Raw genomic sequence first — 72089 nt, 5'->3', positions numbered from 1 at the left:
ATTCGGCCCGCGGCCGCAGTTTGACGACCACTGGTCTAAGTGTCTGAGACGAACAGGCGATTTACAACCAACATCTATCAAAATATAACTGTTAGTAAAATTTGTTGCTATATTGATTAATCCTAGCGTTATTTCAATGTATTTGCTTTAGGAGTGTCAGGCTCAGCCTGCTGTTTGTTTGATTTGCTCCTTGTTGCATGTGCTCCAGTAGAAATGTGAGTCGAAGGTGATTCCAGATATTTTGACATTTCTGTTGGTCTTGTGCCTTCCTAAGCCTAAACTAGATGTTCTGATGTTTGGTTACCGTAGTAGTAAAAATTCATTTATTAATGGAATCGGTTCCATCCGTTTCAGCAAACTAGAAATTTTTTCTCGATTTCTTGATCGACACTTATTTCAGTGTATCTGTATCATCAAATGTTCAAACGTGTGTGAAATCTTATGGGACTTAATTGCTAAGGTCATCAGTCCCTATGCTTACACACTACTTAACCTAAATTATCCTAAGAACAAACACACACACACACATGCCCGAGGGAGGACTCGAACTTCCGCCGGGACCAGCCGCACAGTCCATGACTGCAGCGCCGCAGACCGCTCGGCTAATCCCGCGCGGCTCTGTATCATCTTAAATATTTTAAAATCATGAAAATAACAGTGGTGATGGTAAATTAAGCGTAGTCTTCTTTTGTTAACAGATGTGATATTTTTCCCTTAATTAGTAGTGTGTATGAATTGTTTCATGCTCACTCCTTCTGACAGCCGCAACAACATGACTGCACCAGAATCGTGAGAAACTACATAAATCACAAATTGAGCTAAGTTTTTTTCTCTGTAGTTACCCAGTTTTTTATGTTATTCTCGTAATGCACATGTATTTATCTACGACACAAATTCATTGAGCACAGATTTCGAGCAGTACAATGTTTACGTTCGCTGGACTGTTGGACTGTTCGTTCGACTGTTCTCACTCGGCGCGTTTAGCGTGATTTGGAACTCTCTCTCGCTCATTCTAGCTGTCTCTAGTTATATAAAGGCATCCGCACTCGCCTGCGTTCTCTCCCCCCCCCCCCCTCCCCCTCTCACCTGTCTATGCTGTGTATGTACCGGTTAGTTATTATTAAGGTGCTGCTACTCACAGAGGCTCAGCGTAGGCTGTAATTATCATATTGCGGCGAAACTTAGTTGGGAGTTTAGCCACCACGTGGAGAACTGGCGCTGTGAATGCAAGAAAGACGATAGAAATGCTTCCATATGTAATAGATTGGGAACGGGACATGGGCAGAAAAGTTCATACAAGTGAGAAACGCACAATGCTGATTTTATTATTATCTGTTCCTTATACAGTTTGCTCAGTATGACCATCGGAGACGTCGACGAGATGCTGTACAGCAGCAGATTTGTACCTGGTGGCTTTAATTGGAACTAACTTTTTTCCGTCGTAAATCAGTTTAGCATTAACGCATTAGCATATCTACCTAGTTTCGCTGCCATACGATAATTACAGCCCACACTGGACCTTCACGAGTAGAAGCACTTTTAATTATAACGACTCGATATATGAGGCGATTAAAAAGTTACCGTCTCTGGCACTGCTGCAGCGTATATGCAACGTAGCACGACTCAGGTGTGGATGTGTCAGTACCGACGTGAAGGCGAGGGGTTTATTGTGGCATTCGTGTCTTTCCGACGTGCGTGGGGAAAATGCTGAAGTGTGAATTACGGCGACGTTATTACCAAATGCTTCCAAACAGGAATGCGTGCTGGTATTCTTTGCTTGGCTGCCGAAGGACAAACATTGGTAGATATCCATTCAAGAATGAAGAATGTGTATGGGGTAGCATGTCTGTCGAAAAACAGCGTATGGAAAAAGTGCGACAAGAGGCGGTGTTGCTTCATGGTAACGCACGTCTCCAAATGTCGTAACGCAAACGTTACACCAACTCAAGTGGGAGACAATCGAGCACCCCCCACCCCCTCCAGGTTCCTATAACCCTGATCTCTCTCCATGCAATTATCACGCCTTCAGTCCCTTAAAAACGTCCTGGAGGGGTCGACGATTCCTGTCGGATGAGGATGTGCCACGCAGCAGCTTCAACCTGGTACCTCGGTGGGATGTTTACTTCAATGCTCACAGCGATTTCCTTGATTGGCGTACCGATTCTGAACTGTACGGCCTTCTCACGGAAATGTTTTGATCACCCATTGAGAGATGAGCATATGTGGAATGTGAGCTGTCGCTTTTTAGCTCTAAAGGCTGTGGGGTGGTCCCGTACATTTTCACGAGAAACTGAACATTTCGTCCTTCTCTGTGTAGCACATTTTCATTGTAGGTCGTGATCTGGTTATATGTCCGATTCACACCGTATCTCTGTAATGAGTGAAGTTAACTATAATTTACTGGCGTCTGCCTCCGTGTAAAGACTTGACGTAGGGTTTTTTAATCAGATCCGGCCATTGATGGTTGTTGTTAATGCGGCTGTCTACATCGCCAACGTTGGAAGGCAAGTCACTGGTACAATCGCTTTTCATGACCAACAACTAGGTACCACACTTCAAACCTTCGTCTTCCCCATTAAAATTATTGTCATGTGTCCTAACCCCTTTCGTCTCTCTGTAGAACCTACCGCAGCATGATACGTACAAGGCTGCCAGGACACGGGTCTTATCAAACAGAAGCTTGTGGTTTCCTTGCGGCAAAGCTTGTCCCACTACAGATGATTTGTCCGTTTCCTGCCGTCGACAGTTGTCTTCACGCTTTTTACTTGTCAGTTATGTTTACATGGACCATAAAAAATTGCACAATGCCGAACATATATAGCGACATAGCGCCCACACGGACTGCAGCTACATGTACTGTACAACATTACCGATCATTGTTGGCCAACGGCGTTTGCGGCAATAAATTGCCGGGCCAGAAGTTTTTCCAAGTGGCCACACTCTCGCCACTAAATGGACGAACGATTTTTGCAAACTCGTAATGAAACTGGTACATGTGGAGTTTAGAAAGTTCTAACAAACACATGCCAACATAAACGGTTTTTTGAACTCTACTGAAACCTTCACTAACTCCAAAGCCATGAATTCTTTGTTGAAAATTATAGTTCGTTTAAAATTTGGAATTCCGATTTATTGTCTTGCACCACAATGCCCATCCCACAAATCGACTAAGCAAATATCGTGGTGGTTTCTAACATTCTGGGTCGTTTCCTGAAAACTGCATTATTCATTAATTTATAAAAGCCTTTGCCAAAATTATATGTCGTGGAAGCCCTCTTTTCGGCATTTCTATTAGTGTACTTCTGCAGCCAGAAAGATCCAATTTAATAGTATGGGCAACTGTAATCAGTTTCATTCTCAAACTGATACATTGCCGAAGGTTTACATAATGCAGTATACATCTTTTTCTATCCTCAAGCAGCGTCCATAGAGTGGGGAGGGGACCGTATTACAGAATTGTGTGCTTTGGATACAGCGGCAAATCGCAGCGCATGTCATTCAAACTATTAGGAAATATCAAGTCTGTCTCCAGAACACGGGAAATGTACAGAAATATACAGTCAAATGGCGTTGTATTCCCTCAAAAAATAAATTAATTAATTAAATAAATCTCATAGTTCTCTCGTTTGTCCTCTACTTCAGGTATACCAGCAGAAACAACTACTATAAATGTGGCTACATTTATTTATTTGGTTTCAGGTGATATAAACCTATTAACCAGCGAGTTTTGTTTACACATTACATATCCTGATATAATTATCTACAACAAAAATTAAAATTATACATTGATGATGAGTCCCACACTTCTTTACAGAGCGTAGGGGAGCGACGCGGGGACCCCCGCCGCCTTACTAGGCAAGGTGGTTTGACATTGCCTTCCTCCGACCGTAATGGGAATGAATGATGATGATAAGGACGACACGACGACACCCAGTCATCTCGAGGCAGAAAAAATCCCTAACCCCGCCTGGAATCGAACGCGGGACCCTGTGCTCGGGAAGCGAGAACGCTACCGCGAGACATTAATGTCATATAAAAATACATAAGCATATACACTGAACTGACGTAAGTCACGGGATAGCGATGCGCACGTATACAGGTGGCGGTAGTATTGCGTGCACAAGTTATAAAAGGGCAATGCATTGGCAGAGCTGCTATTTGTACTCACGCGATTCGTGTGAAAAAGTTTCCGACGTGACTATGTCCGCACGGCGGGAATTTGGAGACTCTGAATGCGGAATGGTAGACGGAGCTAAACGCATGGGACATTCCATTTCGGAAATCTTTAGGAAATTCAATATTCCGACATCCACAGTGTCAAGAATGTACCGAGAATACTACGGACAACGCAGTGGCCAATGGCTTTCACTAGATCAGCGGCATTTGCGTAGAGTTGTCAGTGCTAACAGACAAGCAACACTGAGTGAAATAGCCGCAGAAATCAATTTGTGACGAACAACGAACGTATCCGTTAACACAGTTAGGCGAAATCTGGCGTTAATGGGGTATGACAGCAGACGACCGATGCGAGTGCCTTTGCTAACAGCACATCATCTACGGCACCTCTTCTGGGCTCGTGACAGTATTGGTTAGATCCTAGGCAACTCGAAAACCGTGCCCTGGTCAGATGAATACCGATATCGGCTGGTAAGAGCTGATGGCAGATCCCACGAAGCCTTGGACCCAGATTGTCAACAAGGCCCAGTGCAACCTAGTGGTGGCTCCATAATGGTGTGGGCTGTGTTTACATGGAATCGACGGGATCCTCTGATCCAAATGAAGCGATCAATGAGTGGCAATGGTTATGTTCGGCTACCTGGAGATCATTTGCATCCATTTACTCACTTCATGTTCCCAAACAACGATAGAATTTTTATGAATGACAATTTCTAACATTCTGCGTGGTGTCTGTTGTTCTATGTCGTGTCTCCCTACCACTTTCGCGCAACGACGCTCTGAGCGTGTTTTTTTCGGGAATTGACTAGTTTGAACCTGGGACCTGTTGCTGGTAAGGAGACGCCAGACCACACATGACATGCAGAGTTCAGAAGAGTTCAATGAGACTAGCGATGATATAACCAAATACTTAATGATTTCACGTCTGCTCCACTGCACTCCCTGTAAAAGAATCTTAATACTAACTAAATTTAGTAGAAGGGGTTCAAGGCTTTCCTATTTTTAGTTAGCTGGTAAAATAACGTTTTCTATGCCTTGACGTACATTATCCTCGTTATGGTGCGTTTTATGTCCTATTCTTCGCGATACTGCATCGTCTGTTGTACTGTCCTCTATTCCCTGTCCATTTTCATGCTAGGTCTCTACCTCAATTCGGTCAAGGTCTCGATCTGCCATTGCTAATCTTTCTGAATCCCTTATTTTCTGTTTTAAAAGCAATTCTCGCGCCATACTTCGAGTCAAGATGCGCTCATACGATCTCACGCGTTTCGTAAACTTTTTGTTCACACGACTTAACACTTATTATACCCAAGACTGACAATCCATTCACTTACTTGTTGGGTCAGAACCAACTTGTCAACGATGTATCCGCCACCTGTGCGCTTGCATTGAGGGGAAAACTTAATTCTAACAATTTTTAAAATTCATAACTTAATTATGCTATTGTCTCTGCTAGAATGTCTCACTTTCTATTGAATACTTTCTTACTATCTATCGCTGTAGCTACAGTTTTCAACTATTTATGCCTTTCAAAAAAAAATTTTTTATTACGAAAATTTTTAACAGGATATTTTTCTGAGCTATTTAGGCATGTGGTCGACCTTCAATCATGGTATTTTACCATCCTGGCAGGGTCGCCATTCTCTAACATCCTGCATGGTGTTTGTTTTTCTATGTCGTGTCTCCCTACCACTTTCACGCAACGACGCTCTGAGCGTGTTTTTTACGGAATTGACTAGTTTGAACCTGAGACCTGTTGCTGGTAAGGAGACGCCAGACCACACATGACATGTAGAGTTCAGAAGAATTCAGTGAGACCAGCGATGATATAACCAAATACTTAATGATTTCAGTGTCAGCTCCACTGCACTCCCTGTAAAAGAATCTTAATACTAACTAAATTTAGTGGAAGAGGTTCAAGGCTTTCCTATTTTTAGTTAGCTGGTAAAATATCGTCGAAAAAGCAGTTAAGTTTACCACTGGAAATTTTATTCTACTCACAAAACATTGTTTATAAATTGCACTATTGATAGAAGGAAATGTTTTAATACAGGATGATGAAAACCAACTGCGGTCAACAAAAATGTGATCGAATATTCCCTGAGTGGTTTTCCAAGTTCTACAATGGATCAAAGAATAACCTATGCCATATCACATCTATAATCTAGGTTTAAATTAAGTTTCACAAAAGAGAAAACTATCAAAATGGTCTACAGTGACCCTCAATTATCTTTAATTACTTATCTAACTTGTCGTAATTACAGTGGCTGATGTGGCTTCTCAATAATTATATAACAGAAAAATCATCACGTTTCAGATTTTAACTTACGTAGCAAATGTGAATACCATGAGATTTAATTGACGATCGACACTAGTATTACGTAAAAAGGGGATGTAACAGATGAGACTTCTGCAATTCTGAGTGAAGTCTTATGCGCTGTTATGCGGCATCGAGTGCGTTCATTACCTTGTCGGTGTTCGTCAGGGGGTGGCAGCCGGCGCAGCTCCATGCATCTCGCCGTCTCCAAAGCAACTCTCTTCTAACTTCTCCTTACTACAATTTACCGAAGTTGGTTTAAAAAAAACTATCTGGCTGCGTTTTCATCTGACCAAACAGGGTCTCAATGTTAACCTTAAGCTCCGCCTACAAAAATTCTGTCTATCCAATGAGAAACGTTATACTTTTCGTGGTGGGGCAATGTTTTTAAAGTTTGCAACGTAACAGAGACTCGAAAAAGTCTCACGCTAAAACTTGCGGCTGGTGTGGCCCTTTTAGTGTCGTCGTAAGATCTATACTGTTCTTCTGGAGGGCTCTGCTTTTAACATGGGCTGGTGGGTGGTCCTGCCGCTTAGCTGGCAACGTGGGTGTCCGTCCCTTATCGTAGGGCCTTATAGCTTAACACGGTTCTTCTCTCGGCTTCTGTTCTCGTTTCTCCCCTCGGGACTGCGTCTGTCTCACGGTGGGAAGGTATGACATGCATTTAGGCATTCTTGTGTTAGTCTGTGGTATTCCATTTGTAAGTAGGCTGTTTAGGGTCTTATATTGGTAACGCCACGTAGCTCTGTATGAAAATCACTGGCTGTGCTGTGTGCAGTCTGTGGCTAGTTTGCATTGTTGTCTGCCATTGTAGTGTTGGGCAGAGGCAGCTGGATGTGAACAGCGCGTAGCCTTGCGCAGTTGGAGGTGAGCCGCCAGCAGTGGTGGATGTGGGGAGAGAGATGGCAGAGTTTTGAAATTTGTAAGACTGGATGTCATGAACTGCTATATATATTATGACTATTAAGGTAAATACATTGTTTGTTCTCTATTAAAATCTTTCATTTGCTAACTATGCCTATCAGTAGTTAGTGCCTTCCGTAGTTTGAATCTTTTATTTAGCTGGAAGTAGTGGCGCTCGCTGTATTGCAGTAGTTCGAGTAACGAAGATTTTTGTGAGGTAAGTGATTTGTGAAAGGTATAGGTTAATGTTAGTCAGGGCCATTCTTTTGTAGGGATTTTTGAAAGTCAGATTGCGTCGCGCTGAAAATATTGTGTGTCAGTTTAAGCACAGTCATGTATAATTTTTCTAAGGGGAAGTTTCATATGTCGACCCTTAGCCGAGGATACCTCACTGGAATCTTCTGATTTTTTCCTTGTAGTTTGTGTAATTAGTGCAGCCTTTGTTTATTGCTAGCGCGTAATTGTAGAGAGAATTTCCTTTGTAGTTGTAGTTTTTCATTCTTGTACAGTAAAACAGTTGTGGCATGCATGTAAATTTGCACCAAGTATTTCGCAGCTGCGCTTGCAATTAACGAGATATCATTTTCAATGCTATGTTAATGTGTTTTCTTATTGTGCTCGTCAAATTGTGCTTTTCTGTGTTGTCGTGTGAAATATTGTGACAATAATGGCGTGTGAAAAACGTAATACTAGGCTCCAAAGTAAACGGAGAAATGACAGTGAAGACGAAAGCAGTGTGTTAGCGTGTAACGTTCCCTGGCAAACTCACGTTATTAAAGAACAAGAGTTTATTTGTAACATATACGCCGCTCTGGGCAAGTTGTGTATATCGTAATTATTGAACAAAAATATTACTGAATGTGGTGTAAAAGACATTTGTTATTCTCCTTATATTTTTTGTTGTAATATTTCTCCGTATTTAGGATAGGAATTTTTCTGTATTTATTATGTGATTGTAAAATGTGTCAATATTTGCGGTATCAGAGACATGAAAATTTGCCAGAAGAGAATAATATCGTCAATTTACAAAGAAATGTTAATAGTCAGCAATGCTATTTAAGCACAATTCATTATGTATTCTCTGGTCTTCTCTGTTCAGAAGTCATTGCGGTAGGACACTGTGAAGAAGTTTTTTACGAATGTGTAGACTTCTTTTGTCTCTGTCTGGACTTAGCCGCCATTAGACGATGCGTTACGAATTAATGTGAGTGTATTACTGTTTGATCTAAAATATATCAGAATTTATCAAAAGTGTGAATTATTTATGTAAATTAGCTTGCCCACGTCATCTATAAAATTTCTTTAAGAATTTTTCAGCATTTTTTTTTAGCGGTGTTGCTGGGCTGTGCCGCGACCAACAATAGCAGAGGCGGCACATTTAAAAAATTATCAAACCCGTAAATCGGGAACAGATGCATAAAAATCAATAGTGAATTAAGAAATTGTTCTTCTTTTTCAGTGATCCTGTGGCTGATAAAATTTGAATTAATTATACGTTTGTGCATTCGTAGGCGGATAGTTAATGTTAGTTAACATTGAAATTTAAACAGTTTGGTTCTTTCAAATATCTTAAATGTATAATGAAGTAGGTTTGATCAGTGATTGAAATTTAAACAGTTTGGTTCTTTAAAAGAACTCAAATGCATAGTGAAGTAGGTTTGATCAGTGATAAATGTCGGCTTGGCAATAATTAAAACATTTTCAGCTGATAGAGATAATCTTGTGTTCTATGGCTAGTGCTGGGATAAAATTCAGTAAAAATATTTAACAAAACCCACTGCATCTGGAAAGTGTATGCCAAGGCCGAATGATCTAAAGGACTCAATTCTCAACCAAATATTATTATCCAGTTAATATGAGTGCACGTAATATTTTTCTTTAAATGTACGTAATTCTTAAGAAAGAAAATTTTTATTACCACACGAAAATAAGAGAGTGGTTCTACAACAAAGTTCGCAAGGAAAGAGAAAGAAAATTAACTTAAAAGCAAAAAATATAAAATTTATTATTCTTTAACGAAATTTCAAACCATTCATATTCAGATTTCGGTAAAAGCGCCACTGTGTAATGAATTAACTAATGTTCAAACTAGTGTTTTGGTAATTGTGCATAGGGAAATGGAGCGGGCGGCAAATAATGGCGTAGACAGTGAAACAATTAGTGAACAGGGATGCATTATCGATCGATCGGTCGGCAATAGCCCGCCTCAGGAATCCGAAATGACGGGACACAATCTCGCAAATACTGTAGATTCAGGTTTGGGGTCCTCACCGTTTTCTCAAATAAGTCAAGACACATTTTCTGCTTGCCAAAATGTGAATGTTGCCGGTGCAAATTCACTGCCGAAAAGCACTGAGGAACATGTTTCAGACACCAGTGCATTGTTATTACAATTAATACAACAAATGGGACAAACACAGCAAAAGCTTCAAAAGTTAGACACAATGGAACAACACCAGAGACAAACACAGCAACAGACACAATGGAACAAAATCAGAGACAAACACAGCAAAAGCTTCAAAAGTTAGACACAATGGAACAAAATCAGAGACAAAAACAGCAAAAGCTTCAAAAGTTAGACACCACACTTGAACAAACACGTGAAGATTTAAGTACTGAGTTACATAACATTGAATCGAAATGTCAAAAAGTCTGTAATGAAGTAAAAACACAAATTTGTGAGCATTTCCAACCTATTTTTTCGCGTCATGAAAATGCATTACAGAATCACGAAGCAGCCATAAAGGAACTGCAAACCATGGTTCATGAAAATCACGACACCTTGCAAGCTAAAATTGACTCAGTTGCATCTACCGATTCGGTTACGCAACTTGCAAAAACTCAGGAAAACTTAAAGGACACAGTAGATACGCTGAAACTTGGTTCAGAAAAACACACTGGGGAAATAAGTACATTATCGGAGAAAGTAGCCGAACTTTCGGATCAGTTCACTAACTTATCTACAAAGGTAGATGATGATCTGAATGACACAAGACCTGTAGCCATCACTGACACAGAAGAGTATGAACAAATTAAGAAATTCAAGAAAAATCAGAATCAAATTAATACGCAACACAAAAGAGAAATCCGGGAAGTACAAGATCAGTTGGCACAAGTAATAAAAAAATTACATATTTCAGAGGACACTCGCGCTCCAACACGGGAAGAGGGACTTAGAAATACGGAACAACCACAAAATAATAACACAGGACACTTCGGAAATTATGAAAGAAATTGGCAAGGCACACCGAATTTTGAGATGGAACCGTCGAAACGACGTAACAATGACCGACATGCGACTCGCCGACATGATGATTTTGACTATAAGTTGTTCATTACTACACGTAAATTCAAAACATTTAAGAATTCTGGCAACGACATTCATCCACAAGCATGGTTCCATCAATTCTCTCATTGTTTTCCTCCCAACTGGTCGTTAGAACACAGATTAGAATTTATGTGTGGCTACTTAGAGAATGAACCAGCTGTAAGAATGCGATCGGTCATTCACGATTGTCGCAGTGAAGGAGAATTTTATCATGCCTTCCTCTCAGCATATTGGTCTCAAGCTACACAAGACCGAATAAAACATAGCATCATAATGATGAAACATTTCGAACAATCTGAATTTTCCAGTCTTGTGAAATATTTTGAAGACATGTTGCACATGAATCAGTACCTGTCAAACCCATACAGCCCCTCAGAACTCATCCGCATTTGCTTAATCAAATTACCTGAACATTTACGACATTTTATTTTGGCAGGACGTTGCAAAGACGACATTGAAGCTTTTCAGGGACTCTTACAAGAATTAGAAATTGACACTGACAATCGCGGAACGTGAAAACAGGAACACAACAATTACAGGTCACATCCGTCGCAATTCCGCCATAAAAGAAATAATAACTGGACACGACAAGGCTATTCTCACAACACAAATCGTGACCAAAACGGACACCACCCGTATGACAACCGTTGGCAGAGTAGTAATAATTACAGGGAAAGATCATCTCTCTGCAGTAGTGACTATCACAGAGACAATCAGAGAAACAGACAATTTGGGAACCAAAATAATTATTATCAAGGGAGACAATGACTTTAGACGCAACGGTCCAGCGCGCAGTTACGATTCAGGGAGAAATTCTCCACCACGTGACCGACAAGAAAGAAACTATGGAAACTACCGACATGACGACAGACGATATGATCGTAACGACAGACCTGAATTGCATCAGAACTGGCGGGATTTAAACAGGGCAGGGCCCTCTCGACAAGGTGAATTTGTAGAAGTTAGGTCTCCAAACCCCAATCACGACGCGCGCCAAGAGACAATAGGCAATGACTCATACCGCTGGCAGCCACAAAACGTACGTATGAAACTAACGACGCAGCTGCCGTAGCTAGTAATTACATAAAAATGGAAGACATTAGGCCATCTTACTCCAGGAACACGACGTAAAAAATAACAACATTGCATATCCTGTGATTCACATTACAGTAAATGACGTAAAATTTACGGCAATACTGGACTCTGGCAGTCCCATTTCAGTAATTAGTGAAACAGCCTTTAGCAAATGCAACAAATCGATTGTCCCACACTTCCGTTGCGTAAGATTAAATTATAAGGTGCAATCTTTGGAAAAAGTGTAGTTGTACGCCAACAAACCAACTTAGAATTCTTTTGTCAAAGCCACAGGTTCTCTATGAGCTTTCTTATTGTTCCATTATTGTCGACGGAAATTATATTGGGAGTAGACTTTTTGAATGAATACAAAGCAATCTTAAACTTTTACGATGCTGAAATAAGTTTAGAAAAAGAAGGTAAGTCAGTAGCTTTGAAATTTGCAGATTGGCTTTCAAACCATGACGAAGAAATTAATCGGCTTTACCTCCTGTTAGACAACAGTTCGGAATTTTCAACGGAGCTTGACACTAACAATCACTCTGCAAGTACTGACAGGGATGATATTGATGGCGCAATTGATACTAATGAGTTAATTCAGAATAAAATTCAAACAATTGAGAATTGTAATGACACTGATAGGCAAGACCTTTTTGAGATTTTACAAGCACATTCCACAGTTTTTACTCACAAAACAGGAACAATCAAGGGATTTCAATACCAATTTCGTGTTCGTGAGCATACTAAATTTTGTGTTAGACCATACGTAATTCCGGCGCATTATAGGGACCGTGTTAGAACAGAAATACAATCTATGCTTGACGAGGGCATTATTGAGCCTCCAGTAAGCTCATACAACAATCCATTACATGTTGTTGAGAAGAAAAATGGATCAATCAGGCTTGTCTTAGATTTGAGACAAATCAATACTATCATCATTCCTGAAACAGACAGGCCGCAAACGTTGGAAGAACTTCAAAATTTTAATGGTGTAAAAGTGTAGTCTTCTATTGATCTCAGATCCAGCTTTTATCAGATCGAACTTCATCCAGAATGTTGAAAATACACAGCTTTCATTGGTTTCGGCGTTTGTTATCAGTTTCGGAAACTTCCTTTTGGTTTGAACATTTCTTCGGCAGCATTCATTCGTGGGCTAAATTCCATATTACCTGAGTTCTTAAAACGTCACATCACCTTATATGTGGACGATATTCTGATAGCAGAAGCCTCATGGGGACAACACAATCGCATCCTCAACAGCGTGGTACATATTTTTGCAGAATCTGGAATTACAGTTAACTTGGAAAAGTCTGAATTTGCTAGGACAAATGTGAAGTTTTTGGAACATTTCTTCTGAAGGCATTCAGCCAGATCCTGAAAAGTTAGAAGCAATCAGAGGCATTCCAGTTCCAGCCACAAAAAAACAAGTCCGCAGTTTTCTAGGTCTCGTAAATTTTTACCGTCGTTTTCTGAATATGCAAATTCTAGTTACACCAAAACTTTGTTCTCTAACTGGAAAAAATACTATTTGGAACTGGGACGAACAAGCACAGTTGGAATTCAATTCTTTGAAGGAAGCGTTACTTAACGCGCCAATACTAGCTCATCCAGATCTGTCACAAGATTTCTGCCTTAGCACGGATTCTTCTAAAGTCGATCTTGGTGCCTATTTATTTCAAGAAGCCACAGAAAATGACACTACTGTTCAGAAAACCATTGCTTTTGCTAGCCGAGTGCTAATAAAATCTGAAAAAAATTATTCCGTTACTGAATTAGAAGCTTTAGCTATCGTTTAGGCATTTAACAAATTCCGTTTCTTTCTTTCTGGTAAGCACATAAAAGTATACAGTGATCATCGTACATTACAATTTCTTATGTCTTCAAAATTAAATCATGACAGGTTAAAACGTTGGGCATTGTTTCTGCAAGAATTCCACTTCACAATAGTCTACATTCCCGGCAAGGAAAACATTGTTGCGGATGCACTGTCACGCGCACCGGCTGGGCTTGAGAAAAGTAACACAGAAGGCAACCTCGAGAAAAATTTCAGTATTCTTTACATTCAGAAAGTCGCCTTTGAAAACTTCATCACCACATCTTTAAAGGACATTGCTTATGATCAAGATAAAGATCCCATTTGGAAAGACATCAAAAGTAAATGGCATGAAAAGCCGCACATTCAGATTCGGCATTATTATCTGGTTAGAAACAACATACTCTTCAAACGCTGCACTGTTGATGACAAGCTATGGGTACTTTGCATTCCTGACGATTTTGTTAATAAGCTCATTTGGTACATTCATTTCAGTTATGCACATTTTGGTCCACTAAAATGTTATCATATTCTTCGGACGACTTGTTATTTTAACAATATGGAAAAGAGAATTGGAAGAGTCTTGTCTATTTGTAAACTTTGTCAAAAGGCGAAACCATCTACTATCTCACATCATGCTCCGTTGTTTCCTATTATTCCTTCTAAATTAAAAGAATTTGCTGCTGTTGATCTCTTGGGACCCCTTGTCAGAACATCGAATGGATTTTCGTACGTTCTAGTCGCTGTTGAACTTACTTCAAAATTTGTTTCTTTCACTCCGTTACGTAAAGCCACTGGACGGTCTGTATCCAACGCCTTTATTAAAAATTTCTTACGTGAAGTTGGCCACGTTGCTAAAGTCATTTCAGATAAAGGACCGCAATTCAGATCTGCTGTTTGGTCACGCATGCTTCGGAATCATAAAATCAAGCCTGTTTTTATTTCATTGTACTCACCACATTGTAACCCGTCTGAAAGGATTATGAAAGAAATCAATAAGCTTTGCAGACTTTATTGTCACAGAAAGCATCAGCATTGGGACAGATATTTACACTTATTTCAAAATGTGCTGAATGAAATGCCTCATGATTCCACTGCTTTACCACCTACTCTTGTACTGAAGAATGAAGAACCACCGAACAGAATCAGAGAGCTTGTACCTTTCCCGAATTCACGTAAACTTCGAGACAAGGACATAATTGATTTGGCCTGCAGCAGACAAAAGGAGAAAACTACACGGTAAAGAAAATGCAAAGAAATTATACATTGGTCAGAAAGTTCTCATTAAAGCTCATTCAGTATCACATGAGAAGAAACACTTGAGTCACAAATTCTTTCTAGTTTACAATGGACCTTACAGAATCCAACGTATACCACATGATAATTGCGTTGAAGTTGAAACTCTGCGTACTAGGAAGAGTAAAGGATTGCACCACATTTCACATGTAAAACCGTTTATTGAAAGATAATCTGCTTTTTAACTTTGTCTTTGCCATATAACTTTTCACTTTACATTACTAGCATGCTTGTCAGACTTAGAATTTGTTAACATGCAACAATGTTTGAAGTAAAATATCCAGTTAAGAACCAAGAGAACTTATTGAAACAGAAATTACGAATGCATTGTTATAGTGAACAGACGTCACAGTGTTATTTTGTGTGTACATTCTTGCTTGTTAGTTGCACGATTACGTAACGACTATAAGGCATACATACTTAGAACATATACTGGTACTGCTAATGAGATTTTAATGCAACATTTTGGTTTACTTGAAAATACATTCTGGATTTAAAGCACTTTCTGTGAGATATCAGACGACACAGTGGTTAGTTTATGTGACAACTACACGGTTCAATGTTGCTTTTGCGGAGTTTCTGTTTTATATCTGCACAGATTTTCTGCATTATTCTGGAAAGTAAAACATGTTTTAGTAGTAACTTTTTTGGTATAGCAACAATGAGACAGCCTTTTTCGTGGAACAACAATACGTTACTGTACAGTACTTTCTTCATCACGCCAATAAGCATAACAACTACGATATCTATACGCAAAGCATTTCACTTTTATCATGAGGTAAGTACATTGACTTCTGCAGAACTTGCTTTCGGAGGACGATAACTACGACACTTCCACAGAGATTATGTTGCAACAAGACGCACAGTTTAGCGCTACAGTACACGTATTTGAGTGATTAATTTTATACTTAAAACATTTATTTTTAAAGATTTTTGAATTATAAAGAAAGTTTTCCGTGATACATTTCATTCCATTGCTGTAATCTGTAACACCTGAGGGTATAATTACATTAATCCTCAGGGGGGTACACGCTTACTTTGTGTACCATGTGTGTGGCAAGCACAAGGAGCCCTAGCTAATATGGTATTTGCTTATACAACTTTACACATCGGTACCATATTTCTCCAACGCAGAATTACACAGATATCTGATTATTTAACAGAGAAACAATTTTTTTATGTCAGTGACACATGTTTACGCAATTACACAGTTGGATAATTTCACACTTATGAAATTGTATTTTGTCTGTACTTTGTGAACTGTTCATATTTTTTCAGAACCATTGTGATAATATGAGAGCTTAGAATGATGTATTTGGTAAGGGATCATGATTTTTGAAGTACGTTTGAGGTAGATGACTTTATTGAAGGTCTTGAAATTATTGAAAGAAGCTGCGACGATTCTGAGATGTGATTGATCTGTTATGATGTTATTTTTACGACGACGATGTGTATTATGCTGTTGAGGTATGTTTATGATCAATAAGATGATGCTACCGTAAATGAGGAATTTGATTATGCTACGTATTTATTTTGATGAAATATTGAAGAAGTGTCGACGAATACGTATATGAATAATGAGTAGTGGTTAGGGACTCTGATTTGTGGAAAAGGATGTTGGAAACCAAGAATCGTACTTTAAGAGTTATGAAATGTGTGTAAATGCGCGAATGTATCATAATGCCGACGAAAACTTTTTGAACACTGATATATTTATAGGATTTTGTTTCTACACATTTGTAACGCAAATTCTCAACCTGTGAAAATATTTTTATATGAGACTGTCACTGTATCGGAAACTGCTGTCGTAAATATTTCAGTAAGAAAGGTAAGCGACCTTGACGTAATGCGTTTTGGGCGCCCAGCTGAGAGATAGTCGTCTGACAAAAGAAAGCCACTAGATGGAGAAAAAAATGAGGCCATTATCCTCGCTATTGACATTTCTTTGGAGAAAGCATCGCAAATACGACACGCTCAAACTTGAAAACATATGATTATACTGTGGAGCTTTTACTTTATGATATTTACTAAAATGCCTAATGAAATGACAAGAAATATTTTTATGTCTATACACCTGATTATGACTACTGTCTTTCTAGTTGAGAGATTTTTTACTACCTTATGAAATGCCATATGGCTAATGAATGATGTTTCATGCATACATATTGTATGCATGTACATATTTGCTCATTTTCTTTAATATCTAGTTTCTAGCTGCACTGCAGCATTGGTTATTATAAAATTTAGTAGATGTACTAATATCACTATTTTCTGTCTACAGACTCAGTAAAGAATATGTTTCTGATAAACGTTCTTAGAAAAGAGAGCACAAATAGACATTTCCCTTCACAGGAATTGCATAAATACTTTTTTTAATGACTTGGTAATTTCTTTTCTAGAATAAATTGTGATGCATCACTCTAGTATTAAAATGTGACATAGGTACTAGACATGGCCATCTTTAGTGTAATATTTTTTCTGCTTGAGATTTGTCATGTTTAGATATAAGTTATTGCATTTGCTCCTGCTGTTTGCCAGGCATAGTATTACTGAATTTGACTTTGTATTACTCTGTTAAGCCAGTTTTGCTACGAATTTATTTTTCTTGTTTGCTGCGCATTGCCTTATATTAGTTGTAATATTGCATTTGCTTTGCTAATTTATGCTGCTTGCTTTGCCATTTGTATTTTTTATCATTGCTGTTTGTGTTAATTGTTTTGTGCTGCTGCATTGCCTCGTTCCTTAGTTTAGCATCTGAGCTCAGTAGATTTAAGTTAGCTTAAGATGAGGTAGGCAGTATGAGAGAACGAGTTGTGATGAATTGGAAGAAATGCATTGAGAAGCTATAAGAAAATGGTTTGGCCAAAAAAAGTATTTTGAAAGAGGATATGAGCAAAAAAGTAGGGTTTAGGGACAACAGGTTTAGGTAGGATTTTCTTGGAAATAAATGATGAGGTAAGATAATGGAAAATAAATAATGAGATAAGAAATATGTGAACATATAAATACAGAAAGCATGCTTGGATAGGATTTTTTTGGTGGAAACAAATGTTAAAATAAGACGAAAGATCTATGGAATGAAGTTTTAGGTTGGACTGCAGTACCAAATGTTACACTGAAAACAAACCCTGCCCTTTCCTCTTGTGTTATTGTGCTAAGTGTTTGTGTACTCTTGTATATTTCTGTTTTTCCTGTCTTTATGTGTTTAGCTGATATGAGTTATGTTGTGGAACTTTCTAATAATATGTTTTTTTCTTTGTAAAGATGCTTAGACATTATTTATTCTGTTTTGTTTTAATGCTCATGTGTGAAGTTGATGTTTCAAAAGTTATTCTGATCTTTTATGTATGTACTTGTGTCATAATTCCTGTAACACTGATGTATCTGTTTATTTCTATTCTTTTGTAAAGCCTGTATTACTACAAATTTATCTGTATTGTTATGTTCTTTAATGATGTATTTTGTACATTTGTTATTGTATTCTTATGTTATAAAATTGTAATTGACACCAGTTCATCAAATTAAGTAACTTGTAAGTTACATTTCACTGCACACGTTTCTGTTGGTCATAGTATATGGACAATATGTGAGAAGTAGGGCCTGATAGTGTTTGCACGTGTGTTAATAATTCAGCAAGGGACTGGATAACAGCATTGCTGGTTCTAAGGACATTTCAAACAAATTTTTTGTGAGTGGACATTTGGTGGATTATGGACTTGCTATATTCTCCGCAAGACTCTTCGATGGTGATTGTGCACCAGCACAGTCGCAACAGATGGCTGCTGGCCGTCTCTACAAGGACTACAGTGGGTCTGCATCTTTGATGGCCAACCAGTACCGTTATTTCTACAAGGACTACAGTGGGTCTGCACGTTTGATGGCCCACCAATCCCATACTCTCTACCAAGACTATAGTGGGTCTGCTCTGTGATGACCTACCTACCAGTATTCTTAAAACTTCGACTGACTCTGCTGTGGGTCTGCTCTGTTGTGGCCCATTACCTGTCTGCATGTCAAGAGTCAGCGCTGTCTTTCCGTTGGAAGGAAAACACTACTTCTTCAAGATTGCATGGAAATCCACTACTTCCGTATGCATTTTCTTTTACTGCTCAGACTTTGAAAAAAATCTGCAATTTTACTGTGATGAATGATCAGGACAGTCTTTGTGGACTGTGAGAAAATTTTAGCTTTTGACCAACATTGTACCGATAAGTGTGTGCATTTGATATCTTTGTTATTGTTATTATGAAAAATTTCTTCAAGTCATTTTTGGCCACTGCCCAAAAGAATTTGTAAAATTTTTTGTGGGGAGCATGGGGGCTATGTAAGTAGGCTGTTTAGGGTCTTATATTGGTAACGCCACGTAGCTCTGTATGAAAATCACTGGCTGTGCTGTGTGCAGTCTGTGGCTAGTTTGCATTGTTGTCTTCCATTGTAGTGTTGGGCAGCGGTAGCTGGATGTTAACAGCGCATAGCGTTGCGCAGTTGGAGGTGAGCCGCCAGCAGTGGTGGATGTGGGGATAGAGATGGCAGAGTTTTTTAAATTTGTAAGACTGGATGTCATGAACTGCTATATATATTATGACTATTAAGGTAAATACATTGTTTGTTCTGTATTAAAATCTTTCATTTGCTAACTATGCCTATCAGTAGTTAGTGCCTTCCGTAGTTTGAATCTTTTATTTAGCTGGAAGTAGTGGCGCTTGCTGTATTGCAGTAGTTCGAGTAACGAAGATTTTTGTGAGGTAAGTGATTTGTGAAAGGTATAGGTTAATGTTAGTCAGGGCCATTCTTTTGTAGGGATTTTTGAAAGTCAGATTGCGTTGCGCTAAAAAAATATTGTGTGTCAGTAATTTTTCAAAGGGGACGTTTCATATGTCGACCCTTAGCCGAGGATACCTCACTGGAATCTTCTGATTTTTTCTTGTAGTTTGTGTAATGAGTGTAGCTTTAGTTTATTGCTAGCGCGTAATTGTAGAGAGAATCTCCTTTGTAGTTGCAGTCTTTCATTGTTGTCCAGTTAAACAGTTGTGGCATGCATGTAAATTTGTAGCAAGTATTTCGCAGCTGCGCTTGCAATTAACGAGATATCATTTTCAATGCTATGTTAATGTGTTTTCTTATTGTGCTCTTCAAATTGTGCTTTTCTGTGTTGTCGTGTGAAATACTGTGACAATAATGGCGTGTGAAAAACGTAATACTAGGCTCCAAAGTAAACTGAGAAATGACAGTGAAGACGAAAGCGGTGTGTTAGCGCCACTGTGTAACGAATTAACTAATGTTCAAAGTAGTAATTTGGTAATTGTGCATAGGGAAATGGAGCGGGCGGCAGACAATGGTGTAGACAGTGAAACAATTAGTGAACAGGGAAGCATTATCGATCGATCGGTCGGCAACAGCTCACCTCAGGAATCGGGAATGACAAGACACAGTTTTGCAACTGCTGCAGATTCAGGTTTTGGGTCCTCACTGTTTTCTCAAATAAGTCAAGACACATTTTCTGCTTGTCAAAATGTGAATGTTGCCGGTGCAACTTCACTGCCGAAAAGCACTGAGGAACATGTTTCAGACACCAGTGCATTGTTATTACAGTTAATGCAACAAATGGGACAAAGGCTACAAAAGTTAGACACAATGGAACAAAATCTTCAAACGTTAGACACAATGGAACAAACTCTTCAAAAGTTAGACACAATGGAACAAAATCTTCAAAAGTTAGACAGAACACTTGAACAAAATCAGAAACAAATGGGACAAAATCTTCAAAAGTTAGACACAATGGAACAAAATCTTCAAAAGTTAGACACCACACTCGAACAAACACGTGAAGATTTAACTACTGAGTTACACAAAGTCTGTAATGACGTAAAAACACAAATTTGAGAGCATTTCCAACCTATTTTTTCGCGTCATGAAAATGCATTACAGAATCACGAAGCAGCAATAAAGGAACTGCAAACTATGATTCATGAAAATCACGACACCTTGCAAGCTAATTGACTCAGTTGCATCTACCGATTCTGTTACGCAACTTGCAAAAACTCAGGAAAACTTAAAGGACACAGTAGATACTCTGAAAATTGGTTCACAAAGACACATGGAGTAAATTAGTTCATTATCAGAGAAAGTAGTTGAACTTTCGGATCACCTAAATAATTTATCTACGAAGGTAGATGATAATCTGAATGACACAACCGGTAGTCTTTAATGACACAGACGAGTGTGAACAAATTAGGAAATTCAAACAAAATCAGAATCAAATTAATACGCAGCACCAAAGAGAAATCCGGGAAGTACAAGATCAGTTGACACAAGTAATACAAAAATTACATATTTAGGAGGACACTCGCGCTCCAATAGGGAAGAGGGACATAGAAATACGGAACAGCCACAAAATAATAACACAGGGCACTTCGGAAATTATGAAAGAAATTGGCAAGGTACACCGAATTTTGAGATGGAACCGCCGAAACGACGTAACAATGACCGACATGCAATTCGCCGACATGATGATTTTGACTATAAACTGTTCATTACTACGCGTAAATTCAAAACATTTAAGAATTCTGGCAACGACATTCATCCACAAGCATGGCTCCATAAATTCTCTCATTGTTTTCCTCCCAACTGGTCATTAGAGCACAGATTAGAGTTTATGTGTGGCTACTTATAGAATGAACCAGCTGTAAGAATGTGATCGGTCATTCACGACTGCCACAGTGAAGGAGAATTGTACCATGCCTTCCTCTCAGCATATTGGTCTCAAGCCACACAAGACAGAGTAAAACATAGCATCATAATGATTAAACGTTTCGAACAATCTGAATTTTCCAGTCTTATGAAATATTTTGAAGACATGTTGCATAAGAATCAGTATCTTTCAAACCCATACAGCCCCTCAGAACTCGTCCGCATTTGCTTAATCAAATTGCCTGAACATATACGACATATTATTTTAGCAGGACGTTGCAAAGACGACATTGAAGCTTTTCAGGGACTGTTACAAGAACTGGAAATTGACACTGACAATCGCGGAACGCGAAAACAGGAGCACAACAGTTACAGGTCACATCTGTCACAATTCTGCGACGACAGAAATAATACACGACAAGGCTATTCTTACAACGTAAATCGTGACCAAAACAGACATCACCCATATGACAACTACTGGCAGAGTAATAATAGTTACAGAGAAAGATCGCATTTCCGTAGTAATGAATATGACAGAGATTACCATAGAAACAGACAATATGGGAACAAAAACAATTATTATCAAGGGAGACAGAATAACTTCAGACGCAACAGTTCAGCGCACAGTTACGATTCTGGGAGAAATTCTGCACCACATGACCGACAAACAAGAAACTTTGTAAACTACCGACAAAACGACAGACCTGAATTCCATAAAAACTGGAGGGATTCAAACAGAGCAGGGCACTCTCGACAAGGTGAATTTGTAGAAGTTAGGTCTCCTAATCCCAGTAACGACGCGCGCCAACAAAGAAACAGACAATGACTCGCACCGCAGGCAGCCACGTGCGCCTGCTGGCTCAGGGAAAAATAACATAGACGCTAACCTTGAGAAAAATTCCAGTATTCTTTACCGACGTATACCACATGATAATTTCGTTAAAGTTGAAACTCTGCATACTAGGAAGAGCAAAGGTTTACACCACGTTTCACATGTAAAACCGTTTATTGAAAGATAATCTGCTTTTTAACTCTGTCTTTGCCATATAACTTTTCACTTCAAGTTACTAGTAAGCTTTGTCACACTTACAAACTGTTAACATGCAACAATGTTTGAAGTTAAATATCCAGTCAAGAACCAAGAGAACTTATTTAAAGAGAAATTACGAGTGCATTGTTATAGTGAACAGACGACACAGTGTTATTGTGTGTGTACATTCTTGCTTGTTAGTTGCACGATTACGTAACGACTATAAGGCTGACATACTTATAACATGTACCGGTACTGCTAAAGAGATTTTAATGCAACATTTTGGTTTATTTGAAAATACATTCTGGATTTAAAGTACGTTCTGAGAGATACCAGATGACACAGTGGTCAGTTTATTTCACAGCTACACAATTATATCATGACGCTACTAATGAGTGACACAATTTATATTACTGCTTTTGCACTGTATCTGTTTTATATCTGCACAGTTTTTATGTATTATTCTGGAAAGTAAAATATGTTTTAGTAGTAACTTTTGTGGTATAGCTACAATGAGAGCCTTTTCCGTAGCACAACAATACGTTATAGTACAGTACCTTCTTCATCACGGCAATAAGCATAATAACTATGATATCTATACGCAAAGCATTTCACTTTTGTTTATGATGAGGTAAGTACATTGACTTCAGCAGAACTTGGCTTACAGTGAACGATAACTATGACACTTCCACAGAATTATCTTACAACAAGAAGTACATATAGCGCTACAGGACACGCATTTGAGTGATTAATTTTGTACTTAAAACTTTTATTTTTAAAGATTTTTGAATCACAAAGATACAAGGAAAGTTTTCCATGATACGTTTCATTATATTGCTGTAATCTGTAACACCTGAGGGTATAATTACATTAGTCCTCAGGGGGGTATACGCTTACTTTGTGTACCATGTGTTTGGCAAACACAAGGAGCCTTAGCTAATATGGTATTTGCTTATACAACTTTACACATTGGTACCATATTTCTCTAACACACAAATTACACAGCTATCTGATCATTTAACTGAGAGATAAACATTTTTTTTACTACATCAGTGACACATGTTTATGCAATTACACAGTTGGATAATTTCACACTTATGAAATTGTATTTTGTCTGTAGTTAGTGAACTGTTCATATTTTTTCGGAACCATTGTGATACTATGAGAGCTTTGAATGATGTATTTGGTACGAGATCATGATTTTTAAAGTACGTTTGAGGTAGATGACACTATTGAAATGAGCAGAGAACTTTTTTAGGTTTTGAAATTATTGGAGGAAGCTACGACGATTTTGAGAATTGATTGAGATGTTATGATATTATTACGACGACGATATGTATTATGCTGTTGAGGTATGTTTATGATCAATAAGCTGATGCTATATGAGGAATTTGATTATGCTATGTATTTATTATGATGAAATATTGAAGTGTCGTCACAAGATTGACGTGTCGACGAATATATATACACCCCTGGAAATGGAAAAAAGAACACATTGACACCGGTGTGTCAGACCCACCATACTTGCTCCGGACACTGCGAGAGGGCTGTACAAGCAATGATCACACGCACGGCACAGCGGACACACCAGGAACCGCGGTGTTGGCCGTCGAATGGCGCTAGCTGCGCAGCATTTGTGCACCACCGCCGTCAGTGTCAGCCAGTTTGCCGTGGCATACGGAGCTCCATCGCAGTCTTTAACACTGGTAGCATGCCGCGACAGCGTGGACGTGAACCGTATGTGCAGTTGACGGACTTTGAGCGAGGGCGTATAGTGGGCATGCGGGAGGCCGGGTGGACGTACCGCCGAATTGCTCAACACGTGGGGCGTGAGGTCTCCACAGTACATCGATGTTGTCGCCAGTGGTCGGCAGAAGGTGCACGTGCCCGTCGACCTGGGACCGGACCGCAGCGACGCACGGATGCACGCCAAGACCGTAGGATCCTACGCAGTGCCGTAGGGGACCGCACCGCCACTTCCCAGCAAATTAGGGACACTGTTGCTCCTGGGGTATCGGCGAGGACCATTCGCAACCGTCTCCATGAAGCTGGGCTACGGTCCCGCACACCGTTAGGCCGTCTTCCGCTCACGCCCCAACATCGTGCAGCCCGCCTCCAGTGGTGTCGCGACAGGCGTTAATGGAGGGACGAATGGAGACGTGTCGTCTTCAGCGATGAGAGTCGCTTCTGCCTTGGTGCCAATGATGGTCGTATGCGTGTTTGGCGCCGTGCAGGTGAGCGCCACAATCAGGACTGCATACGACCGAGGCACACAGGGCCAACACCCGGCATCATGGTGTGGGGAGCGATCTCCTACACTGGCCGTACACCACTGGTGATCGTCGAGGGGACACTGAATAGTGCACGGTACATCCAAACCGTCATCGAACCCATCGTTCTACCATTCCTAGACCGGCAAGGGAACTTGCTGTTCCAACAGGACAATGCACGTCCGCATGTATCCCGTGCCACCCAACGTGCTCTAGAAGGTGTAAGTCAACTACCCTGGCCAGCAAGATCTCCGGATCTGTCCCCCATTGAGCATGTTTGGGACTGGATGAAGCGTCGTCTCACGCGGTCTGTACGTCCAGCACGAACGGTGGTCCAACTGAGGCGCCAGGTGGAAATGGCATGGCAAGCCGTTCCACAGGACTACATCCAGCATCTCTACGATCGTCTCCATGGGAGAATAGCAGCCTGCATTGCTGCGAAAGGTGGATATACACTGTACTAGTGCCGACATTGTGCATGCTCTGTTGCCTGTGTCTATGTGCCTGTGGTTCTGTCAGTGTGATCATGTGATGTATCTGACCCCAGGAATGTGTCAATAAAGTTTCCCCTTCCTGGGACAATGAATTCACGGTGTTCTTATTTCAATTTCCAGGAGTGTATGTGTAATAAGGTAAGGAATAATGAGTAGTGGTTAGGGACTCTGGTTTGTGAAAAAAGGATGTTGGAAACCAAGAATCTTACTTTAAGAGTTATGAAATGTGTGTAAATGCGTGAATGTATCACAATGCCGGCGAAAATTATTTGGACACTGTTATATTTACAGGATTTTGTTTCTACATATTTGTAACACAAATTCTCGATCTGTGAAATTTTTATATGAGACTGTCACTGTAGCAAACTGCTGTCGTAAATATTTCGTTAAGAAAGGTAAGTGACCTTGACGTAATGCGTTTTGGTCGTCCAGCTGAGAGATAGTCGTCTGACAAAAGAAAGCCATTAGTGTGTGCCTTTCAGAGGCACAGGTGGAGAAAAAAGGAGGCCATTATCCTCGCTATTGACATTTCTTTGTAGAAAGCATCGCAAATACGACATGCTCAAACTTGAAAACATATGATTAGACTGTGGAGCTCGTAATTTATGATATTTACTAAAATGCCTGATGAAATGATGAGAATCATTTTACATCTATTGTCTTTTTAGTTGAGAGATTGCTCAATTTGTTTAATATCTAGTTTCTAGCTGCCTTGCAGCATTGGTTAAAATAAAATTTTATAGATGTACTAATATAAATATTTTATGCCTACAGACCCAGTAAAGAATAACTAAATGATGTACTTAAAAAAAAACGAAGGAGCACAGAAAGACATTTCCCTTCACAGGAATTGCATACAGAATTTTCTTTTCAAGTACTTGGTAATTTCTTTTGTAGAATAAATTGTGATGCGTCACTCTAGTGTTAAGATGTGACATAGGTATTAAATATGGCCATTTTTACTGTAATATTTTTTCTGCTTGAGCTTTCTCCTGTTTAGATATAAGTTATTACATTTGCTGCGGCTGTTTGCCAGGCATAGTGCTACTAAATTTCACTTTGTATTACTCTGTTAAGCTAGTTTTACTACTGATTTATTTTTCTTGTTGCTGCACATTGGCTCATATTAGCTGTAATGTTGCATTGCTTGGTAATTTAGATTTACTGTAGCTTGCTTTGTCAATTTCCATTTTTTTGTCATTGCTGTTTGTGTTAATTGTTTTGTGCTGCTGCATTGCCTCGTCCCTTAGTTTAGCATCTGAGCTCAGTAGATTTAAGTTAGCTTAAGAGGGGTAGACTATATAAGAGAATGAGTTGCGATGAATTGGAAGAAATCATTGAGAAGTTATACGAAAAAAGTACAGAAAGCAGGTATAGATAGGACTTTTTGGGAATAATGATGAATGAAGGGAGATCTCCAAGGAAAAAAAAAGGTTTTGTTTGCAATGGTACTGCAGTACCAAATGTTACACTGAAAACAAACCCTGTCCTTTCCCCCTGTGTTATTCTGCTATGTGTTTGTGTACTCTTGTGTATTTGTGTTTTTCCTGTCTTTATGTGTTTAGCTATTAAGATTTATGTTGTAGATTTTTTCAAATACTATGTTATTTTCTTCGTAAAGATGTTTAGAAATTATTTATTCTGTTTTGTTTTAATGCTCATGTTGATGTTTCGAAAGTTATTCTGATCTTTTATGTATGTACTTATGTCATAATTCTTGTAACACAGGTGTACATGTTTATTTCTATTCTTTTGTAAAGCCTGCATTACCACATATGTTATCTGTATTGTTATGTTCTTTAATGATGTATTTTGTACCTTTGTTATTGTATTCTTATGTTATAAAATTGTAATTGACACCAGTTCATCAAATTAAGTAACTTGTAAGTTACATTTCATTGCACACGTTTCTGTTGGACGTAGTATATGGACAATATGTGCGAAGTAGGGACTGTTAGTGTTTGCACATGTGTTGATAATTCAGCAAGGCACTGGATAATAGCATTGCTGGTTCTAAGGACATTCGCAAAAAGTTTTGTGCGTAAACTAGTGATGGTATATGGACTTGCTATATTGTCTGCAAGACTCTTCAATGGTGATTGTGCACCTGCATAGTCGCAACACGTGGTTGCTGGCCGTCTCTACAAGGACTACAGTGGGTCTGCGTCTTTGATGGCCCACCAATACCATTATTTCCACAAGGATTGCAGTGGGTCTGCATCTCTGATGGCCCATCAGTACCTTAATCTCTACCAGGACTACAGTGGGTCTGCTCTGTGATGACCTACCTACCAATATTCTTCAAAACGTCGAATGACACAGCTGTGGGTTTGCTCTGTTATGGCCCATTACCTGTCAGCATGTCAAGAGTCAGCACTGTCTTTCCGTTGGAAGGACAACACTACTTCTTCAAGACTGCATGGAAATCCACTACTTCCGTGTGCATTGTCTTTTAGTGCTCAGAATTTGTGAAAAGAAACGGCAATTTTACTGTGCTGAATGATCAGGACTGTCTTTATGGACTGTGAGAAAATTTTAGCTTTTGACCAACATTGTATCAATAAGTGTGTGCATTTGATATCTTTCTTACTGTAATTATGAAAAATTTTTTTAAATCTGTAATGGCCAGTGCCCAAATCAATGTGTAAAATTTTTTGTGGGGAGCATGGGGGCTATGTAAGTAGGCTGTTTAGGTTTTTTTGTATGAAAATCACTGACTGTGCTGTGTGCAGTCTGTGGTTAGTTTGCATTGTTGTCTGCCATTGTAGTGTTGGGCAGCGGCAGCTGGATGTGAACAGCGCGTAGCGTTGCGCAGTTGGAGGTGAGCCGCCAGCAGTGGTGGATGTGGGGAGAGAAATGGCGGAGTTTTTAAATTTGTAAGACTGGATGTCATGAACTGCTATGTATATTATGATTTTTCAACAGTATTAAGGTAAATACATTGTTTGTTCTCTATTAAAATCTTTCATTTGCTAACTATGCCTATCAGTAGTTAGTGCCTTTAGTAGTTTGAATCTTTTATTTAGCTGGCAGTAGTGGCGCTTGCTGTATTGCAGTAGCTTGAGTAACGAAGATTTTTGTAAGGTAAGTGATTTGTGAAAGGTATAGGTTAATGTTAGTCAGGGCCATTCTTTTGTAGGGATTTTTGAAAGTCAGATTGCGTTGCGCTAAAAAAATATTGTGTGTCAGTAATTTTTCAAAGGGACGTTTCAATGTAGGCTGGATTAATTGTAGGAACTGATGCAGTCGCTACAACATAGATAATACTAAACAGTTTGTAGTAATTTTCCACTGACGAGATCGATTCCCTATTATTCTTTGATATTTCACCCAGTCTGCTTTGTTAACTTTTCCCTTTCTTGGTGGATAGTGAGACTCAAGTGACGATCTTGAGTTTTCTGTATTTCTGTAGAATAATGGTTCTATCCGTTAGCATAGTCAATGACATTCCATTGAAGATATGTAGTGAGGCTTGATGAACACATAGTTATGTCTCTCATGGATAGTCGTTTTTCCCATTTTTGAATCAATGTTGGCGATCCATCGTTCAAAACATAAAGACCAGAGCCATTCACAATTTCAAGTAAAGCTGCTCCGTAACTGTCTTGAGAGTCGCAGCCCCAAGCATGACCGCGGGCATTGAAATCTCCACAGATAGTTAATGGTGCTTCTAGCTGGCTCAATAAATTCTGCCATTCCCTTCTTGAAATGACAGTTCTCGGTTGGCAGTACAATGGTATTGTCAATATTTCTTTGTAGACTTCTCTGGTACTAATAGCCACTGCCTGAAGACCATTTATTTCCTCATAAGACAAATGTGAACATAGTAATATTGCTACACCCCGTCTTGTATCTACCCGCCTAAAAACACGATAACCTCTTAAATATATTTAAGATCTTACTCTGAACCATGTTTCACAGATACATGACAAGGAAATATCTCTTGCAATTAATTCACGATGACGGGCACTTTTATTTGCCCAGGCAGAGCGAGCATTCGACTGCAATTTGGTTTTTCCACATTTGATGCGCTCTGTTGTTTGTAGATAACAAGCCAGCAAAGTAACTGTCATATTGGTTCTACAAGAATGGGTCCTGCAGCCATGGACTTAGCTTCAATTATATTTACTCAGTATATTTTTCTGCCAAGAATTCCTTCCAACTCGGAGAGATCGTGTGATTATAGGGTTGGGGGTGGGGGGGATATGGTAAAATATGACCCACCTAAACGCACCTTTAGTCAAATGTTTGAGCGGAGCGAAGGCAACACACCCCGGAAATTACGCAATGGATTTTTGTCGAATTTTCAAGAACAAACGAAAAGTGCAAAATGGACATCAGGGAGATCAAATTGCCCAGCATGATGTCTAGTTTTGCGAAGAAAGATTTAATTGGTTGAAATAAATCAGGGTAATTAAAAAATCTTAATTACTGAGTGAAAGGAAAATTTTTGTTGGAATTTTCAGAGCCAAACGAAGGGTTGCAAGCGGACAAATAGGTTATCAAACTAATCAGCACGAGGTCTACTTTTGCAAAAACATACACTACTGGCCATTGAAATTGCTACACCAAGAGGAAATGCAGATGATAAACGGGTATTCATTGGACAAATATATTATACTAGAACTGACATGTGATTACATTTTTACACAATTTGGGTGCATAGATCCTGAGAAATCAGTACCCAGAACAACCACCTCTGGCCGTAGTAATGGGCTTCATACGCCTGGGCATTGAGTCAAACAGAGCTTGGATGGCGTGTACAGGTACAGCTGCCTATGCAGCTTCAACAAGATACCACAGTTCATCAAGAGTAGTGACTGGCGTATTGTGATGAGCCAGTTGCTCGGCCGCAATTGACCAGACGTTTTCAATTGGTGAGAGATCTGGAGAATGTGCTGGCCAGGGCAGCAGTCGAACATTTCCTCTATCCAGAAAGGCCCGTACATTATCCTACTAAAATGTAGGGTTTCGCAGGGATCGAATGGAGGGTAAAGCCACGGGTCGTAACACATCTGAAATGTAACGTCCACTGTTCAAAGTGCCGTCAATGCGAAAGAGAGGTGACCGAGACGTGTAACCAATGGCACCCCATACCATCACGCCGGGTGATACGCCAGTATAGTGATGACGTATACACGCTTCCAATGTGCGTTCACCGGAATGTCGCCAAACACGGATGCGACCATCATGATGCTGTAAACAGAACCTGGATTCATCCGAAAAAATGACGTTTTGCCATTCGTGTATCCAGGTTCGTCATTAAGTACATCATCGCAGGTGCTCCTGTCTGTGATGCAGCGTCAAGGGTAACCGCAGCCATGGTCTCCGAGCTGGTAGTCCATGCTGCTGCAAACGTCGTCGAACTGTTCGTGCAGATGGTTGTCGTCTTGCAAACGTCCCCATCTGTTGACTCAGGGATCGAGACGTGGCTGCACGATCCGTTACAGCCATGCGGATAAGATGCCTGTCATCCCGACTGCTAGTGATAAGAGGCCGTTGGGATACAGCACGGCGTTCTGTATTACCCTCCTGAACCCACCGATTCCATATTCTCCTAACAATCATTGGATGTCGACCAACGCGAGCAGCAATGTCGCGATACGATAAACCGCAATCGCGATAGGCTACAATCCGACCTTTATCAAAGTCGGAAACGTGATATTACGCATAGCTCCTCCTTACACGAGGCATCACAACAAGGTTTCACCAGGCAACGCCGGTCAACTGCTGTTTGTGTATGAGAAATCGGTTGGAATCTTTCCTCATGTCAGCACGTTGTAGGTGTCGCCACCGGCGCCAACATTTTGTGAATGCTCTGAAAAGCTAATCATTTGCGTATCATAGCATCTTCTTTCTGTCGGTTAAATTTCGCGTCTGTAGCACATCTTCATGGTGTGGCAATTATAATGGCCAGTAGTGTATTTCATCGCTCTAAAGTAAACAGGGAAACATTACATTTCGTGGTTTCTGAACAAAATTTGAAAATAAAAAAGACTGAAGAAATGATCAAATGATCTGTGAAATCCTTTGTCTAAAAGTAAGACACAAAAAGACTAGAGAAATGCTTGACGCACCTTTTAAGGCGGTGACTGCCGCGTGGCTGCGGAGCTGAAACGCTCACCTTACGCCATACGGGGCTGATGTGGCATGGCGGTGAAATATCTACCATTAATAAGCTAGGCTTTCGTAGGTGCAGAAATTAATCGCAGCGTGCTGCGGAATATGCTTACATCTTCCGCTGTGCGATGCGGGCCGAAGGACGCTGCGTGTAACGTTTTCAGCGTTTTCCTAAGCGCGGCAGATTGTAAAAAGTGAAAATGGTAGTTTTTTAATTTGGCGCTATAGAGTGATATAAGAACTACCGTCTGACACACTTTTTTTAATTCAATGAATGTTTTTGATCTTGAAGTAGAAAAACGTTTAAGTTTTTAAGAAAAGTTGAGTTTCAATATTTCCAATATTTATCATGCCATATCTCTTAAACTGTGTGTCATATAACAACACAACTTTATAATTGCCTTCAGAAGTATAGTATGGTGATGATGTCTGCAGACGTTCTGGCCGATAGTCAATAATAGTGAAGTAATGTATCAAATTCTGACGTCTTACGCGGTATCTTTTGCAAAATCAGCATCCGCAATGTAGTAAGCGACAAACTTTTACCCTTTTCGTTTTTTGTGACGGGTGGTAGCGAGAGTAAATTTCGGAAAGGTTTGAATTTAATTTTACAGTTTGTTGGAAGTCGATGGGTGCTACAGTTTCTCCTGGACGAGAACAGTATTGTGTGGTTCACAGGCGCGACAAGAGTTCCAGCGCAGTGCGAGGAACATTTTGCTAGATGCGGCACAGTAGCGGAGACAGCGGAGGCCATACTTGCAGCACAGTACTTGATCGATTTTGGCACTACGCAACTACATGGAAGTTAGTGAAGAGGAGGAGTGCTGTATATGATTGGGAAGAGTGCTTAGGAAGCGCAAAGCAATCAGACAAATGTTCTCACATCATGAAGAAGAAATAGTGTATAACATTTTACTAACAAAACGTTTGCTCTACGATGCGGACAAGTTTAAGACATTTTCAGATTCACAGCCATCAAGTTTCCATATCTTCTTACATTCATTGAAGACAAAGTGAGAAGTAATCAATGTAGCCGAGTGGTGAAACCAATTACACCAGCAGGATAACTCAGAATTATATTAAGGTAAGTTTGTCATTAATATGTAACTTTAAAGTCAGGTGACGTAGAGTAGTACCTATTGTCGTATGTACTGCTGGGCCATTGTTCCAGTAAAATGAATACTAATTTGCCGAACTTTTGCTATGGATAGCAAAAGTGTTGACCTTAATGGATCGTATTGGGTTGCTTTCTTTCAACATTAATTAATTTCTTTATACATGCAGTTTTTAATGTTCCCGACGGCAGGGAATGGTACTGAGAACAGTCCAAAAATTCCGTAGTTTGAATGAAATACTTTGCAGCAGAAAGAAAGAAAATAATATTATATGGCATTAAACAGAAAGCATGCTTCATTTATTGTAGGTGGCGAAGTCTGCAGTAGTGACATTATTGTCGTAGTATGTAGAATGCAGGGCCTTATTCACTGTGAACACTGGAGACAGAAGCAGGAAGACAAGATGCCATGTGCCGCTGCGGGTTTCGTGCTGGAACGTGAAGTGGTTGGTATATACTTGATCTCTCCGGTTTATGGTTTCCAAGTCCATATCAACGTTGCAGATTTATTTTTTGGCTTCACATATAAGGTTGTGTCTACATTTTTTGACTGCTGCTGCCATGGATTTGAAGGAGAAATTAGTTTCGACCTCAATTTCGAAAATGTCCGTCGGTCCTCACGTCTTTCTTTGAGAAGTTCCGGTAGTAAATTGTTACTGACCATGTCCGTCGGTCCTCACGTCTTTCTTTAAGGAGTTCCCGTAGTAAATTGTTACTGACGAGTGTTTTTTTACCCGACCAAGCAAACCGCTGCGACGTCTGGACAGACTCCACCGGAAGCACGCAAGCGTTTCCCGAGATAGAGCGCGCAGCTGCAATGCGTTGTCCGCACCCAAGGAAAACGGTTTCTATGTTTGTGAGATGTGAGTGCGGTCTCCCACGCGTTTTACGCATCAAGTTGCGGGAAAATTATCCCGGCTAGGAAAACGTAGCTTAAGCCTGCGGCAGTCAATATGGTGTTCGAAATCGTATACAGCGAAAGAGGTTTCAACAGTGAATTTAGAGTTCAGTGTTTAGCTCAGAATTTTAAAGAGTAGTAGAGGATATTTTTCTGTGCGTCCACATTAGCAACCAGACAAATATCATCCAGTACTCTTCAAAATTCTAAGTTAAACATTAAATTTTTAGTCAAACCTCACTTCCTGTACCTGCTTTCGAGCATCATACAAAGGCACATTAAATTTTATCTAAGCTATTCTATTTCTTGTCATTTCACAAAATATTTGACTTTTAAATTTAAAATTTTTGTTTTCTACTATTCTGTTGCCGGCAGGTGTGGCGGAGCGGCTCTACGCACTTCAGTCTGGAACCGCGCGACTGCTACGGTCGCAGATTCGAATCCTGCCTCGGGAATGGATATGTGTGATGTCCTTAGGTTAGTTAGGTTTAAGTAGTTCTAAGTTCTAGGGGACTGATGACCTCAGATGTTAAGTCCCATAGTGCTCAGAACCATTTGAACTGTTCTGTTACTCTAGTACATCTGTGTGTAACTATGTGGTGTTATATACAGGGTGAAAATTATTGAACTATATGAAATAGAATCGTCGTAACTTCTGAACTGACTGTATCAGCATATTCAAACTGCACAGTTGGCCGCGGGGAATGATGGGAAATAGTTTGGCTTAGAGACGAAGACCACTTTCATTTGGATGGGTTCGTCAATGAGCAAAATTGGCGCATTTGGGGGACTCAGAATCCACGTTTCGCAATCGAGAAGTCTCTTTACCCTCAACTGCTGACTGTGTTGTGTGCAATGTCCAATCACCGAATAATCTGTGCGATATTCCTTGATGGCACGGTGACCACCGAATGGTACGTAAAGGTTTGGAAGATGATTTCATCCCCATTATCCAAAGTGATCCTGATTTCGACAAATTGTGGTTCATGCAAGACGGAGCTCGAACCCATCGAAGCAGGAGAGTGTTTCATGTCCTGGAGGAGCACTTTGGGGACCGCATTCTTTCTCTAGCTCGGATCTGTACACACGCAACTCCTTTTTGTGTCGGCATCAGTGTGCAGTAGTCGACAGTAGTCTGCGTGAGTTGGCAGTATTCGACGGTAGTCGGCGCGTGTCTGCGCTTGTGTGCAGTCTGCTCTGGTAGGGACTCTGGAGGATGAGTATTATTGTAGAAGGTAAAGAAGCAGCCTTGCGCATATCTAATAATGTATGTCAACTGTCATTCAATTTCTTTAAAAAAAATGCCCCAATAATAATTTTTATAATATAAAGTAATTTTTTTTAAAAAAGCATTCATTTCAATTTAAAGATTTTATTCAATGGATTATCTTTCCTTTCATGAATCACAAAGCATAGGCCAGCATTGCACGGAGCTGTGCCGAAATTTTTTTATGTAAGAGCAGATATATTTGCAGTTTTTATTGAGGTAAGAATTTTTGCTTTTTTTTTTATTCAGAATACAGGACCGTGGCGCAGCGCTGCTGTCGTCATAAAATTTACCAGGTTACTGAATTTTTTTATTATTTTGGTGTTTAGGAATTTTTTTGTTTCGAACTTAACATTAAATGAGAAAAGAATTTTGTGGTTACATTAAATGTGAATGCATTTCTGCACGGAGACTATAAATGGGAGCCACTTTTGTTCAGAGATAACAATATTTAAGAATTCATTTAATTATTATTTTTGTGGGGAGGTTACACTTGGTCCATATTATTTTTTTTAAATATTTTTGTGGGGAGGTTACACTTGGCGATATCCGGCCAGGATCGTATTTCTTTGTGAATCTTCTGATAAGTAGTCATATGTCGGCTCTTATTTACTTAAATGTAGTTTGCATCTGGCGCAACGCATTTACTAATTTGTCACTCTTTCTTTCACAGATCATCGGCAATTTGGTGCTCTTTGTTGTAATTGTGTTTGTTACAGTTTGCATTGTCCTTGTTTCACTTGTGCTTAATTTTGATTTGTGAAAAATGCCGCGAAAAACTGTTAACAGTACATTGCGATGTGCAATGAGTGAAATAGCCGACTCGAATAATTTGACCGATAATATTTGCGACACTCAGTGTAATGATGACAATCCTCCATTTACAGACAATCAGTGCGTACCGACCAGTAATATTGATTTTGATCCTAGTGATGAACAAACAAATTCAGTTGTGTCCTCTGTCAATTTAACGACAATTGATGACACGGCACGTTCCATTACAATGAACGCTGCCCAGTTCGACACACCCGGTTTGCAAAATTTGAATTGTGAACAGATAAATTTTTCTAACGAAAATGAACAGTGTACTCAAATTACGGTAGATTTATTTGATTCCGAGGTAGTGACTAACAGTGCACATCCGATTGGGAAACATTTTCAAGAATCACAGAATGACCAAATGGTTACAGAAAACGTGACAATTGCAGGTATGCCATCAAACAGCACAGAGAATAGAGTAGGTAATATTGGGTTGGATCAAATTATGGCAGTATTGCTACAACAGAGTGAAAATTCCAAACAGTCGAAGAAAGAACAAGACAACAATTTTAAACAATTTAGTGAAAGTCTCAAACAACAAATTAATGAAATTAATGAAAAACAAGACAAACTTAATGAAAACTTCAAACAACTTAATGAAAAACAAGACAACCTTAGTGAAAATTTCAAACAACTTAATGAAGAGAATAAACAGCTTAGTGAACAGATTACAGCCGTTGCCGCGCAATGTCATGATACTAAAGAACAATTACGTGAGGAAATTAAGGCTTGTGCTAGGAAAAGTAGTGAAGAAATTAGATCTGTTGCTCAAGAATTAAGGAATACGCAAGCAGCTACAACAGAATCACTTAGAGACGAAATTAGTGCAGTCGGTAAACAACGCTCTGAAAACGCAACACAGTTACGCGACGAGTTTAAATTAATGTCAGCAGAACTTTCGCGCACACTGGATGCAAAAGTAGACGCGAAATTCGACCAACAGAGTAGTCAAATTGACGAACGTTTTAATCACCACCTACAAAACAGTGAAACGCGTTACCGTAAATTTATACAGGAACAGAATAAAGTAAAGCGACAAGTCATGGAAACTATTACCGCACAGAGACAGGAAGATAAACGTAAATTGTTTACGAAAGCAAAAACATACGTAGACAACAATATTGCTACAGTATCAGACGAAATTAATACTATCAAACAGTTGAACACCGAATTGCGTGATGAAATTTCCGATCTTAAATCAAGGACAGATACACACACAGAATCTTATGCAATCCTGAACCTGTTCACACATTCAGAGACGATAACGTTGATTATAAGCAATTTTTATCCGTAAGAAAATCTAAGGTATTTGAAAATGACAGAGCACAGGTACACACTTTGAACTGGATACGTCAATTAGTTTTTGTACTTTCACCGCCATTGCCTGTAATGCAGAAACTAGAATTAGCATGGGTACAGCAATTTGCTTTTGAATTTTTACCGGCATTGCCTGTAACGCAGAAACTAAAATTTATTTGCAGCGCGTAATTTTCCTCAGGGGATTCATTACACTTAGATGAATATGTACCGTAGCGTGCACAGGGCCCCAAGCCGTAGTAGTGCTGTTTCATCTTTAGTTTTCTGCACTGCTGCCTTCTCTTCTAACATCCTTTATATCTATTAAAACAGCTCTTCAACTATTGATCTATCTAGGATTAGAAATGAGTAAAGAAAACCTGATAAGACAAGTTTTACCGAAAGTGACAGTTTTCATTAGACGCTCCAGAAATGACAACCACGAGAACTTTAATACCAGACAAAAATTTAATCATCAGTATGTGTAAAATTATCAGCAACAGCGAACGCATTTTGGTAACAATAGAGGTTTTTCACCGCAACAGCATCAAAACCAGCCGGTTAGCATACCTAACCAACAATGTAATGTACAAGGTCAACCTAGCTTTAATGTTTCGCCGCCTACGCGTATAACATCAGCTCCAACAAATAGCAACGCACAGCAACAAGGGAATCAGTACGTACAGAAAACACACCATTTCAATTCCTATTGCAATGCACCATATAGAAATGACTATCATGACAGACGTAAAAATGATGAGCACAATTTTCAGCGTACATTTAATAACAGTCGGTGTTATCAGCAGCAAAATCATCCGCAACAACATATTATCATAAATGAACCAGACAGTAGATATCATCCCGAACGTAATACTTCAGGAAGAAATAACAGAACAGTTCAAATAGTTGAAATGCCGCAGCATCCTTCCGAAAATAATAGCACGTCAGATAGAATTTGACTAGATACAGTACAGGTTGCATCTTCCAGTAACGTAAGCAATACTTCAGATACACAGAATCTTCTTTACGAAAATGTTATTTGAAACATGCCTTCTTGAATGCACCACTTTTATCGCACCCAGATCTTACTAGAAATTTTTACATTGCCACCGACAGTTCTAACACCGCTTTAGGCGTACATATTCTTCAGGAAATTGAAGAAGATGGGACTACAGTAATTAAAAACATTGCCTTTGCGAGTCGCATTCTGTCACCTGCTGAACGCAATTATTCTGTTACAGAACTTGAAACACTGTGTGTTGTATGGGCATTTACGAGATTTCGGCATTTTCTTTATGGAAGACATACGACCGTTTACACAGATCATAGAGCGATACAAATTTTACTTTCCGCAAAATTTACACACGACAGATTAAGTAGATGGAAACTTGATTTATAAGAATTTAATTTAAAAATTGTTCACGTTCCCGGTACACAAAATATTGTAGCAGACGCACTATCCCGTTCTCTCAGCAACAATCAGCAAGACATCGCAACCAACTTCTGCAAAGCAAATTTCAGCGTCATGTACATTCAACAAGTTGCATTTGAAAATTTCATTTCGTCGTCAACAAGACATAGCACAAGAGCAGAGTAAAGACAACGTATGGAAAGAAATTAAACATCTTTGGCAAGATAGGAATAATGTTACCATTAGAAACCATTACACTGTACGCAATGACAATCTGTTTCGCCGCTCTCACCCTGACAGCATCAACTGGTTATTATGCATTCCTGACGAACTTGTTAACAAATTAATCTAGTATACTCATTTAAGTTACGCACATTACGGAGCCAGAAAATGTTTTCTTATACTGAGACAGAGCTGCTATTTTACCAACATGGAGAAACGTATTCGAAGAGTTTTAGCGTCATGTAAAATCTGCCAGAAAGCTAAGTCAGATACGACCTCACATATTCCTCCATTACATCCCATTGTACCTGTTAAATTGAGACATGGCCGCTGTAGACATTTTTGGTCCGATTCCCAGAACTAGTAGAGGTTTTTGCTACATCTTTGTCGCTGTTGAACTCACTTCGAAATTTGTTACCTTCACTCCGTTACGCAAAGCTACTGCTAAAACTGCTTCGAAAGCATTTGTAAAACATTTTCTATTTCATGTAGAGCATGTATTGAAAGTAATTTCCGACAATGGATCACAATTTCGATCTGCTATATGGACACGTATGTTACGAGCTAGAAACATATCTCCGAGCTATATATCCAGGTACCATGCTTCTTCGAACCCTTGTGAACGATTAATAAAAGAAATTGGTAAACTGTGTAGAATATACTGCCATAAAAAACATATTGATTGGGACACACACATACTCTCATTCCAGGATGTAATTAATTCCATACCAAATGAATCTACTATGCTATCTCCGTCTGTTATACTGAAAAATGTTGAACCACCTAACAAAATTAAAGAATTAGTAACCTTTCCTACATCTCGTCGACTACGACACCATGAAATAATTGACATTGCGCTGAACAACATCAAACGTGCCGCAGAGCGCCGGAGAAGACAGCAAAAACAGGTTTGTACACGCCGTGACTTTCACATTGGACAGAAGATATTAGTATGCACACATTATTTATCTAATAGAGGAAAAAGTAGATGTAGTAAATTTGAACTTCTATACGCAGGTCCATATCGAATTCGCAGCATTCCTCACCCCAATGTAGTACACGTCGAAACTCTGAGAACCAGAAAAACCAAAGGGAATCACCATGTTTCCAACATCAAACCCTTTACTGAATGAACATACTTTATGATTTATCACACTGTAATGCCATTTCCTGTTTTTTTTATGACCACTTATGTAATTATATTCACATGAACACTTACTAATGATTATCGTGTTTTTTCTTGGCAAATGCCCGGCAAGATAAGGTTAGCAGGTCGCTTTTCTTGTCGTTACACATCAGACCGTGCACATTTTTCCATATAAACTTACATATTTTATGACCAATTATGCGATTCTATCTAGTGACATATTAATTTTATCAAATTCTTTCTCCATTAAAGTCTTCAACTCTCGCCTCTATCAACTACACAACATACAAGCTGAACAAAGAGAGGCATTTCTTGTCGTTACACATCAGACCATGCACCTTTTCCATTCTTCATGTATATATGATTGTTTTACTGTTTTGTTTGTATGCACTATGAAATATTTAAGATATAACAAACACCAGTTGACTTTGACATTTTGCCTTATGATATCTCAACATCGTGACTATTTTTACATTTTTTATTTTGCTGCTACATTGTGATACTCTGTGTACATTTTTGCATCTGAACACTGTCTATGTTTTTTGACATATTACGTTTTCTGTCATGCTATGCTGTAAGCTCAATTATATCACTAGAAACCAGCTTTTATTTAATGGGTATATGATTTAAATGCAAGACATTAATCATTGTTCATCATTTTCAGAAAGAAATAACGTGTAAAAGAAATAAATTAAACAGAAATGGGAATTTCACCTTCGGAATGAACGAAAGAAGATACAATACCTCGTCACGAAGAGTAAATGGATCAGAATTAACAAGCATTAACAAGAATTTACTATACACATCGTATGATAGCAGTCTTAACTAATTTTTTCTGAATAAGAGGCGATTGATGCAGGCTGTCAGACAGAACTACACATCTTAGTTTTAGTAACGAAATATGCTAGAAATAAGGAACTTTATACTATGAATAGTTGTATAATGAAGTGACTTTTTTTGCAGATGATAATGAATGATGATGAATAGTGATGAAGAATATGCTACTATGGATAATGAAGCTTTTCTTTACAGGTGATGATAATAATGGAATTATGTTGATACAGATAATGAAGTTTTTCTTTGCAGGTGATGATAGTAATGATAATGAAGTTTTTCTTTGCAGATGAGGATAATGTTGACGTTTATGTATTAATGCTATGTAGTTATTTAAGTATTTGTTGCAGTTCGTTTTGACAGTATGTCTTATGTCGCATGGTATGATGACTGAAGGTTTTGGAAAGGACAGCTAGAGAACATATATATTTAATACACATTTCATTACCTGTTAATTCGAAGTTCATCACTTTTCAGCATAATATGCGTTTCTTCTTTCAAGCTTAATAATCAATTTTGTATTTTTTGCAAGAGAAATTATTCATGAAATTAATGTGCTATAAGCAGTTGGTCATTAAACCTGTGTAATTCATGAATGTGATCACATATACTCTATTAGTTTCATAACCTTGCTACAGCTGACTCATGACGAATGACGTTACACATCTTCATTTGCAGCAATAAGACAAATGTGAATGTTATTATGCCCCAGCAATTAATTATCGATCCCAACGCAATGCATTGCTAGCACAAAAAAATGTATTACCAGTCCCAAATAATGCTACCAATTTAAAAGAGTTATGAGTAATACTGAATGATGTTTTCCAACCACAGACTTGAGTAATAGTTACAGTATGTTACATTTTAATTATGTCTTATGCCACTTAAACGATGAGTTCTGAGTAATAGTGAATCATATTTTGTAATAATGCATGCATGCTCTACACTCTTTAACTCCTGTTTTGACTGATGACTTCTGATGTTTTGTAACTGGCCAATAATTATTTGTAAATATGTCATATGTCACTTGAATGATGAAAAATGTTTTGTAATATTCAATACTTGGTGACCAACGAATGCCACTGTTTCTTATATTTTAAATTTATATTATGTCACTTTCATGCTATATATATGAATACAAGTAGCTTGATGCTACACTCATTAGCTCCTGTTTTGAATGATGACTTCTGATGTTTTGTAACTAGCCAATGAGTGCCAATAATTATTTTTAAATATGTCATATGTCACTTGAATGATGAAAAATGTTTTGTAATATTCAATACTTGCTGACCAATGAATGCCACTGTTTCTTATACTTTAAATTTGTATTATGTCACTTTCATGCTATATATATGAATACCAGTAGCTTGATGCTACACTAATTAGCTCCTGTTTTGATTGATGACTTCTGATGGTTTGTAACTGGTCAATGAGTGCCAATGTTCTCTGTAAACAGATAACTTATGAACATTATTCTATAATACTTCATAAATGATACAGAAATGTTCAATAACTGGGCGATGAGTGCCACAAATTACTCAAATTAGTTGTTAGACTAGAGTAATTATCAATGATGACTGGCATAAGACGTAATGTCCTTCACCTTCTGACCTAATTACCAGAAATTACTACAATATCCGTTTGTCCTGTCTAACCTCATGCTCATGGAGCACTATATTTGGTTTTTTGCACTAATTCTACTTTGGTGTACCTTACAAGAATGTGGTGTTGACACAACATGCTGTCCACCACTTTGAGCGATGGAGATGTTATTATGGTCCCACTGTTTGGTGTACCTAATGTACTACCGAAATGATAACATGGAATATTACTACGACATTTCAGTGTCTTGGCTACGCTGATTAATACTTCAGGGAAAAGAACTTCAGATTGTCTCACTTGGTGTTGTGCTTCTGTAGAAAGATATGGACTTTCAGTGCAGCTGCGTGCAACCTAATGTGTTACAACCATGATGCAATCCTTCCATTTCCTATCCTAGTTCTTGTAAAATAGTAAAAAAAAAATACTACAGTGCGTGTGCACTTTTGATTTGTATTCATTGCGTATACATTTTGTGATTTGCTGATATATTCTGAACTACAGTGCGTGTGCACTTATATCATTTGTTAATATGATTTGTACTCATTGCGTATACATTTTGTGATTTCCTGATATGTTCTGTACTACAGAGCACGTGCACTTTATGTCATTTGTTAATATGATTTGTATCCATTGCGTATACATTTTGTGATTTGCTGATATATTCTGAATTACAGTGCATGTGCACTTTATGTCATTTGTTAATATGATTTGTCTTCATTGCGTATACATTTTGTGATTTGCTGATATATTCTGAACTACAGTGCGTGTGCACTTTATGTCATTTATTAATATGATTTGTACTCATTACCTATACATTTTGTGATTTCCTGATATGTTCTGTACTACAGTGCGTGTGCACTTTTGCCATATGTTAATATGTTTTGTACTCATTGTGTATACATTTTGTCATTGCTTGATATGTTCTGTACTCAGTGCATGTGCACTATATTTTATTTTATGTTCTGCACTTATATATATGTATATATTCTGTGATTGTAAACTTAGTTCATTAGGAAAAATTTGTTGCTCATGGCAAGTCCAGTTGACTCACCATCGCAGCAAAATTTTTGCCCCCCCAGTGGAGGGTTATGTAAGAGGTATGCGATGTATGTGCTGCCTGAAACAGGCAAGACTTAGGAGAGTCTCTGACCAGAGAGCAGTATATAGTTAGTTGTTGCTTGTCGCTAGTCGGCATCAGTGTGCAGTAGTCGACAGTAGTCTGTGTGAGTTGGCAGCAGTGTGCAGTAGTCTTCAGTAGTCTGCGTGAGTCGACAGTAGTGTGCAGTAGTCTTCCGTAGTCTGCGTGAGTCGGCAGTAGTCGACGGTAGTCAGCGCGTTTCTGCGCTTGTGTGCAGTCTGCTCTGGTAGGGACTCTGGAGGATGAGTATTATTGTAGAAGGTAAAGAAGCAGCCTTGCGCATATCTAATAATGTATGTCGACTGTCATTCAATTTCTTTAAAAAAATGCCCCAATAATAATTTTTATAATATAAAGTAATTTTTTTAAAAAAGCATTCATTTCAATTTAAAGATTTTATGCAATGGATTATCTTTCCTGTCATGAATCACAAAGCATAGGCCAGCATTGCACGGAGCTGCGCCGAAATTTTTTTATGTAAGAGCAGATATATTTGCAGTTTTTATTGAGGTAAGAATTTTTGCTTTTTTTTTATTCAGAATACAGGGCCGTGGCGCAGCGCTGCTGTCGTCATAAAATTTACCAGGTTACTGAATTTTTTCATTATTTTGGTGTTTAGGAATTTTTTCTGTTTCGAACTTAACATTAAATGAGAAAAGAATTTTATGGTTACATTAAATGTGAATGCATTTCTGCACGGAGACTATAAATGGGAGCCAATTTTCTTGAGAGGTAACAATATTTAAGAATTCATTTAATTATTATTTTTGTGGGGAGGTTACACTTGGTTCATATTGTTTTTTTTTAAATATTTTTGTAGGGAGGTTACAAGCTATACAGCAACAACCTCAAAACCATTGCTGAGCTTGAAACAGCCATTGAGGAAGTCATTGACAGCTTCTATGTTCCGACAATTCAGTGGATCATGCAGAATTTCTCTATTAGTCTGCGTCACACCATCGCCAATGATAGAAGGCATATCGAACATGTCATAACCTAAATCCAAATATCTGAAGTGACGTTTATATGTCGAATAAAGTGTGTGCACATTGAACATTGTAACTAATTTAGGTTTTTTTCATATAGTTCAATAATTTCCACTCTATTCATCCACGTTTCTTCTAACAACTGGCTAGAGTCATTGAAACTTGTCAGGGAGCTTCGCTATGGCATTAATTTTGATTGCTACCCATTTGTTCAACTGATATTCCCGTTGATGACTGAGGTTAGGATCGGAAGAGAACTTTAGTTGTGTAGACACTCACCTTAACTTTACAGCTGATGGGCGCAGTTCTGCACTTCGTCATCCTGTAAACTTACCGTTCTCGTCCGTGAGTTTCCAGGACAATGGTTTAACTATAGATGAGAACATACATAAGCGGTAAATTCACAAAAGCCTTTCTACAAAAAATAATTGACTCTAGCATACAATGTGTATCTGTTTTATTATTATTATTATTATTCCCAGTGTAAGCTCCCCACTACATGTACCTATAAGAAACTGAGCCCAAGTTTACCTCCAGTTCTATAAAAAGTCTACGTATTACCAAAACTATGTCCCCCACAAACTGTTATTCAACTTGAACTCGTATGCTAACCTTTGACTAAACAAAAGCTAATTTGAATTGAACTGTAACTTGTCTGAATACAACTGGTCTTTATATTAATTGCGCAACTGCAGCAAAACAGTTATCTGACCCTACTCACAGCTTCCAGTTATCTCGCATCTTGATAACATTATGTAGATTTTTCGAAAGCACAACAGCAAAAGGAAGCAGGCAGCGCCTAATCTAGATTTATATTTTTAAATTAAATTTCCGAACAATATTCGGACTGTTGCATACCATACGGTGTAATGTGCTGATGCCTAATGATAAACTTTCTCTAAACAGTGGGACGGGGACAGTAACTATTCCTATGAAATGATATTCCAAGACAACGATTTTAGATTTCACTATGTATCCAAAACGACAGAGTAAAATTTCCCTTGACCTTCGCACATAACTTTAATCAGAACGCTTATCATAGTGAACAGTGATTCGAATAGGGTACACCGTTAACAGAGCGTTTCTATAACAACCACACAAATTAACCACTTGATATCTTAATGCACGACTTAGGGAAGTGGGGTGGGCTTTCTCTCACCTCTGAGCAAGTTAGCTAGCTGACAATAATCGCTCCGACAAACTAGCTGCACAGTCTTATCTCAAACTTCTTCTCTTCAAAAATAATAACATTATTCAAAATTTTCTCCCCTCATGAACCATGGACCTTGCCATTGGTGGGGAGGCTTGTGTGCCTAAGCGATACAGATGGCCGTACTGAAGGTGCAATCACAACGGAGGGGTATCTGTCGACAGGCCAGACAAACGCTAGGTTCCTGAAGGGGCAGCAGCCTTTTCAGTAGTTGCAGGGGCAACAGTCTGGATGATTGACTGATCTGGCCTTGCAACACCAACCAAAACGGCCTTGCTGTGCTGGTACTGCGAACGGCTGAAAGCAAGGGGAAACTACAGCCGTAACTTTTCCCGAGGGTATGTAGCTTCACTGTATGGTTAAATGATGATGGCGTTCTCTTGGGTAAAATATTCCGGAGGTAAAATAGTCCCCCATTCGGATCTCCGGGCGGGGACTACTCAAGAGGACGTCGTTATCAGGAGAAAGAAAACTGGCATTCTACAGATCGGAGTGTGGAATGTCAGATCCCTTAATTAGACAGGTAGGTTAGAAAATTTAAAAAGAGAAATGGATAGGTTAAAGTTAGATATAGTGGGAATTAGTGAAGTACGGTGGCAGGAGGAACAAGACTTCTGGTCATGTGAATACAGGGTTATAAATACAAAATCAAATAGGGGTAATGCAGGAGTAGGTTTAATAATGAATAAAAAAATAGGAGTGCGGGTAAGCTACTACAAACAGCATAGTGAACGTATTATAGTGGCCAAGATAGACACGAAGCCCATGCCTACTACAATAGTAAAAGTTTATATGCCAACTAGCTCTGCAGATGACGAGGAAATTGAAGAAATGTATGATGAGATAAAAGAAATTATTCAGGTAGTGAAGGGAGACGAAAATTTAATAGTCATGGGTGACTGGAATTCGAGAGTAGGAAAAGGGAGAGAAGGAAACATAGTAGGTGAATATGGATTGGGGCTAAGAAATGAAAGAGGAATCCGTCTGGTAGAATTTTGCACAGAGCATAACTTAATCATAGCTACCACTTGGTTCAAGAATCATAAAAGAAAGCTGTATACATGGAAGAATCCTGGAGATACTAAAAGGTATCAGATAGATTATATAATGGTAAGACAGAGATTTAGGAACCAGGTTTTAAATTGTAGGACATTGGTTATGAACTGTAGATTAAAACTGAAGAAATTGCAAAAAGGTGGGAAATTAAGGAGATGGGACCTGGATAAACTGACTAAACCAGAGGTTGTACAGAGTTTCAGGGGGAGCATAAGGGAACAGTTGACAGGAATGGGGGAAAGAAATACAGTAGAAGACGAATGGATAGCTCTGAGGGATGAAGTAGTGAAGGCAGCAGAGGATCAAGTAGGTAAAAAGACGAGGGCTAGTAGAAATCCTTGGGTAACAGAAGAAATATTAAATTTAATTGATGAAAGGAGAAAATATAAAAATGCAGTAAATGAAGCAGGCAAAAAGGAATACAAGCATCTCAAAAATGAGATTGACAGGAAGTGCAAAAAGGCTAAGCAGGCATGGCTAGAGGACAAATGTAAGGATGTAGAGGCTTATCTCACTAGAGGTAAGATAGATACAGCCTACAGGAAAATTAAGGAGACCTTTGGAGAAAAGAGAGCCACTTGTATGAATATCAAGAGCTCAGATGGAAACCCAGTTCTAAGCAAAAAGGGGAAAGCAGAAAGGTGGAAGGAGTATACAGAGGGTCTATACAAGGGCGATGTACTTGAGGACAATATTATGGAAATGGCAAAGGATGTAGATGAAGATGAAATGGGAGATACGATATTGCGTGAGAGTTTGACAGAGCACTCAAAGACCTGTGTCGAAACAAGGGCCCGGGAGTAGAAAACATTCCATTAGAACTACTGACAGCCTTGGGAGAGCCAGTCCTAACAAAACTCTACCATCTGGTGGGCAAGATGTATGAGACAGGCGAAATACCCTCAGACTTCAAGAAGAATATAATAATTCCAATCCCAAAGAAAGCAGGTGTTGTCAGATGTGAAAATTACCGAACTATTGGTTTAATAAGTCACAGCCTCAAAATACTAACGCAAATTATTTACAGTCGAATGGAAAAACTGGTAGAAGCCGACCTCGGGGAAGATCAGTTTGGATTCCGTAGAAATGGTGGAGCACGTGAGGCAATACTGACCTTACAACTTATCTTAGAAGAAAGACTAAGGAAAGGCAAACCTACGTTTCTAGCATTTGTAGACTTAGAGAAAGCTTTTGACAATGTTGACTGGAATACTCTCTTTCAAATTCTGAAGTTGTCAGGGGTAAAATACAGGGAGCGAAAGGCTATTTACAATTTGTACAGAAACCAGATGGCAGTTATAAGAGTCGAGGGACATGAAAGGGAGGCAGTGGTTGGGAAGGGAGTCAGACAGGGTTGTAGCCTCTCCCCGATGTTATTCAGTCTGTATATTGAACAAGCAGTAAAGGAAACAAAAGAAAAATTTGGAGTAGGTATTAAAATCCAGGGTGAAGAAATAAAAACTTTTAGGTTCGCCGATGACATTGTAATTATGTCAGAGGCAGCAAAGGACTTGGAAGAGCAGTTGAACGGAATGGACAGTGTCTCGAAAGGAGGATATAAGACGAACATCAACAAAAGTAACACGAGAATAATAGAATGTAGTCGAATTAACTCGGGTGATGCTGAGGGAATTAGGAAATGAGACACTTAAAGTAGTAAAGGAGTTTTGCTATTTGGGAGCAAAATAACTGATGATGGTCGAAGTAGAGAGGATATAAAATGTAGACTGGCAATGGCAAGGAAAGCGTTTCTGAAGAAGAGAAATTTGTTAACATCGAGTATAGATTTAAGTGTCAGGAAGTCGTTTCTGAAAGTATTTGTATGGAGTGTAGCCAAGTATGGAAGTGGAACATGGACAATAAATGGTTTGGACAAGAAGAGAATAGAAGCTTTCGAAATGTGGTGCTACAGTAGAATGTTGAAGATTAGGTTGGTAGATCACGTAACTAATGAGGAGGCATTGAATAGGATTGGGGAGAAGAGAAGTTTGTGGCACAACTTGACTAGAAGAAGGGATCGGTTGGTAGGACATGTCCTGAGGCATCAAGGGATCACAAATTTAGCATTGGAGGCAGCGTGGACGGTAAAAATCGTAGAGGGAGACCAAGAGATCAATACACTAAGCAGATTCAGAAGGATGTAGGTTGCAGTAGGTACTGGAAGATGAAGGAGCTTGCACAGGATAGAGTAGCATGGAGAGCTGCATCAAACCAGTCTCAGGACTGAAGACCACAAGAACAACAACAACATCATTAAAAATTTATATCCTTCTCTACCTTCCAGTATATACACCATATTCATCCTTGTTGTCTTTTATAATAAATCTTCCCTCATCTAACAGATACAATCACAGGTCAACACAGCACTATTGAATACGTCCATCATCTACCACACTTCAGCTAACAATGTATCAGACTGCACAGAGGCAAAGCCTATGCCACAACAAGTCCAAAGGTTGGTTAACAATAACATAACTTTCTCTCTACTCTCTTTCTCGCTCTCTCTCTCTCTCACGTGCATATCGATAACTTACAAAGTTAAGGAGACCGTAGACATCTCAACTGAGCGAGTGCGTAATATCCTGTAATGAAACTGTCTATGAAGAAGCTGTGTGCGAGGTGGTTGCCACTGTTGGTGACAGTCGACCAAAAACGCATCTGGAACATTTCAGTACAATGTCGAGCGACATTTAATCGTAATCCGTAAGACTGTTTGCACCGATTTGTGACTGTTGATGAAACCTGGATCAATCGTTACATACCAGAGTCAAAACGGCAGTCAAAACAATGGATAACTTTTGGTGAAAGTCCACCGAAGAAGGCAAGGACCATTTGCTAGCTCGTAAAGCGATGGTCACTGTTTTTTTGGGATTCCCAAAGAGTAATTCTCACAGATTGCTTGAAAAAAGGCAAAACCATAACTGGATCCTATTGTGCTTCGTTGTTGGATCGTCTGAAACTTGCGTTAGGTGAATAAAGACCATGGTTGGTACCCAAAAATGTTCTCTTTCACCAAGATAATGGACCGTCCCACACGTCAGTAATAACAATAGCGAAAGTGCATGAATTGGGTTTTGAATTGGTTTCTTATCCATCCTACTCACCACACATAGCATTGAGGGACTTTTTCCTGTTTCCTAACTTGAAACTTTTTCTTGCTGGGAAGAAATTTTCATCAAATGAGGAAGTGATAGTTGCAGTCAACGAAATTGCAGAGTTTGACAGAAGTCATTTTCCCGAAGGGATAAAAAAGGTGGAGAATCGATGGACCACGTGTATATACCTCAAAGGAGGCTATGTCGAAAAATGAGGTCAGTTGTTCGCGAAGCAAACATTTTTCCTTGCTTTCTTCACAGATTTATGAACTACTCTCGTATAATGATTACAGTAGCAAGTGGTGCCAGAGCCACGTGCCACTTTTCGAGAATATTTCGAAAGCATTTCGGTGGTTGCGAAGCTAATGGAAGTAGCCCCTTTCCAAATCAATTTTTGGATACGCTGTTGAACGTCACCTAACACTGGTGACACTATCGTAGAACTACGATTATTTCTGTGTCCGTGATATCAGTATGTCATCAGTCCAAGCTTCTCTCTGTTCAACTGCCTAACGTTCCATTTTTATTTTTTCATTTTTTCAACAGTTTTCTGACTGGTTCTATTCGGCTCAGTGGTAATTCCTCTCTTCTGCCAACCTCTTCACCTCATAGTAGCAGTTGCACCCTACGTCCTCAATTATTTGTTGGATGTATTCCAATATCTTCCTCTATAGTTTTTACCGTCTACAGCTCCCTCCAGCACCTTGGAAGTTATTCCCCGATGTCTTAACACATGTCCTATCATTGAGTTCCTACTTCTTCTCTGTGTGTTCCTCATGTTCCTCGTTTATTTCTTTTCGTATCAGATCACCCAATTTTCAACATCCTTCTATAGCATCATATCTGAAACACTTCAATACTGTTCTGCTCCGGTTTTCCAATAGTCCATTTTTCATAGCCATTCAGTACTGTGCTCCAAAAATACATTCTCAGAAACTTTTCCTTAAAATAAAACCGATGTTTGATACTAGCAAATTTGTTTGGCCAAGAATTCTCTTTTCGACTGTGCAATTCTACTTTTCATGTCATCCTTTCTTCATTTGTCGTGTTATTTTGGATCCAAAGCAGAAGAATTCTTTACTTCATCTACTTTATGGTCACCGTTTTGATGTTAGGTTTATCGGTAATCTCATCTCCGCTACTCCTCATTATTTTCGTTTTTTTTCGGTTTACCCACAATCCATTTTCTGTACTCATAAGATTGTTAATATCTTCCAACGCGTTCTGTAATTCTTCTTCCTCAGATTGAGGATAGCAATTTCATCAGCTAACCTTGATAACACTTCACCCCGAATTTTAATCCCTTTCCTGAACTTTTTTGTTATTTCCGTCATAGGTTGTTCGATGTATGGATGGGCGAAAGACTATATCCCTGTCTTATACTATTTTTAACTGCGTTCTATTACATAGGGAAAAATCACGAAAAACAACAAACCAGTGACGTTCAGTAATCTGGCGTCATCTGTGTAGTCATCTTTAATGTTGCCGACCTGCCAGTCCCCAGCTGCTAGCAAAATTATATCACTAATGTTGGGGTTATGTGCGTACGTAACTGAAGAAGCGCCATTTATGTCTTGGTATACGTGTTCAAGCATGATTTATTTGAAGCATTTTCAATGACTTACATTGGTGTTCTTGATATTCTGCTAGTGAAGCTATGCTTCTACCTCCAGCACTACAAATACTTGCTGGCACAGAACATATGCCTTATGCAGGTCAAGAGAAAAACAAAATAACATGGGGAGAAGTGTGTATTCTGTGCTGACAAAGGTATTGTCATGAATGCAAAAGCCGTCACCAACAGAAAAGTAAATATCACTTTTTTTATTCACTCGAAGACTAGCTTCGGACCGGGACCCATTTTCAAATCATCATAACATAATCCATGTCAAAGACGAAAAATGTGCAAACGAGTAGTTGCAGCGCATACTGTAACTGAAACAGTTATCTGTATGCGCTGTAACTATTCGTTTTCACATCATTCATTTTTGACATAGTTTTTCCACTTTCGGAAATACCATTTTTGACTATGTTACGATGATTTGAAAATGGGTCCCGTCACCGAAACTAGTCATCGAGTGAATAAAAAAAAGTGAAATTTGCAACTTTGGTTGGTTTTTCGTTGAACTGATTAACAGAAGTTGCTGGCTCACAGCTATTCAAGGATTCTAGAAGTTCGTACTTTCCATGGTACTTGAACAATACACACTGTCACATAAGATGCTTGTCATTAACGTTAGGCGAAACGCGTGTGGCAAAACGTAAATGGCATTTATGCAGTTGCACACAGACGTAACCTCAGAATTATTACCATGAAGGGGATTCGACAAGTCTCAAAATTTCTGGAACGAATTTTCACTGTACGACGGAGTGTGCACTGTTCTGAAACATCGTCTTAGATTAAAACTGTGTGGCAGACTAGGACTCAAACCTAGGACGTCTGCCCAATCGCGGGCAGGTGTTCTAGCGACTGAGCCATCCAACAACGATGTACAACACGCACTCACAGTTTTTCTTCCACCAGTACCCCATCTCGTACGTCTCAGACTTCACAGACGTTCTGCATATCGTGCCTTGCAGGATGGTACGCCTGAAAGAAACGATGTTACAGAGACACGGCTTAGCCACAGCCAAGGAGACTGTTTCAGGGAATGAATTTTCATTCTGTAGCGGAGTGTACGCTGATACGAAACTTACAAAAAAGGACACTGTGCATGTCTTTTGGTGTGAACCTCGTAATAACTTGCTTACGTCAATGTTAAGTACACCGCTTTAGCATCTATATATCTATTATTCTTCTGTCTATCTGTCTACCTACTTCCTGTACATACACTGACGAACAAAATCGCAACACCACGAAGGAGTTGTGCAACATAAATGAAAGTTGATAGGCGAGTTCCTACTTATGAAAGCAGTCTACTCACATTTCGCACCAGTCGCGTAAGAGTGGAGCTAAAAGTCTCTATGACAGGGCTTCACAACATACGTGCTCGCGGAGCAAGCTGTGAGCAGCAAGGCGCGAGCACGGAGCAGCGCGAGCACGCTACACCCACTACCGGACCAGAGGGGAGAGTGGGGAAAGTCACGTGGGGCACACAACAGCTGCCGCCAGTCAATGTAAATCCGCGGCCACCTGCAGGGATATCACTCACGAATTATTACTGCGACAAATGAAACAAATAGAGGAGAATGTACACGTGCCACATAATTTTATTAGCTTAGTGTATGCCTCTACCATCTGTAGACACTGAAACTAAAGAATTCCACTATAATCCTATATTTTCAACACTTTCTTCAACACTTCTTCATGGCTACTACATCGAGGAGCTTCTCCCTCACCTGAAGATCTCTATTAACACCTCTAATAAATATGGCAAGCTGCGCTGTTCCAGTGATATCAACACTTTCGCCCAGAGCTAGAGAATGCGCCATAAAATCTTTACAGATATTTGCAAGCTAGCTCTGGACGTCGTCTGCCATGTCCTGTATGCGACGAATAATGGTCATGTTAGATAATGGCACAATTTCAAAACTGTTCAACTTGAGATGGACACAAATATTCCGCTGCAACTACCAAACATTCTTTTATTAAATCGCCATCAGTTAAGGGGCGCAGGGATTTTGCTAAAAGCAAAGCGATTTTGTAACCCACTCCGAGAGCTGCCTCAGTTGATTTTTCTTCGTCGTCCAGATCTTCTTCGGATAGCTTCCTTTTAAGTTTAATAACTTCCTGTGCACGATCTGGTCAATCACATTTTCCACGTCCGTAGTCTTTCGCGTGGTACGACATATAATGTCGCTGCAAATTAAATTTCGTAAAAGAATTCAGCGTTTTGTGACATACTAAACATTTTGCAACACCATCTTTTTCAGTAAACAGATACAATTCCTCCCAATGGGGGTTGAACTGTGAAAGCATGGTTGGGGTTACACAACGGCGACTTCACATGATTCTTAACCAGCGAAGTGACTGTTAAGAGCTGATCGTAGTACTTCAAACGTTACACAGTCGGCGCGAATTCAATAGGCACACTGCGGCCCTATTCAAACGTGTGCGCGCATTTCCCCTCCCTCCCGTCCCTCCCTGCTCCACGACCTTGCACCTGCTTCCGAGCACGTGCCTGAGCAGACGCGAGTACTCGCGCTCAAAACCGGCCAGTTGTTAAGCCCTGCTCTATGAGGATGGATATCGGGTTTGCTTTAAATACACGCTGTAATGGTTGTGAGCGTAAGGTACTTTTGAGGTTGGACGTGCTGAGTTGATTTTCGTCTCTAATGCTTTTAAGGAGAAAAAGATGCTCACCGAGTTCGAGCGAGGTTGTCTAACAGGGCTTCAAGAAGCTGGACGTTCCTTCTGCGATTCTGTAGAAAGTCTTGGCAGGAATGTAACTACTGTACATTATGGCTGGCAGCGGTGGTCACGAGAATGTACGGTCACACGAAGACCTGGCTCCGGACAGCCACGTGGCAATACCGAGAGGAAAGACAACTGTGATCGGCGTATGGCTCTGGCGCATCGTACTACATCTGCAGGAGTAATCTAAGCAGCAGTTGGCACCACAGTGACACGACTAACTGTTACAAATCGGTTACTTCAAGGGCAGGTCTGAAACAGACGATATGCAGCATGCATTTCACTGAGCCCAAACAAGCGCCGTTTGCGACTTAAGTGGTGTGTATCGAGAGCTCATTGGAGGGCAGGTTGGAGGTCTGTTGTGTTTTCTGACGAAAGTTGGTTCTACCTTGGTTGGTGCCAGTGATGGCTGTGTGGTGGTTAGGAGGAGGCTACTTAAGGGCGTGCAACTAACCTGTCTGCGTGCTAGACACCTACGTCTGGGATTATGGTCTGGAGTGCGACTTCGTATGTCATCAGGAGCACCCTAGTGGTTATCGTACACGGCCTGACTGCAAAACTGTACGTTGGTCTGGTGATTCAGCCCCTTGTACTGCCGTTCATGAACAGCATTCTAGGGGCTGTTTTCCAGCAGATAACGCTCGCCCACATATGGGTGTTGTAACCCAACATGCTCAACAGAGTGTCGACATGTTGCCTTGGCTTGCTCGATCACCAAATCTGTCTCCAATCGAGTACATATAGGACATCATTGGACGACAACTCCAACGTCGTCCACAAACAGCATTAACCGTCCCTGCCGGCCGGTGTGGCCGAGCGGTTCTAGGCGCTTCAGTCTGGAACTGCGCGACCGCTACTGTCGTAGGTTCGAATCCTGCCTCGGGCATGGATGTGTGGGATGTCCTTAGGTTAGTTAGGTTTGAGTAGTTCTAAGTTCTAGGGGACTGATAACCTCAGAAGTTAAGTCCCATAGTGTTCAGAGCCATTTGAACCATTTTTTTAACGTCCCTGTATCGACGGACCAAAGGCAACAGGCAGGGAACACTATCTCACAGACTGACATCCGGCACCTGTACAACACAATGGATGCACGTTTGCATACTTGCATTCAGTATTCTGGCGGTCATAATGGTTATATGTATGAGCATTTCACATTTGCATTAGCTTATCTCGCGCTTACATTAACCTGTGATCTTGCAGTGTTAAATATGTCACCTAGAGAAATATATTCCCGAAATTTCGCTACTCTACATTTTTTTTGGTGTCGCGATTTTCTTTCCGTCAGTGTATCTAAATGGATGTCCGGTGCCGCGGTTTTGTCTGTATGTTCGTGATAATTTAAGGAACTACTGCAGAAATTTTGATACGGGTTTCACTAACAGATAAATTTATTTGCGAGGAATAACCATGGATACATTCTGTCTAAACGATGCCATCCAGCTGTGAATGACAGAACTCTCTGGAATCGCGTAACTGACACGGCGTGGCGCTGCTGTTAGGCGGGTACCAGTGTTACGTGACAGAGGATGCTTTTTATTTACGTGGTGAAGGATGCTCCGTACCGATGTTGCATGAGATAGTGTGCTTCTACCAGATTTGTGTGGCAGAGGCTGTTTTGCACCCACGTTGCGTGTTAAAGGGTGCTTCGTGCCAATGTTTCACGGCAGAGGGTGCATCCTACCGATGTTACGTGGCAGAGGGTGCTGCGTATTGGTGTTACATTTGGAAAAGCGGGAACAGGTCGCAAAGTTCCGCCGGACTGACACATGTCTGTAGTTCGCACTGGAATTTTAATAATAACTCTACCCAGTGGCCCATAAACGAAATTGCCGATCAACTAGAAAAGTCATCTAGCCGTAAATACTTAGAACTACCCGTGTGAAGCCGGGGTGGGTCGCTAATAACTTACAAAAATAATAATTTACACGTTATAAAATCGTGGTATTCACTCACTCACTCACTCAGCATTTCACTTAGAAATACGATTGTAGACTATGGCAATGCGGGAAACCTCACCTACTAATCATCCAGCAGAAAGCCCACAGTGGACTAACACTATTAACAGGCCGAACTTTGTTATTAACCCCCCTCCCCCATTCTCCACACCTACAAAATCCTGATCCGACCCATTTGCTGCTACGCAAATGTTTCGTGGATATCCGCCGCACCAAAGTGCTGTAGGTTCCTCCATATCCTCGAACGCCATGCACTTCGTCTCACTTTCCGCACCCATTTACCTTCTCCCACACGGATCATCTACCATCTTATCAAATTCCTATCTCTGCTCACAAATATCAAACACTTAAGCATCTCCTATACTACACGCAAACTACACTGAAGAGCCAAAGAAACTGGTACACCTGCCTATATCGAGTAGAGGCCCCGCGAGCACGCAGAAGTGCCGAACACGACGAGGCATGGACTCGACTAATGTCTCAAGTAGTGCTGGAGGGAATTCACATCAAGAATCCTGCAGGGCTGTCCATAACTCAGTAAGAGTACGAGGGGGTGCAGATCTCATCTGAACAGCAAGTTGCAAGAAATCCCAGTTATGCTCAGTAATATTCACGTCTGGGGAGACTGATGGCCAGTGGAAGTGTTTAAACTCAGAAAAGTGTTCTTGGAGCCAATCTGTATCAATTCTGGACGTGTGGGGTGTCGCATTGTCCTGCTGGAGTTGCCCAAGTCCGTCAAAATACACGATGGGCATGAATGGATGCAGGTGATCAGACAGGATACTTACGTATGTGTCACCTGTCAGAGTCGTGTCTAGACGTATCAGGGGTCCCATATCGCTCCAACAGCACACGCCCCACACCACTACAGAGCCTCCACCAGCTTGAACAGTCCCCTGCTGACATGCAGGGTCCATGGATTCATGAGGTTGTCTCCATACCCGTACACTTCCATTCGCTCGATTAAATTTGAAACGAGACTCCTCCGACCAGGTAACATGTTTCAAGTCATCAACAGACCAGTATCGTCGTTGACGGGCCCAGGCGAGGTGTCGTGCAGTCACCAAGGCTAACGAGTGGGCCTTCGGCTCCGAAAGCCCATATCGAAGGTGTTTCGTAGAATGGTTCGCACGCTGACACTTGTTGATGGCCCAGCATTGAAATCTACAGGAATTTGCGGAAGGGTTGCACTTCTGTCATGTTGAAAGATTCTCCTCTGACGTCGATAGTTCAGTTCTTGCAGGATCTTTTTCCGTCCGCAGCGATGTCGGAGATTTGATGTTTTACCGGATTCCTGATATTTGCGGCACTCTCGTGGAATGGTCGTACGGAAAAATTCCCAGTTCATTGCTACCTCGGAGATGCTGTGTCCCATCACTGGTGCGCCGACTATAACACCACGTTCAAACTCATTTAAATCTTGATAAAGTGCCACTGTTGCAGCAGTAACCGATCTAACAACTGCGTCAGACGGTTTTGACTTATACAGACGCTGCCGACCGCAGCGTCGTATTTTGCCTGTTTAGATTGTATTTGAATACGCCTGCCTATACCAATTTCTTCGGCGCTTCAGCATAGATTCCAATGACCTCCGTGTCTCTTCTCTGGTCATCAACCCTTGTATGCTGCCGGGCGTTCACAAACACGCCTCTCCGTCCTACATCTAAATGCACTCCATATCCTACCTTAACGCAGCTTCAACCAGCTCACCCTGCCAAGAAATGAGATCCAATCCTGTATTTGTCCCTCCTGCGAACTTTAACCCTTCCATTGACATCCCATTCCACATAAGTTCTCCTCACTTAAAAAAAAAAAAAGAAAATGCTCAAATGTGTGAAATCTTACGGGACTTAACTGCTAAGGTCAGCAGTCCCTAAGCTTACACACTACTGAACCTAAATTATGCTAATGACACACACCCGTGCCCGAGGGAGGACTCGAACCTCCGCCGGGACTAGCCGCACAGTCCATGACTGCAGCGCCTGAGACCGCTCGGCTAATCCCGCGCGGCCCTCCTCACTTCTTTTCCCTCTGCACCCATCTTCTTCCTGTACCACTACCCTCCCCACTCAGCATTACCTTCCTCTCCCTCTGTCCTTCCCACCGTCTGTATTTCCATCATCCGCTTCACCTCCTACCTATCATCTCCATAGTTTCCCCACGTAACAGATCCCTATCTCTTTATCCACACCTCTCAACCTCTATGGAATATATCCTCTGCTGCCACAACACTTCTCGCCCAGTGCAAGTCCTTCAGATGTTAAGTGAAAGTGCAATGCTTCAGTGCTTTTTTCGTAGAGGAATATGATCTTATCGAAATTGTGTGTTTTTTTTTAATTATATATATTTTTTTCGTCCGTTTTGCTGTCCACCATTAATATTTTTAACTTAGAACGTAACCAATCCTCATATTTTTTTCTTTATCATCTTTGTTATATCTTTGTGAATGCTCTTGGCTGAAGAACGGAGTACCGTACTGCTGACCGTACGCCCCCCCCCCCCTCCCACCCACCCGTATAGGGTGTGGAGGATGAAATGGCAATAAAGAAAAAAATGTCCATCCGAGCGTGTAAATGAGATGATTACTGCCTTTTTTTCGTGTATTTCCGCCGACACTCAGAAAAGTCAGTGTTTCTGTTACTTCCTTAGTGGAGTACGTGTCCCTCCCTCTCTTGCGTTACTCAACTTCCTGTGGTTTGCCGTTGCTTCCTGTGCACTCACAAACCGTGTCGGATTTGCTGTTGGCAGCAGGTTTGGCTGGTCTGTGAATGGCCGCCGTTATCTTGCCGACATGCTCTCTGCAGCCGGCCGCTCACAAACTTATTCATGAAGGCACGCCCTCAAGCGAGCAACTGAAAAATGTAATTATCTAGAAATCTTTGCCATATTTAGACTGTTTTCGTGTTACTTTGTTTTCCGAAAATTATCTAACAAACTTGGAAATTAGCACGCGTAAAAATATCAAAGCTTACAGAAAAAAGTTGTTGCGGGGGGGGGGGGGGGGGATGACGAAAATGTTCATGACTCCCATCCCATGCCCCCCTCTCCCTTGGATTAGCTCCTGGCAAGTGCCTAATATTTAATATATTGCATAGTATACCATAGTGGAACAGAAAATGTAAATTAAACTCTAGTACGGATTTGTAATATGTAAACCGTGATAGAATTATGGCAAATAGAGCTTCAAACGTTCGAGAAGGCACAGTTTTATACGTCTATTTAGTAGGTAAACGCAAGCGTTGCGTCCATGAAGAGAAGGAATATGTGAACACTGAGCAAGATACACTCTAAGACAAACTAAAATAAGACAAACCACGAAGAAGTTTCGCAAATCGTCACAAATTGATATTCGTAACGGTATCGACAGAGTACGCAAAACTGTAAAATTTGGCGGCCAATGGGTGAATGTGTGACGCTGCAGCGCTATTTCACCGCCCAGCTGACAAAGATAGTAAACAGGGGGAATGTCGATACCAGGACATACAGTTTTTGCGAATTTCGTTCTGTCTACTCAGCTGGACAGTAGCTATGCCTCCCAGACGGGCGCGTGAACAATATACGCAGGTGTCAGCACCTGAGAGAGGATGTATAGTCGGGCTCAATGAAACCAGTTGGAGTAATCGGCGAATCGCTCGACATTTCAATACGAGCGATGCTACTATTCGACGGTGTTGGAAGGAATGGGTGAACCATGGCCGAACGCAGCATCGACCTAGAGCAGCTGTTCCCAAACCGGGGATAATTACCCCCTGAGGGGTAAAATGAAATTTTCTGAGGGGTAAAAACTAATCGATTCGATTCTGTTCCAACCACGAAACTAAATTATTTTCAAAGTATCATTACTATAAACACAATTTTGTAAGATACTAATATTGATTATAGAAGTAATTAATAATTACTTTTTCTCAAATGGTTTAAATGGCTCTAAGCACTATGGGGCTTAACATCTGACGTCATCAGTCCCCTAGACTTAAAACTACTTAAATCTCACTAACTTAAGGACATCACACACATCCATGCCCGAGGCAGGATTCGAACCTGCCACCGTAGTTGTCGCGCGATTCCAGACTGTAGCGCCTAGAACCGTACTTTTTCTCAATTAGCAACATAAATGCGCTGGGGGTTACAGGTTCCTCGCATACTCCACACACTACACACATATGTTGTGCTTTCTCCCATACATCGCTGATGATAAAAGTCAGACATATACGTAACAAATGCTAAATATCTCAAGAAAATGTCTTCTGCATGTTGTTGATATGAACTGCAGTAGTCCAGAAATTGCTTCATTACTCGCTTCGAGACAGCTGACTGAATTAACTGACAGTGCGACATAGCAGTAATTACATAAGGACTACTTATAGTGCTGTATATAGTGCTATTATTATTATTATTATTATTAGAGTGGTTAAACACAAAGCATTAACAGCCTGAAGTCGTCCAATTTCTGCCAGTTCAGAAGTCAGGAGAGCTGCAATCAAGTGGTTTACAAAAGGTAAGTATTATGCTCACATCTAAATCTGATTCATTTTAAGTGGAACTGCAGTGTGCAGGTCACGCGAGTGCCACAATGGAGAGGAGTAACGCAGGGGAAGTATGTCTTGTAACATGAGTCTAGCCTGACTGTGGATAGTTACCTTTCTTATCTGAGAACGAATTATGGGTACAACTTGCGTTGCTCCACGAATTCCTTCGTCATTTCATTCTAGCATCCCCCCTCCCTTCCTCCCAAACATACACACACACACACACACACACACAAAGTAAATACCATTAATGTTCATCATTTTAAAATTAAAGGCGTTCCAAGAAAAGTCTTTCATTCTACAGTTTAGTTAGGTGTTAAAGTTGGTGATAATGTGGGGCGCGGGTTGGGTTGGGTTGGGGGCGGGGGTGGTAGTGCAAGAGTACTGTCTAATGTCTGATTGCACTCGGGGGTAACGGTCTAAGAAAGGTTGAGAACCACTGACCTAGAGAGGCGAAACGTGATCTCCAGGCAATCGTCAGAGAGGCACTCAAAGCCGTGGATTCATCATTATCATCGATTCAGCGTGCAACCGGTGGTTCAGTGACCACAAGGACTGTTGATACAGGGTGACAATTCTTGAACTGTGTGAAATAAAATGTCATAACTTCCGAACAGTTTGCGTTAGTTCGTTCAAACTGCACGGTTGGCAGCGGGGCATGATGGGAATTGGTATGCGCATGTACGGTTTAGTGTAGCAACGAAACCCACATTCATTTGGATGGGTTCGTCAATGAGAACAGCTGGCGCATTTGGGGGAGTGAGAATCCGCATTTCGCGGTCGAGGAGTCTCTTCACCCTCAACGGGTGACGTGTAGTGTGCAATGTCCAGTCATGGAATTGGCTACCCAACGGTATGTGAAAGTTTTGGAAGATGATTTCATACCCATTATCCAATGTGACCCTGATTTAGACAAGCTGTGGTTCATTCAAGATGGAGCTCGGCCCAATCGAAGCAAGAGAGTGTTTTATGTCCTGGAGGAGCACTTTGGCCTCCACATTCTGTCTCTGGGGTATCCAGTGGCCACTGGTTTGGGCCTCGATTGGCCGCCATATTCTCCGCATCTGAACATACGCGACTCCTTTTTGTGAGGCTATATTAAAGACAAGGTGTACAGCAATAGCCCCAAAGCCGTTGCTGAGTTGAAAATAGCCATGCAGGAGGTCATCAACAGCATCGATGTTCCGACACTTCAACGGGTCCTGCAGAATTTCGCTATTCGTTTGCGTCACATCATCGCCAATGATGGCAGCCAAAGCGAACATGTCATAATCTAAATCCGAGTATCTGTAGTGACTTTTACATGTTGAATAAAGTGCGTGTACTAGCTGGTAACTAATTTACGTTTTTTTCATATACACCCATGCTCATAAATTAAGGATAATGCCGATACATGGTGAAACAACGCTCTGGTGGGCGGTTTGCGGGTTTAAATCACCTCGGGGTATGATCATGCGGTGCATTTGACCTTCGATCGTCGCATGGTGGCACTGGCAGCAGTCTACAAACGCAGAGGCGTGTTGGTGCATGTCAGAGTACGGTGCAGCAAGGAAGTGTGCAAACATTTTCAGACGTGCTAATGGTGACTGTGTGTTGAAAATGGCTCAAAGAACACATATTGATGACGTTATGAGGGGTAGCATACTAGGGCGACTGGAGGCTGCTCAAACACAGCAGGTCCTAGCACGGGCCCTCCATGTGCCACAATGTGTGATCTCAAGATTATGGCAACGATTCCAGCAGACAGGAAATGCGTCCAGGCGCTACAGAACCTTACGTCCACAGTGTGCAACACCACAGGAAGACCGATATCTTACCATCAGTGCCTGAAGACGGCCGCTGAGTTCTGCAGGTAGCCTTGCTCAGGACCCTACCGCAGCCACTGGAACAGTTGTCTCCAGACACACAGTCTACAGACGACTGAGCAGACATGGTTTATTCGCCCAGAGACCTGCAAGGTGCATTCCAGTGCATTCCACTGACTCCTGGTCACAGGAGTGCCCGTAAAGCCTGGTGTCAAGAACACAATACATGGTCATTGGAACAGTGGTCCCAGTTTATGTTCACGGACGATTCCAGTCTGAACAATGATTGTCGCCGGGTTTTCATCTGGGGTGAACCAGGAACCAAATACCAACCCCTTAATGTTCTTGACAGGGACCTGTATGGAGGTCGTGGTTTGATGGTGTGGGGTGGGATTATGATTAGTGCACGTACACCCCTGCATGTCTTTGACAGAGGAACTGTAACAGGCCAAGTGTATCGGGACGTCATTTTGCACCAGTATGTCCGCCTTTTCAGGGGAGCAGTGGGTCCCACCTTCCTCCTATTGGATGATAACGCACGGCCCCACCGAGCTGCCATCGTGGAGGAGTACCTTGAAACAGAAGATACCAGGCGAATGGAGTGGCCTGCCTGTTCTCCAGACCTAAACCTCTTCCAGCACGTCTGGAATGCTCTCGTCGACGTATCGCTGCACGTCTTCAAACCCCTAGGACACTTCAGGAGCTCCGACAGGCACTGATGCAAGAATAGGAGCTATGCCCCAGCAGCTGCACGACCACATGATCCAGAGCATGCCAACCCGTTGTGCGGCTTGTGTGTGTGTGCATAGTGATAATATTGAAACGTCCCCTTAGAAAAATTAATGAATTACTGTGCTGATATACCTCTACGTTATTTGATTTTCAAACAGCTGAGCAAAACTAAACGTACTCAGACATTACTCTCTTTACTTATTCTGATCAACACTAAACTGACACACAATATTTTTAGCGCAACGCAATCTGACTTTCAACAATCCGTACAAAAGAATGGCCCTGACTAACAATAACCTATACCTTTCATGAATCACCTCACATAAATCTTCGTTACTCGAACTACTGCAATACAGCGAGCGCCAATACAGCCAGCTAAATAAATGATTATAACTACTGAAGGCACTAACTACTGATAGGCATAGTTAGCAAATGAAAGATTTTGATAGAGAACAAACAATGTATTTACGTTAATAGTGTTCAAAAGTCATGACATCCAGTCTTACAAATTTACTCTTTCTGATGGACACACGTCCAGATCATCCGCTCTCAAAACCCCATCATCTCTCTCCCCACATCCACCACTGCTGGCGGCTCACCTCCAACTGTACAACGCTATGCGCTGTTCACATCCAACTGCCCAACACTACAATAGAGAATATTTCAACAATGCCAACCAGCCACAGACTGCACACAGCACAGTCAGTGATTTTCATACAGAGCGCTACGTGGCGTTACCAACATAAAAATCTAAACAGCCTACTTACAAAAAAATGGTTCAAATGGCTCTGAGCACTATGGGACTCAACTGCTGTGGTTATCAGTCCCCTAGAACTTAGAACTACTTAAACCTAACTAACCTAAGGACATCACACACATCCATGCCCGAGGCAGGATTCGAACCTGCGACCGTAGCAGTCCCACGGTTCCGGACTGCGCGCCTAGAACCGCGAGACCACCGCGGCCGGCAGCCTACTTACAATATCCCATATTGATGTCGGGGTACATGCGCAGGAAACGGCGGCGTTTTGTAGCACATGTGTTTCGGGATGTTTTTCTCAACTTATCACTAATGCCGTGGACTTACAGATCTGTGTCTTGTGTGTTCCCTATGTGCCTATGCTACTTTTGTGGCACCACATTCTGCAATTATCCTTAATTTATGAGTATGAGTGTAGTTCAATAATTGTGACCCTCTAGGTTCACAGGAGAAGGGAGTGAGGCCGACTACCACTGACCTCTGTACACCAACGAGCTCGTTTACAGTGGTGTCGGGCACATTCGGCTTGGAATCTAATTGAATGGAGTATAACTATTTTCAGTTATGAGTCCCACTTCGAAATGAGCCCAGATGAGCAGCGACAACATGCCTTGAGACGCTCCAGACTGCGGTGGGATTCCAACCTGACTGTCACCCGTCATGCGGCCTTACAACCATGAGTGGTGGTCTGAGGTGGCATTTCATTTCATAACAGTACCCCTTTGGTCGTCATCCGAGGCATCCTTAAAGCACAGTGGTACGTTGACGGTATTCTGCTCTCCGTTTTGTTGTCCTTCATGGCAAGCTATCCTGAGCTTACATTTCAGCAAAATAATACCCGCCCACACACGGCGAGCCTTCATGCTGCTTAGCTTCGTGGTTGCAAAACTCTACCCTGGCCAGCAAAGTCACCGGACCTCTCCACAATTCGTGAACGTTTTGAGCATTATCGGGAGGCCCTCCAGCCAGCTCGGGATTTTGACGATCTGATGCACCAGTTGGACGGAATTTGGCACGATATCCCTCGGGAGTATAAGCAACAGTTTCACCAGTCAGTGCCAAGCCGAATAACTGCTTGGCATAAGAGACAGATGTGGGCCAACTGGTTACTGACTTGCTCAATTTGTGAAGTTCTTTCTCTTGATTAAATCATTCAAATTTTCTAATATTGTAATCGTTTATTTGTCTGTACATGTACATCACACTACCGATTTTTTCGTCCCATTTGTGGTGCATCGTTTTGTATGTCTTAGTGTTTTTTCAATAATTTATTCCCAAATACAGGTTACAGTGCCACGCGCGCTACACCAAACCGCGATCACTGTGATATGTTTATCACCAAAATTTGCAATAATCCTAATAGCATAGCTAGCTGAACCTAAACGTTTCGGCAGATTACCAACGTGTTTCTTTCAATCCAATTTCTCATCAATGCACATACCCATTCTTCCTTAGCAACAGACATCTGTTCGAAGTCTATATTCATCAATGGTGTTATGCCAATTATGTAGAGAACTTTATATACTGTGTTTCCTCAAAATTCAGCGAGAGTCCATATGGAGGGAACCGCTTAATAATTTTCTGAAAGACATTATTTGCAATTTCTTCAGCGAAGTCTTGTTTATTTGGTGTGATTACTATCACCAGCATAAAGAATTAACTTTGCATCTTCATGACTATAGAGTGGCAAGTCATTAATATACATTAATATTAGTAAGGAATTCTTGATTTCACCCCAGTCAGAGGAACTTGCTGATTTTTGCAGGCTATTTGTACTGTTAATTCAGCCTCCTGCATTCTTCCAGATAAACATGAATTAAACATTTGTGCACTGTCCCATTCATACCACAATACTCACGCCTATCTAGAAGAATTTCATGATTCACACAGTCAAAAGCTTTTCAGAGATCACAAAATATGCCAATGGGTGATGTTCGGTTATTCAGAGCATTTAATATTTGATATTTAATATTTGATCAGTGAGTCGAGAAAGACTGGTGCTCTGTCCGGTCGTCGGTTAGTCAAACAGCTTTCCCGCTGGCGGTCTACCACGTGTACGCGGTCAGCGACCCAACTACCGAGGCATTCTTCAAGGTCATCCACCTGTACTGCCGCGAACAGTTACGTCAATGGTTCCGCGATCGTGGCAGCATTGGGCCCCCCAGGATTTGTTACCTGTTGCCTTTAATACTTTTGCGGGCAGCGCGAAGTACACTTTTCACCAACTGTATTTATTTACTGCTTTATAGGTATGCGTCGTAGCACCTCTGTTCGCTCATGACGTCTTCTGGTAATTCGCTCCTTCGCTGCACCAACTGTAATTTCTTTTTCTTGTGAGGTATAGCTTCTAATTGTCATGCATTGTGTGCCTTTCAGAGCAAAATAAGGTTGTTTTTAAGACCAGTGGGACGTATGCTTACCACCCATGTAATTTTTTCAGTATTCAAATGAACGTAAAACCATTGTTCCAATTAAATTTCAAATTGGATAATCTCGCTTCCAAGTAATTGTCGCTATATGCTCAGAAATGATGCTTTACAAGATAGTGAATAACAAAAAACAGACAGAGAGAGCACGGTGATGATCGTACGAGGGATGTCTTACTGTAAACGAAAAATAATCTTGAATGCACCCTGTGATCAGAAAGACGTTTTAGAGCACTGCTTTCCACAAAATGTGAAAATTACCGTATAATGAATTAACGCAAAAAGTTATCCCTCAAATGAGACGAAGCTTAGCAAAAATGTTGAGCAGATGAGTCAGCACTAAAAAAAATGAGACAGCTCCGTTACACATAAAAGAAATTAGAAACCTTCCCCACCTTCCCATAGGTAGCAGAAATATTCTGCTGCCGAATGACTTGTCTGGCGTAGTGGTAATAAATTGTATAGACAGACCTTCCAACTGGATCAGTTTATCTGTTAAAGAAAGAGAAACACTCCGTCTTCAGGCCACAAGTGGCCCATCGGGTCCATCCGACAGCCGTGTCATCCTCAGCTGAGGATGCGGATAGGAGGGGCGTGTGGTCAGCACACCGCTCTCCCGGTCGTTGTGATGGTTTTCTTTGCCGGAGCCGCTACTATTCAGTCGAGTAGCTCCCCAATAGGCATTACGAGGCTGAGTGCACCCATGAAAATGGCAGCAGTGCATGGCCAAGTGCTGGCCACACCCGACAACGCTTGATTTCGGTGATCTGACGTGAACCGGTGTATCCACTACGGCAAGGCCGTTGCCCTGGTAGTGAAAACCGTATCAAAATCTCTACGATAGTTGCTGAGCTTAACTTTCACGTACAGACAGAAAAGTGCGGCGGGGAACTTTAAATTGGTAACATGTATACATTTATGCTCGAAATTACAGCAAAGCACAATATAGCTGTTAAATTGATATAGGAGCTACATCAGTGCATACTCTTACTGTAGCAAGCTCCATTACAGCAGTGTATGACTGTGAAACTCATATAGTACCTACGACCTCCAAAGGAAGTGAAAACCATTTATGAAGGCGATACGCCACTGCAATGCCTATCTTGTTCAGAAATGAGATGCAGTGTTCCATCGGACATGCATGCAAGCAAGCGACTTTCAATTAAAAATGTCTCCCCTGCACGGGAATGTACATGATCAATGTATGCGTGCAGGCTGCAGGTTGACTACATATGGAAGTTGGGTCTAGCAGTGAGTCGCGCTCAGATAGCCTAAAGGTAAGGCGACCGTTTGCGATATGCAGGAAATCGCGGGTCGAGACCCCGCGCGGCACAAATTTCACTGTCGTCATTCGATTGTACAGCCGATGACTGTCCATGCGTTTCAGTATTTCTGAAATGTGTTTTCAGTGTAAAGAGTATATAAGGATGAGGATTCCAGGACGTAACAACCTCCCTAGATCGTCCGTGGGACTCACACCAGAGAAGAACTGGCTTGTTAAGTTGCAGTGTTCAGACACCGTTTATCCATGTCGCACACGATAAGAAGCGGTTATTCCACATACTAGCCTTCCGCCCCCCCCCCCCCCCCCCACCTCCTGCCTCCTCCGCCCGTCACCTGACATGAGCCTAGCCGCCACAATGCCCAGTTTTTTGGGGAATTAATCGTCAACAATTTTTAATTGAAAACATTAATAATACGGTTCGGATTGTATGCGAAAAACTGCGTACTATTTTTAAAGGACTTGATATAATAGAACTTTCGTGGGCACGACTCAGCAAAGTTAATTTTCTTGGTGTCATGTTGCAATTATGATTATTTGACTATATGTAATTTCTGGTAATTTTATCTTTGCGATTTAGAACCAAAAACAATGGTGGTAAGTTCTCTTCCCACTGCTCTGTTGTGAGCTGTAGTTGGTTGCCATTGTACTGTCTTCGAAATTCCCTTGATGACGCTAAAACACCTGTAGAAGCCGACTCATTACGCGCCGGATTTGAAAATTTTGGCAGTTTCTCCTCTTTCCTACCGATGTGTCAATGTGCAGCAAGTCTCGACGGTGTATTCTGTAGAAACGGAGCAATGCGTTTCGACTTCATACTTGACAGCAGTAGTTATCTCGCAACAAACAGAAACTGATTTGGTATTAATTTTTGTATGCATAGTACAGTGTACTGCCATAAGATGTCACGTACATCCAGAGGTGGTAAGGAATATTCCCATGCGCATAGTAAAACAATGAAGCTGGCGGTAAGTATGTCTCCCGCAGTCCACTAACAGAAACATTAATTTTGTTGACCTGAGGGACTAGGATGTTCCTGAGACAGATAAAACCAGAAAGGAGGCAGGCATGAATAGAGTTTTTTCTTCGCTGCTTTTGAACACTTTCAGCTAATCATCGTAATATCTATTTGATTCAAAACTGAATTATATCTGCGAATCTGAAATCAAACAAACAAGCAGTATATGTGATGAACTGTTTCGTCAATGCCAAAGAAGACCACCTGTGAACGGTTATACGAAGCAAGTATATTACACATATTCGGTTTGTTTTATAGACGTATGTGCACGTTTGAGTTGTAGTAACAGCTAAGATGCAATATCGTCGTTGCTATGGATGTAAAGAGAAGTATGTGAAAGGAGGAACAGTTACTTTTCTTAGTTACGTACGACAAATGTATAATGGTAAATGTCATGTTGATATGTGACACTTTATTTGTTGAAAAATATCGACACTTGGTACTATAAAACGTTACATCGTAGAGACAATTTTCGCGATTTTATGGTCTTGTGTTTACGAGCCAAATGCTAGAAAAGTTTGCAAATATGTTGCAGTAAACTATCAGTCAGATTATACATATTGGTGCAATGTTCATATGCAAGTAAAACTTGTACGTGACGGTCTGATTAATTTCCTCCAGTTTATACAGGTTCTCAAACTCTTGTGTTTATCTAATTATTTATGCATGAGACAGTTTCCTATACAGTGTCATAGTAACGTAATTAATTAGAACAGATACGACTATATTAATCACTACAGTAGAAAAGGTAAAAAAAGTTGTTGGCAGTCACTTCTTTTATTACTCCAAAATTCGAGCATTCTTTGTGTATGGTATATACTTTTACTTTTCTCATGAAATGATGATATTTTACTTGTCTACAAAAAGCTGAAGGGTAAATAAAGACAAGTTGAAAATAATAATGGACAAAGAGGTGTTGCAAATTGCTTACCGACCTCCTAACTCAGATGATACAATTGCTGAAATGTTCAAAGAAAACTTGAGTTAAATTTCAAACACGTACCTGCCTCATACAATTATAGTTGGTGGTGACTTTATTTTACCCTCGATATGTTGGCGAAAATACATGTTCAAGCCCTGAGGTACGCATAAAACATCATCCGAAATTGTGCTAAACGCATTCTCTGAAAATTATTTCGAGCAGTTAGTTCACGAGCCAACGCGAATAGTAAACGGTTGTGAAAACAAACTTGACCTCTTAGCAACAAATAATTCTGAGTTAATAACTAACTTCAAAACGGATACATAGATTAGTGAACACAGGGTTGTCGTTGCGAGATTGAGTATTGTACCCCCAACGCCTCCAAAAACAAGCGAAAAATATACCTATTCAAAAAAGCAGATAAAAAGTCACTGCCGCGCGGGATTAGCCGAGCGGTCAGGGGCGCTGCAGTCATGACCTGTGCGGCTGGTCCCGGCGGAGGTTCGAGTCCTCCCTCGGGCATGGGTGTGTGTGTTGTTCTTAGGATAATTTAGGTTAAGTAGCGAGTAAGCTTACGGACTGATGACCTTAGCAGTTAATAAAGTCCCATAAGATTAAAAAAAGAAAAAAAAGTCACTTGACGCCTCCCCGAGAGATAATCTCCACTCCTTCCAAATTAACAATATAACTGTAGTCCAGGAATGGCTAGAATTAAAAAAAATAGTATCGACAACAATTAAGAGATTTATACCAAATAAATTAACCAACGACGGAGCTGATCTCCCTTGCTACACGAAACGGGTCACAGCACTGTTGCAGAAACAATGAAAAAAGCATGCCAAATTCAGATGAACGCAAAATCTCCAAGATTGGCCATTTTTTACAGAAACTCGAAATTAAGCACGGACATTAATGCGAGATGCTTATAATACACTACTGGCCATTAAAATTGCTACACCAAGAAGATATGCAGATGATAAACGGGTATTCATTGGATAAATATGATACTAGAACTGACATGTCATTACATTTTCACGCAGTTTGGGTGCATAGATCCTGAGAAATCAGTACCCAGAGTAACCACCGTAACAACGGCCTTGATACGTCTGGCATTGAGTCAAACAGAGCTTCGATGGCGTGTACAGGTACAGCTGCCCATGCAGCTTCAACTCGATACCACAGTTCATCAAGAGTAGTGACTGGCGTATTGTGACGAGCCAGTTGCTCGGCCACCATTGACCAGATGTTTTGAATTGGTGAGAGATCTGGAGAATGTGCTGGCCAGGGCAGCAGTCGAACATTTTCTGTATCCAGAAAGGCCCATACAGGACCTGCAACATGCGGTCGTGCATTATCCTGCTGAAATGTAGGGTTTCGCAGGTATCGAATGAAGGGTAGAGCCACGGGTCGTAACACATCTGAAATGTAACGTCCACTGTTCAAAGTGCTGTCAATGCGAAAGAGAGGTGACCGAGACGTGTAACCAATGGCACCCCATACCATCACGCCGGGTGATACGCCAGTATGGCGATGTCGTATACACGCTTCCAATGCGCGTTCACCGCAGTGTCGCCAAACACGGATGCGACCATCATGATGCTGTAAACAGAACCTGGATTAATCCGAAAAAATGACTTTTTGCCATTCGTGCACCCAGGTTCGTCGCTGAGTACACCATCGCAGGCGCTTCTGTCTGTGATGCAGCGTCAAGGTAACCGCAGCCATGGTCTCCGAGCTGATAGTCCATGCTGCTGCAAACGTCGTCGAACTGTTCGTGCAGATGGTTGTCGTCTTGCAAACGTCCCCATCTGTTGACTCAGGGATCAAGACGTGGCTGCACGATCCGTTACAGGCATGCGGATAAAATGCTTGTCGTCCCGACTGCTAGTGGTACGAGGCCGTTGGGATCCAGCACGGTGTTCCGTATTACCCTCCTGAACCCACCGATTCCATATTCTGCTAACAGTCATTGGACCTCGACCAACGCGAGCAGCAATGTCGCGATACGATAAACCGTAATCGTGATAGGCTACAATCCGACCTTTATCAAAGTTAGAAACGTGATGGTACGCATTTCTCCTCCTTGCACGAGGCATCACAACAAGGTTTCACCAGGCAACGCCGGTCAACTGCTGTTTGTGTATGAGAAGTCGGTTGGAATCTTTCCTCATGTCAGCACGTTGTAGGTGTCGCCACCGGCGCCAACCTTGTGTGAATGCTCCGAAAAGCTAAATCATTTGCATATCACAGCATCTTCTACCTGTCGGTTAAATTTCGCGTCTGTAGCACGTCATCTTCGTGGTGTAGCAACTTTAATGGTCAGTAGTGAAGTTACCACAACGAAACTTCGTCTCGAAACCCGGCAGAAAATCCAAAGACATTCTGGTCGTATGAGAAGTATGCTAGCGGGAGGCACATCAAGCCTTCTCTGCCCGGCAGCAATGTAAATACTATCGACGACAGTGCTGGGAAAGCAGAGTTACTAAACACAACCTTTCGAAATTCCTTCACCAAAGAAGACGAAGTAAATATTCCAGAACTCGAACCAAGAACAGCTGCCAACATGTGTAACTTGGAAGTAAATCACTTAATAAAAGCAGGTCTTCTGGTCCAGACAGTGTATCAATTAGGTTCCTTTCAGAGATTGCTGATGCAATAGCTCCATATTTGACAATCATACACAACCGATCGCTCACCGAAAAA

The sequence above is a fragment of the Schistocerca nitens genome, chromosome 5, assembly GCF_023898315.1.
Source record: "Schistocerca nitens isolate TAMUIC-IGC-003100 chromosome 5, iqSchNite1.1, whole genome shotgun sequence".
Taxonomy (NCBI): domain Eukaryota; kingdom Metazoa; phylum Arthropoda; class Insecta; order Orthoptera; family Acrididae; genus Schistocerca; species Schistocerca nitens.
The sequence above is the reverse complement of the archived record's forward strand: the minus strand, read 5'-3'. Positions refer to the sequence as shown.